Genomic DNA, 72,089 nt, shown 5'->3' on the forward strand with positions numbered 1-72,089 from the left:
CCTGAAGATCCAACCACATGGGACGTTTTGTCACGCGCCTCGCCCGCGTCGGCGTCACTTCGCGTCGGTATGCGTCGCTCCGTGCCGATATCTGTCCCAGCGAGATGTCCACGGCCTCCAGCGCGTTACATTGTGGTGAGTGACATAGAGCGATGCGCCCCGACGCTGACGCGTGCGAAACGCGCGAAAAAACGCGCCATGTTGCTTTGCCTTAAGGGTGAACTGACGACAGCATAAAAAGCATAAATTTAGACATAGTCATATATGACTCTGTCTAAATTCGATGTAATTATTTCACCACTATAGGGGTAAAGTAATGACATCCCAATATCATCCTCTAGCTTTCTAATACTATTTCGATATCGAAGAGACGGCAAGTAAGCTTCAAAGTATGCCCTTATTATATGAGTTTCTATTCCATGTATAACGAACTTTATCGCTCACAGTATTTGCACCTTCAGTTAAGCTCTGGCTTCTGGATTCCTTGCTGCACGCACTTTAAACTTTCCAAATTTGGGGTCCCTGAGCTTTTTAAGAGTGGTGTGTACTTCCCACTTCCCATTAGTGCCTTTATGGTGAGTACCTGTGAGCTAATATCGGCGTTCGGTGCTTTTAGAGGTAAGCTGATTATGACCTGCGCTCACTATTAGGATAATCTCTGTCAGCAACTCAGGCTGACAGAGATTTTAGTATAAAATTTCGACGCTTTCTTATTTTTATAAAGTGTTTTCTTGCGGTATATTGTGTTTATTGTAATCTTTGCGGTAGATAAATACTAAAATACGAATAAATATCCGGAACGTAAAGGTGGAGGGCATCAACACAAGTGTTTCCTCTTTGCATCAGCTGAGGATATTCTCTTTGATATACTGGCAATTGGCTTTGCATTTTCCAGCCTGCGGTAATCCAGTCTCCATCTTACAAACAAGACCATTCTACCCAAAAACCGTATAATGTTATCTTGCAGAACTTTGAATTTGTACCAAAACATGCATGATACTGAAGCAGTTTATTATTGGCTACCTTCAAGCTTTTTTTTTTTTTTTTAAGGTTCAGAAATTTCTTGAACAGCTAACATTTTAACAATGCCAATTTAAAAATGCGTGATGCGATTATATTTTTCTTTGTATACTTCCGTGTCAAGTATAAACAATGAATATAAAGCCGTCTAATAAAACAAAGTTCGGTTGCCGAGCGTGTTAGCGCACCACCGCTCGATGCAGATGGAGCGAAAGCACGTGCAGTACACAATATTGATGACTCCTGGGTTCGATCCCCGCCCCTGCCCGTTACGATCTTGATGAGCATTCTGGCGGCCTCCAGTCGTGCGACCTCTACTACGCGATGCGCGTTAAAAGACCCAGGCGTACTGCATTAGCTAAATTATACGCTGCGCGACACCGTGAATTCGAACAAGCGGTCGCCGGTCTTTTTCCATTTTTCTTTCAATATCAAAGGGCTGTCTTTAAAACTACTCGTGTGGTTGAATGTAGATATTTGAAGTACTAACATTCTAACATAACCAATAAATTTCTTGTGTTCTGACGGCCAGCTTATATAGTTATTTTGCCACGAGCATTGCTTACCATGAATAGTGCCGGTCTTAGCTGCCTATTATTGCGAGCTCGTTCCGAGTAGGCGCTTAAAACGTCGCCCTCAAATACGGTGCCTAGTGAACACCCCCACGTGGTTGGGTTATGTCGCTTGGAGACAGAGGATCGACGAAATAGTTGCCTTGACCCTTTCCGTTCATTTCCTTGACTCTGGTTGAAAGTGAGTGAGCGTGAGTGTTTCTTTTTTTTTTCTGTTTTGAAGAGCGAGGGAGTTTTATAGTCCCTTTCTGTGGTTTGTGTAAAGGGTACGGTAGCAAAAGATGCATTAAAATATTTCCTTTGTGTCACAGCTTTTAGAAGTAGGGCATTCCAGTTAGCCAGTAAGGTTAAAATAATAAACCCTTGTGGCGATGACTCGTATGCGATGGACAGCGCTCCGGTACGTCCCCCTCCGACCACTTTAACCAATCGGTGAACAAAACAAAAAAGTGAAAGCCGTTTACAACTCCCTGTAACGCCGAATTAGAGCGCAGCTCTTGAGGAGGAGGAGGGAAGGGTATTGAGGACCACGTGTTCTCGGGGGAGGGGGGGGGGTCAGGTGACCTCGGGGGGAGTCCACGTGGGGGTCACGTGACCCCCTCCCCCCGGGGGTACCGTGACCCCCCCACGTGGCCTCGAGAAGCGGGGTCCTGACCTTGGGGGTGTCACGTGACCTCGGGGGTCACGTCACCTCAGGGGGGGGGGGGAGGTGACCTCGGGGGCCACGTGACCCCCAGAGAAATTTTTCCCCTAGATTTAGCGGGGAAATTTTTCCGCTAGATTTAGCGGAGACATTTTCCCGCTAAATCTAGTGGGGAAACTTTTCTGCTAGATTTAGCGGGAAAACTTTTCCGCTAGATTTAGCGGCGAAACTTGTCCGCTAAATTTAGCGGGGAAATTTTTCCGCTATATTTAGCGGGGCAATTTTTCCCCTAGATTTAGCGAGAAAATTTTTCCGCTAAATTTAGCGGGGCAATTTGCCCATAATGCACCGTGCGGTTACGCCGATGGCGATAGCGACGGCGACGCCGCTCAAGCCGGAAACGGGCGCCTAAGAGCTGCGCTCTAAAAAAGGGGTGAATACTATGGAGGTTTCTGAATGAACCGTTCAGCGTATCTATCCAGAAGAAATTTGATAGCGCTTTAACAACATGGTTGGCTTAGCCGTGTCGTCTAAACGTTGAAAGAAAATTGGAACCTCGAAATTAAGATAATGTGCTCCTTTGGCTTTTAGGTCAGTGTTTCTATAATAGGTGTCCTGACCTAGCTGCCAAACACTTATTATCCTAAGTAATAATGTTCCACTAACTTGGAGGCTACAAGCTTGTAAGAAATCAGTTTCACAATTTACGCAATAAATTGTGGCAAATTAGATGCAACAATTTACCTTCTCTAAAAGTAATTGACTGTTCTGGCGCGTTTACGATTGCGGATTCGCGGAGGGGATCCGCACAGGCGGTAAATGGATTGTGGAGCCGGATGGCGAAATCGACTCGTCCCTGGCGGAAACTCTGCATATGGGTCCCGGACTCATCCAGATTATCCGCAAGCTACTAGTCAAATTCGCCACCCGGCTTCAAAATCCACTTTCCGCCTCTGCGAATCCGCCCGCGAACCCGCAAGTGTAAAACCGCAATTACGCCTAAAAGTAATCTGTTACTTTAGCAGCGCTCCTTTTAATTACATTGACATAGGGATAACAACTGTAAGATAAGAGTCCAAGTTTTTTTTAGATGTCCGGGTTTTTGTTATTAGTGTTTGAGACGCCCGTGAGAATATTGCAATCTTTTCCTTTCACTCAAGGTTTGCCGCGCTGTCACCTGGGGAGCGCTTACGAACATCCTAAGCTTGCGAATTAGTACTGAGCAATATAAACGTCGCGTTGTAGATAAACATCCGTCGTTGGGTTTTGTGTCAAAACTCTGCATTCCAGCGAATTGCGCCATGACCTTACCTAGAGCACACTGTTTCTCCCATGGTAGTGCGCGAACAACTTGACGAATGGAGTTTCTGCAACATACAGCGCAAAGACGCATTTTAGGGGAAAACAACTCGAGGGTAAGGGGATGCTAAGGAAGGCCTTGTCCATCCCTAGAATGCCACCTGACAATGCCTTTTCTCTCAAGCTTATTATAACTGTTTTCTAAGATTAAAAAACAACAACAGTATTATGTTTATGAAGCAATTATATCTATGACCAAATTCCCACTTGTTCCCTCTGCAAAGCAAAATGTGCCAAAATAAAATAGATCCGTAATTTAAACAAGTAATGTTGCTATTTCAGAATTACCGCTGAAAATACGTAATTAATTTGTTACGAGAGTTAGCATTTTTATTTAATTGTAAGAAACAGATGTACAATTCTGGTTCGAAATTTATTGTAAAATCGAGTATTTCGATTTTTGAGTCTCTTGGTAATTTTTTCGCATCTGAAAAACAAGCTCTTCATTGATGTTTATACTTTCAATTACTTATTCTGAATATCTCTGTTTAAATCGGTATTTTTTGACAATTAATCTGGAAATTTTATTGGAAACAAATTTATCTTTGAATTGATCGGACTGCTGCTGAGCGCTCTGTCGAGCCTTTCCTTGATATTGTTTGTTCTTTTCCATTATTAAAAAAAAAACATATAACATATAAAATGCTGTTCAGAGAGCCACATAAAAGAATGTCCCGATGTGACGTAATATAAAAATGTACCGCCAAGTTAAATATGGAAAGATGAATCTAGCATAGAATCAGTTCAGTACCAAGAACGTTCTGTAATAATTGAGAGGTGTAGAGCGCACCTCCAAAGTTTATTTAGCGCTAAAGGTGTGCGAGCTCCCGTATTTCTGGCTTTATAGGCTCTGAATATTTTAATGAAAGCATGAACGCGATAACCTAGCTAAGCGAAGGCTTTTTCTGAAAGTACTGTCAGAAAGAAGAGTAGGCCTAAGGCTGCTTGTATATGGTTGTTCCTCATACACCGCTGTACTGATGACCGCCACGATGTGTGCATTGACACTGTGTGGCTTGCATATCGACGCTCGAATGTTCCGTAGTGTTGTGGAAACAATTGCTTTAACTGGGTATTGAAGATTTCAGTGCTTACTATGACGGCAAGAAAACTGCTACCTTGGTTCCAAACGTTACAGTCCGCTCAACCAAATCGAGCTTGCCAAGGTACGCGATAAATGGTTAAAACAACCGTCCATCTCATGTTTTCATGAAGAGTACTATCTGCGCAGTTCCAAATCGAATGTATTTGATCTAATAAATTAGCACAATATTGAATTGGGTTGCTTTGTACATTCTTTTATGTGGGTAAGAAGACGCGACATCACATGATGTTCAACAATATTAATCAGAAATGGAATACCTGAGCCCTCGATATAACGTGTTCCGCATAGATGGTAACTGTCAATATTTTTTATTCAGAGTTGGTCTCCTCAAAGAACCAAATACTAAGGTATCAGTAGCCTAAACACCATAGTTGAAAACTCTAGCACGTGTGCTTCATTTGCAAAAAAGAAAAAATGTTAAACTGTTTTTTTTTTTGTTTTTGTTTTTTTAAGTTGAAACCTTACTTAACGTTAAATTGTATTTTATATTTTGCCATCCGGAGAGGTTTTCCATGTAGCACTGTTTTATGGGCGCCGAATTTAGTTTTAGTGTCATAATTTAGGGCCTTAAAAAGACCGGAGGAGCCACACTAGAACCAAACGTGTCTTTCTTTGGCCACAGTTTGGGTATCTTGGACATAATTCGCCAACCAATCGTCAAAGTTAGGCTTTACTGCTGGTAGTTTGGCTGTCATCGGGCATCGTTGAGCCTAATAAATCACCAAACAAGTGTCAGAGTCAGGTTTGATTTTCTGATTGTTGGGTATTCACTTGCAACTTTGGGTCGAAATTCACAACAAATGCCAGATTTAGGCGTCACCGCTGATCTTTCGCTTAACATTTGCCAAGTTGGAATCTAATAGTATGGCACTTCGAGAATTACATGGCATGCCGGAAAAAGCCATAGGAACAAAAAAAAAAAACGCACTTTAGGGCTACTTAAAGCCTTGGAACAAGGCCATATTATCTTCAAGTCAAGGTTTAGGATCGCCAAGCTCGTCCAAGTTAGGCGTTTCTCTGGCGTGCTACCTGAGTTGGGCACATTCGCAGAACTCCAGGTTCTGTTTCAGTATTTGAACAACGTCAAAGTTTGTATGCCAAGGTTATGCGGAAAGTCCAATGTCTGGCGACCTTTGTGAAATTGGTCTTTGTACACAGAAATAAGAATTTTAGCATTTTATTTAGGATACAAACCTTCAAACAGATTACAGTTTTCTAATACACCAGAAAGAAGTGGGGACCTTTTCTTTGTTTTTTGTATAAGAACTGGTGTGAGGCCAAACAAATCTGCTTGGTTCAGGCTCCGTTCTCCTCGCGTTTCTATAACCGGCGGCACGCCCCTGATTGCTGACTAGGATTTCAACGGCAGTTGAACAAACGGTTATAAACCGTTGCTATATTTTGCCGACGTCTGTCTTTGAAGATATTAACACTTGCGTTTTTTATTTATAGGGATATAATGTTTGTTGAGAAAAATATTTCCGGTTGCGCTAAAAAGCTAATGTCACTAAGCCATCCGATTGGAGTGCGATTAAGTGCGTGGTAGATGGCACATACACAAACTTAGTCTGAGCATAACGCGACTGCCGAAGTTGCGATTGAGGCCCTGCGACCGGAACTTAGTGATGGTGGTTGACCTTGGTACTATTGAAGTTGCACACGGTTACAATATTAGATTGTGATATAAAATTCATATGAACGACGTGTTTCCTTTTTTTATTGGGGGAGGGGGGGGGGGGGAATGCAATAAAGAGCGATTTGAAGGTGTGTGTTGCTTTGTGTACGCTTTGTTAGTTTCTTTGTTTAATTAATTTTCACGCTTAGTTTAAATAGTCTGTCAGTCAAGGCGTATGTAAATGCCAATTGTTGTCAGACGCGGGAGAATTGCTCCTGTATCGCTTTAATTTAAGGAAACTTATATACTAACGCGATAGCATTAAGGAGCTCGTGTCGCAGAAAAGCCGCCCTCGGTGGCGTGGCATAAAAGCCGACCTCGGTGGCGTAACACGCAAATCCTGATTCGTCGATAGGGTGTGGGAACCATGGGGCTCCCTATACACCTATTTAGGCCTAGCTTCAAGCAGGCCGTGGGAGTTTTCACCACCAATGGTGGTGGCTACGCGTATACGAGAAACCGAGGCCGTATTCCCCGAACTCCCTCGCCCATTTGTGGTGAATGATGCGCCGGCACACCCTTGGGAGTGATCGTGGAGGCGTCCCGTTTTCGGGTGACCTATTACCGGCCACACCGGGCGCGTACATTTCCCGCAGGCTACATGATCTGGCCACATCCAGTAGCCGGGACTATTGGCTGGGGGGAGCTACGCTCGACTGAACATTCATCGTTATTTTACAGTTCCCCCTTCCCGTGATCTTGCCAGTTGCGGCAGCGCGGCTTCCCCCCCCCCCCCCTCCCCCCCCCCCCCCTCTAGGCGATACTGTTGATCAAGTCAGCGCCTACCCTTTTTCTCTCTTTTGTACGGCCTACGGGCAAAGCCTGTGGCGCAAGCCAATAAACACGTTGTACGGTATCCCTGTGTTTGGTGTGGTCTCCCGTGCACCGGGGCCTAACGGCAGTCAACGAACGGTCCCGACCGCAGTCGCCAAAGCAGCGGACTACGGAGGTTGTGTTGCCTCACAGCAATCAGCAAGGTAAGTCGAAACCCAAGTTTTGCTCCGGCGGGTTACGGAGTGGGTACTTGACTCACTCATAATTTTGGGGCAAGCTAGAAGCCCACGAGGGTCATGACGTCGCAGCCACATGACCTCGCGCGGAAATGTTAATCAATCCACAACGCTCGCATGAAACATGACGTCACGCGTGGATTGAAAGTGATAAAAACCTGACATGGTAATGCGAATTAAATGTCGCAGTATGTCTCAAATGATTTCCCTTTAAAAAGCGATTAATTTGCCTTAAAGAAAACATTCAATAATTTTAGGCGGCATTCGAATCAACGGCCTACGCAAGCGGTGTGAATCTGGACGTCAAGAGAGCCTTCTACAACGTGAGCCACTTGTTGATTCTTTATAGCCTGGCCTCGACCAACTGTGAACAGCGAACCTACCAACACTTTCGAAACCTCCTCTCATACCGCACAGCCCCCATAGGAGTCAAATCCATCCGCACGGATGTCCTTGAGGGCCCGGGAAACTGTACCCCACAAAGCTCCGTGCTGTCAGCGACCCTCTTTAATATATCGATGTTCAAGCTCCCGTGACAGCTAGAATGCATTCGACACATGAAACAGTCCCTGTATAAGGATGATTTGACCATATGGACGACCTCGGGCTCTTACGGTGTGGTCGGGTTGCCTTGCTGCATGCCCATCCGCGAGGAACAACACGAAGCCGGGGTTTCCAAAACGAGAAACTACATTTATTAAAGTGACATCGAAGGGTTGTTAGTAATAAAGTATAATAATGTCGGGCATGCGACCTACGGGTCTCTGTGCCGCCGGTCCGTCTCCCCCCTTCTGTGGGCGTGTCCCCCACTTTTATACACTTGCGCGCTTGTCCTTCGTGCGCTGTTTGTGCGCCCCGGACGTTCTTTACTCTGGGTGGTCAGCAGCGGCCTCTGGTGGTGGTGGCCGACTCTCGCTCCCACAACGGAGAGAAGCAGTCCTCGCTGTAGGAAGCCATCGATTAAGTACAGCAATACCCCAAGGCAGGCCACCCCAAGAGTGCCCCCAAAAAATCTCAACTCCTACTCGTACGCTCACGCAAGCGGAAACGAAACTCCGCCCTCAAACGACGACAGCAGACATACAACTTTACTTCGAGAACGGAAAACCCGTCCCGTGGTGGAGTGCACCCGCATACTTGGTCTTCACCTCCAGCACGACGGAGGGGCGACACACACTGCGCACCTCCTCCAAGAATCCGCGACCCAAATCGTGCATATGTCGGGAAGAATCACAAATCGTAAGCATGGCCTAAAGGGAGCAGACCTCATCTCTACGACCCAAGCTCTTATCATGAGCCGAATCACGTATGCAGGGCCGTACCGGAGCCTGATGAAAAGGGACGAGGAGAGACTGGACGTCATCATTTAGGAGGCATTCAAGATCGCCCTCGGACTCCCCCTTTACGCATCCACCGAAAGTTTACTCAACACGGGACTGTACAACACAAACCGCGAATAAGCCGAAGCCCAACTTGGAAACCAAGCAGTGTGACTAGCGACCACATCAACAGGTCTGCACGTACAACACTTTCTCGAATACACAGTATCGGAATCCATTAGAGACACACAACAGCTGCCCGTAGAAATCCACGAGATAATGCAGAAAACCCCGATTTCACGTAACATGAACCTAACGCTCCACGCGCAATGGCGCGCAGCCAGGACGAAAGCACTTGAACGCTGGTGAGAAGGGCGAAGCCTGCGACAGAGAGCACTGGAGTCCTGGACTGAGGGCCCCGCCTAGACCACAAATCTATTATGCAATTAATAAAGGTTTACTCCTCCTCATGGTCCTTCGGTTGCGAGCCAGACACGCCACTGACTAGGCCATGTCCGCTTTTATTTTCCTTATTGCCTTTTTTTTACAGGTTAATTTTTTTCATAAAAGATTAAAACATAAGCCAACTTAGCTAAATAGGAAACTGATACAGAGTCAATATGGTAAGAAATCTGTGAGGGTCGCAAGCTCTTCAACTAATGGCAGCCAGTCAGGCAGCCGTTGCTGCAGCTTCTAACTTTCTTTCAGGTAGCAGATGATTTGAACGAAATACATATGCATACGACGCACATTAACATCTGCGGGCTGTACCACCGCACGACACTGCCACAGACTATGCAGAGCAACGAGCATAAACATAACGTAGGGAACCGTGTTTTCACAGCCCGCAAACAAGCCCCACATTCCGTTGGGTGTTAGCGAGAGATCTTTTTTTTAAAGCTTTTCAAAAAATGTCCCCCCCCCCCCTTAAAAAAAAAACAAAAAAAAAAAAAACGCATCCCAGTTATTTAGGTATACATGCTTTATGGTCTCGGGTTTTTTACACAGCCCACAGTTCTCAGACCATGCTACTGGTGCGCCCTTGGACACTAACGAGACAGTGAGAGCCATTGTTTCACTGTGCAGTTTAAAGAGAAAGTGTTTGCACACGCGGGAAAATAATTTTCTCGACTCGTTTTCAAACGCCTTGTCCTGGTGCGGCACTATACAAAGATAGGTACAAAGGAGCGGGAAACAGCGTATCGGTCAGATCTCTTGACAGCCGTTTACGGGCACCCCTGGAAAATATTCTCGCGAAAACCGCGCTCTTAGGAACCTATGTGCGTCAATTACTTCCTTTAAACACCCTCGATTCAGGCCGCTGAAGCCACTCGACACCACAATAAACTCAGGCAGCGCGTCACGGCACCTGACTTGAATCACCGTACGTAAAAATGGGTCCCTTTGGTCTCGAAGAAATATAAACCTGTTCACGAGCTGCCTGATGAATATATGAAAAAGTTTGTTTGACTGATTTTGCTCCCAAACCTAATTTGATATAAAATCCGGAAACCCTCGCTGCATACGTTGAATGTTACATTGTGAGCGGTGCATCACATACAGCACTTAAAACAGCTGCGCAGCGAAAAGAAAACATTGCATACTGTGGCAACTGCAAATATAGTCAAACAGTTTCCCCCCACTTTCGTACTTAGAGCGCAAGGCTTCTGTTTCCTCGCGCAAATACTCCTCAATGTCTCGGTAGTTCTCCAAATGCACGCCAAGTTAACGCACGAGCGAGGCGGACCGGACAATACTTTCAAACATCGGCGCTGACGGCCAGTCGCCGCGCCAAAAACCGCTACACTTCTGCCAGTTCACTAAACTACACGTGTGTTCACGAAAAATCCTAGTTACTTCGATGGCTCTTTTCATATTTTCCTTATCGGTATTAAAAGTAGCTACATTATCCGCGTACGCCAGCAGACGAACTTCACTTGCTGGTAAACTAAATCCCTTCACATAACTATCGCGTGTAACACTTAAACAAAAAAAGCGCCAAGAAGATACAAGAAAGCAGCGGCGAAAGTGGACAACCGTATTGCACTGATGAAAAAAGGAGAATTTATTGGCTAACACGTTTGTTGATAGCTAAACTGGTGGCGCAGCTGCTGTTTGCCATGCGCACGCCAACACACAAAACTAATCCAAAATTAACATGCTTCAAAATAGAAAAATATAATATCGTGTGACACCCGATAAAGATCTTTTTCAACGTCTTTCTGTAACACTGCAACCTTTCGGTCCATAGCGTCACAGCCTTCTAAGATGGAACGAGCAACATGCACATTCGGGACAATACTTCTCCCGTTGATACGACATGTTTGAGGCGGACCGACTATAATACTTATAACAGTCTGTAACCGTTCTGTTAACACTTTCATTCAAGTTTTGTAATCAACATTGGTAAGTTTCATACGACCATGTGATCCTACTTGGCATAGCTTCGCGTGATCTTCACACCTGGGAATTAAAAACGTATGGGTACATAAAAAGGACGGAGGCAAAGCTTTAAGACCATGTACGCTTCACTAAACACACTAAGCAATTAAGGAGCAATTTGTTCTTTGAAGAAATTATAAAATTACGTTTTCAGACCATCGGTTCAGTCGATTTTTCAGGGTTTCAAATAGCCTATCGCTTATTTAACTTCTCACAACAGTATTGGATGCTCTAGTTTTTCTCTAACAACATCCTCTAGCCTCGTTATTAATGTTAGATAAAACTCTTCAAACTCCGTAAACTTCGGCGCGCGATAACTGAAAAGCTGATAAACGCGCTCAATGGTTTTTGTCACTAGAGGGCACAGATTTCGCTTATTTCATTTCCATGTACGTTCCTCTTTTGCATTCCCAATGCTCGTTTCGTTAATATCTCGCTAAGCGATAACCGCCCCAAACGCGATCGCACCATGACTCCCTTACCCCCCATTCACACTGGAAGCGGATCCGCGTTCGCGAAGCGGTTGAGAAAGCGGTTGTATAAAGATCCAGTGCAATTGCACGCGCATTTGATGTCATCGTGTGCGCGTGAAATTGTACTGAATCCTTATACAACCGCGTTCGCAACCGTTTTGCGAACGCGGATCCGCTTCCAGTGTGAATGAGCCCTTATATGCGTTCGGTATCGAGAGCAATGAGTTGTTTTATTAACCTGATTATGTCGCCTGAAAACAGGCCCGGTGAACGGCATGCTTGGAGCATCAACTCATGTAGCAGCCGCCTTAGCTATCTTATATGTTTCATTTCCTTGTGTTAAAAAAAAAAATAACTTGATCTTTTGATGGTACTCATTTTTATCTCTTGTATAAAACGCTGCCATTTTGCACCAATACCACCCTCTGCACGAGTCAAAGAGCCGAGGCTTTCTCGAACACTATCAACGAAGGTTTTGTCATCTAATGGCTTGGTATTAAATTTACACAATTTCCAACTGAACTCTTAGTTAGCTTCCCGAGAACAGTACAGCATAAAAGCAACGAGGCAGTGATCGCTAACAGGCACGTGTACCACTGCGTAATTTTTTCTCATCGCAATAAGTTCGAGGGAACGTAGTCCCTGTCTAAACGCTCATGGCCAGCTCTCTGGAAGTACATAAACTGTAAGCACCGTGCCCTTGTTGCGTAGTGAGCAACGTCCTCCAGTCCACACGGCTGTGTCATATCGCACAAGGATTAAGAACTGGCATCTCTCTACCGTGCTTCGTTCGATCTATCATCTGGTGCACAGACGCAGTTAAAATCACCCAGCAGAATGACTAGGCAACTGGTTAGAACATAAAAACATAAGACGCGAATGGCAGAACTACAGAAAGAAAAATCGCAAATTACTATCTTACCCGAGTCACAACTAATCACGTGTTCAACCGTTCCAATAGACTTTTTAAGGAACACCAAACACCCTCCGGAGGTCCCAACTGCGTGACTAACGCACACATTGTTTATTGTGACCGGAAAGGCTGCACCATGTTCCCGTCCGGTCTTCACTTTTATCTTTGATTGCTGCACTGCAACAATCATTTCGAGGTCTTTATCTCAAAAAGTAAATCGGCTGATATTGCCTGCGCCTGGACCATAGATCCCGCACAGTTATAGTACCCATACGTTGGGATCTTTCAAGCATAGGCTTTAACTGGTCGTCCGGTGGAGAACACAGAACTTACGAGGTCATGCAGTGACGTGCCAAGGACACTTACTGCGTCTCCTTTTTCTTACGCGTTAAAGGCGCAGACTGGGCCTTGAAGTGTCCTATCTTGCCACACCACTCACGTTCAAGGCGTCTCAGCGGAGCCTCCCTCGCGCTTGGAGATGGGTCCTCCAGCGTCCGTTTCGCGCTTCCTGTCACGACGTCCATGGCGTTGATCTAGCTCCCGTCCTTAGAGGCCACTGTGTCCTCCAGCTGGTTGGGTGACTGTGTGTCTCCACACAGTCACACAGTCTCCGTTCAACAAACGTTCTCCGTTCACACAGTCTCCGTTTCTTGAACGGGCACAACGCCGTGGCTCCCCTCGGTGGCCATCTTTCCATTCGGTGCTCTGTGCGAAGGCTCCGGTGCCACCGGTCCGGGTATGAAGCTGGCGCTGCCGCCTCATTCCGTGCTTGCTAGGCCAGTGAAGTCAACGGTGGCGCTGCCATCTCAGCCTCGTCCTCGTCCATCACCAGCTCGTATTCTGCCGTGTCCGCGTCGCTGCCGGTGACGCAGGCGTAGTATGTAAGTCTTGACGCGGTCCTTGATTTCATGCCCGAAGGCCCGCTACTCTGAGCACAGTGGCGCTCTGCAGACTCGACGGATAGAACCTTTGCGCCGGTAGCGCGGTCATATCGGTGCGCGTCCGGGGACGACGACCAGGACCGTTCTTCCGCCAATTCGAAGCTGGTGTGGGAGGCTCTCCAACGGTACACCTTCGTTCAACGTCATCCGCACAGCCAGCGCTGTAGACTCGATGTCTGCGAGCCTTGGACCTTCGAGGTCTCTCGATATATATATATAAACGCCGAGGACGTAGTTAGTCATTCCTAAAACAATTTTTCACGGCGCATTCTACAGGCGAGTATGTAGTAAGTATGTAGTATATATTTGATGCATCACATGCAACTAGTTTGAGATCATACTTGCTCTTGAAATTGCCGTTTTTTTTGTGTATTCAAAAGTTAAAACCTAAAAAAAGTGTTTTATTTTCTCAGGTCAGTGCTTTGAAAGGTTACTTGCTAAATGTAGCTGAGATAGTCTTGAGCAATAACAATATATATAATATGAGATGACGCGCCACGGTCACTGCCGCAATTTGGAACTAGCGCGGGCCCTAAGTCAGCAACGGCTGTCGTCTATCCAGTTAAGCGATATCGAAACTAATAGTACACAGAGAGCTGGCCCAAAATTGAGTCCGCCTAAACGAGTGGCGACGATGGTCTAATCGGTTAAGGCCAGTCTTGTACACGTTACTAAAAAAAAGTAATCGATTACAATTACTATTACTCTTGGCTAAAAAGTATTCGATTAGATTACTTGATTACTCGACGGCGAAAGTAATTGGACATTACGTAAATAAGTAATCGTTACTTTTCCGATTACTTTATTGTGCGAAGACTTACATCTTTAGCGCTCAGAGCAATGAACTACTTCCAACCTATATTTCACATTTGCACAAGTACTGAAGAAGAAAAACTGGCTCCCTCTTCGTGGTCGTTGAACCTTCACAATGCGGACACAAGCATAGAATCCGTTTGAAGACGTTTAATAATTTGGGCGTTCGCCAGTGTGTGTGTGTGTGGGGGGGGGGGGGGGGGGGGGGAAGCGGAGGGGGTTCTAGATCTTGTTAAGCTTGAGCAAGGGTTGTCGCTCAAAGTTTGCGTCGCTCATTTTATTATTCACATGTCGCTCAAAGTTTGCGTCGCTCATTTTATTATTCACACGAGCTCGCATGTTATACAAAAGAGCAGCAGCTCCAGGATTTGAAACGGATCATGTGTAGTATCCATTAGCGAAAGAGATCGCCCCGACCACTTTTCAACTCCAAACATTGCTCGTCAGAAAGACCACGTAGGGGAAATGGGGAAATATTTCAACTGCCTTTGTTATATTTTGCATCCGCTTTAGGCATTCTTCGGTTCTGGTTCTCCTACGGGCTGCGAGTAGATACCCTAAGCAAGATTTTTTTTTTTTTTTTCTGTGTGTGTGTGCGTGAGGGGGCTAATTTGAACGAAGGACTCACAAAGCTACATTCTGCTTCCACAAACTTTGCCCTGAATGGCCTTTGTCACGCACTGGGGCTTGCCTGGGGATTCCCACTCCCAGTCCCAGCTCGAAAAAAAAAAAGAAAAAAAACGGACATTCCGCAGAAACTGTACATACAAAGGGGTTGGCCTGATTTCCTACAGCTCCGGAAAAATATTTCGTGTTTTTTGTTCGAAAAAAGATGCAAATTTTATTTTTGTCATTTCATAAAAAAAGTCGTTTGCCGTGGGGAGGGGGGGGGGGGGGGTGTCCCGTGGACAAATGTAACGGTTACAAGTAATTTTATTACTTCAAAAAGTAATCACATTACTCTTGTGATTACTGCCTAATAAAAGTAATCAAATGATTACAAAATTACTTTAAAAAGTAATCGATTACAAGTAATTTGATTACTTATAATGCCTACGGTACAAGTCTGGTTAAGGCGTCGCCCCGCACAGGTGAAGGTTGCGTGTTCAATTCCCGCTCCTGGCCCAACTTTTCGCCAGCTCTCTTTCCCTTTCCCTAACATAAATTCAATAATCACCTTCTCCCCTCTTCGTTCACAATGTTACTACGGCCGCACTTGTCAATCTTCACTCATTCATTTTAGATTTTACATTATATTTTGCAAGTAACCTTTCAAAGCTGTGACCTGCAAACATAAAACACATTTTTTTATGTTTTAACTTTAAGATAAATAAAATAAAGACGGTAATTTCTAGAGCAAGTATAATCTCAAACTAGTTGCATCTGATGCATCAAATATATATACATACTCGTCTGTAGAGTGCAAAATTGTTTTAGCAATGACTAAGTACGTCCTCGGCGTTTCCTAGGATCATCATAATTGATTTTCTTGTTGAGCTGCAAGTTATACATTCATCTAACAAGTGCAGCCCATGTTTTTTTTTTAGGTTTTTAAGCGAACAATGGACAGGAGCACCATCATATCGAGATCTGAGAAGGAAGGAGAAACAGTACAGGACCGGGTTTTTCGATCGCTAAATTCCACTTCCCAACTTTTCCTAATTAACGTATTTCACTACGTAGTCCGATAAACCCTAATTAGTATTTCTATTTCTGATGGAAAAGAGAAAATATAGGAGCGGGATGTGGAATTGAGAATACGTCATTAGGAAGCGAATCCGTGATTGAGCTGTATCAATATCAACGGAAACTCACAGAACTGGCAGATTATCGTACCTCGTGTATTTATAACTAAAATTCAGTTTGAAACAATCAGGCGCGTTTTTGGATAGTTAGGATAATAATGTGCTGGTATATGCTGCAAGTTAATTGCGGCCGACCCTCTACTAGTACAAGAGTCATGTAACGTTGAAACGTTTCTGTGGGATCAGACTAGGGCTGACGCAGACAAAAACTGGTAATGTCGCTTCCATGTTTCTAAATATATCTGACATGGGAAATCTCGCAAAATAGTGCCCAGACAATTGCTATTTTCTTTCGTCTCTTCAACATACGTGTGTATAAAGTGACTTCGATTCCAGGTGCTTGACTTGTAAGAAATTATTTCTATATATTGCCGCGCGCCAAATAGGTAGCGCGGCCGAAGCCTAACGGTTATCGGCCTTGCCTCCCACGCGAAAAGCCAGGGTTCGATTCCCGGGAGTCACGCGTCCTTTTGTTTATTCCTGCAGTTTAGTTTTCTGGTTTTCATATTTTCATATTTTTAGTATTTCATATTCTAGTTTTCATATTTTGGAATAAACAGGTACAGAATTATCAAATTTAAATATATACTCAAATTCGCCATGTTCCTTATTAGTGCAGGTATATCTACTACATATTTATTCCCTAATACACAGAACATACACCGAATAAATCAAACAAACTTCAACCTCGTTACAACACAGTCAAACAAAGTGCAAGAGGGCTTTGCTTGGAGCATGCAGTTTATTAAATTTAAATTTCATGCGAGCCATGCATCTAGTTTGCAGCATCTTACACAATCCGTATTTGCTATCTGTCGAGCGACATCGAGGGTGCACGTTGCCCCCAGAAGTGAGAGTTGAAGATCGATGCATCGAGCCATAGTTATAAAGCCAGATTCTGTCAATGCTTTGTTTATTACACACGCGCGAGTCGTTCTCCCATTTCCCTCAGAGTATATATTTTACGCAGATTTTAGGCTTAGGCGTACAGAAGAGTCTGCACCCCATGCTTGCTTCTCTAACCAATCAAACCTCAGATTTTGATCACGTGGTCACCCGTTCTCCGGGTGGGCACTGACAAAGGAAGCAGAGTCGCGTGATGGAAGACCGACGGCCAATTGGATGAGCACGCAAGAGGATTTCACACAGTTGCCAACTGTTGAACGAACGAAATATGAACGCAATCAAGTTCGGATTGGCTTAAAAAAAAAAAGATGCTTGCGTTTGCAAAGGTTGACGACGCAGCAGCGAGGATTGGGAAACGCTCTTGCTCAAACTGAAAAACAAAATGTGAGGAGATGGCGAGCGTTCGAAGCCTTCCAAATCCTACTGCACCCCGTTGCTTTATTAGGTGTTTGAAAAGTAATGGTATTCTGTGTATAATGTTGAAACGCTTATGCATACAATATGGTACACGGTTGGTTGACCTGCGTTGTTGTAAAGGACGCTGAATGATCCTGGGGGAAATAGACTGGGAAAGGCTAGACATATATTTTTGCCAATCCGATTGTAAAGAGAAAAGCTCCTTACTCTAAAAAAAATGACATAATCTCATAAATTTTTTGAAGCGCGATTGGAAGGATTTGGTCGTTCAGTTCATAACACACTGTCTTTTTAAGCGAAATACTTTTTTGTGAAATCCACGTGCAGGCTGTTTTTATTATGTCTACAATTGTTTAAAGAAGTGTATGTACGCCTACGCAAACTCGAGATGAGGAATGCAAATCCCTTATCATAACCGTCTTACTCTTCGTCTCCAGACATCAAGTAATACAAATATTCGCTCTGCATTTAAAATAAAACTAAATAGCTACGAAAAGAATCGTTCGCCAAACGTGTCAATTCTTTGACAGCATCTGCAATGAAAAATAAGAGATATCTGCCATCTGAGACATACAAACAAAGACTATATGGTATCTTCGACGTATCTTTCTTCGAGCAAGTTTTGTTAGAAATATATGTAAATAGCAACATTTGAAGCCTCCGCGACATGTATGCCTCCGGAATGAAGCAAGAAAAGAAAATGAAAGATGTTTGCAAATCTCTGTATTGCGAAACTGGAGCGTAACTTTCGAGGAGAAGGAGAGGAGGGTACAAAGGGGAGGGTATGCCCCTCCGCCTCTGTAGCCTCCCCTCCTCCTCTCCCATTCTTCCCCTCCTCCTCATCTTCCCCCTCTTCCTCCTCCCTTTCTCGTTTTCTCTCCCTGCCGCTGAATATTTTCATGGGTGAGGAGACCCGAAATCGTGAGGTCATTTTCCCCACTAAATTTAATGGGGAAACTGAATTGGTGTTGAGGTCACGTGACTTCGATTTCGCCGCTAAATTTATCGGGGAAATTTTACCATAATGCAGCTCGCGGTTATGCCGACGCTGATACGGACGCCGACGGCGACGAAGACGGCGACGCCGCTCATCCTGGGAACGGGCGCTTAAGAGCCACGCCCTCAAAGAAATAGACATTGGACAGAAAGGTGCAATCTCCTAGAGAAGTGCAAACAGTGTGGCAATTGAATCCTTTTCACACTTGCGGAAAACTCTTTTTGCCGCGGAGCGAAATCACTCTGCTGTAAAGATCGCGCCGTTCACATATTTTTGCGTCCTGCCGCGCTTTAATCGCTGGCACGAAAAAACACACCGGCCCCTGCGGTGCACAAAAAACTGCTCTCGCGGCTTCCTCTTGCCCTCAACGATTCCCTTCTACGCGTTATAAACTAGCTAATGGCCCACAATGCCGAGAAAATGCCAAACGTCCTCTCGCTGGGGGGTCGACAACGTAGTCATGAAACAAAGAGCCAACCGAAGACCGCGAGTGTTTGTACTAATTGCTCACGCCTATGCTTCTTAGTAAAATTATTCCAATGTACATTATTGTGGGCACAATTGTATTTGTTCATATTCATCTTGTCGACGAAAAAAACTCCAATAACCAGGTAATGCTTTAGCGTCGGTGAGTTTTTTTTTTGCCGACACAGCCAGACCAGCGAGCCGGCGCCATTTGCGCAATTTGGGAACTCCGACTTCGGTGGCAACTCTGGCAACTCGGGAGACTCAGCCAGGATGTGACGCCGGAAAACAAGTCCCATAGGCTTATGTGCGAAAACGTTTTCCGCGAAGAAGTCGGTGCCAGACCGACACTGCTGTCGCGGCCGAATATTCCATCGGCGGCGAGAGAATTTTGCCGCCCAGCGTCAAATTTTGCCGCCCAGCGTCGCGTGCTGCAGCCGGCAAATCTGCACGTTTTTTTTTTTTTTTTTTTTTTGCTTGACAATTGCAACGTTTTGCATATTGGTCCTACCCTGAGGTCTGGGGAGCATACGTACATTATAAACTTATAACCAATTACATTAATTTTTTAACGCTGTAAAACAGTCGAAAATACATGGTGTTTCTTAACAAATTCGTATAAATATATAAATGAAGTGATTGCAGTGAAACATTTCACGAAGGTGTCTTTAGGCGGTGGACATATCATGCTCAAATTTACTGATTGTACGTGTCGGGGAAAAGCCTGAAGCTACTCATGGATGGCACAAAATAAAGCGCAAACGCTTGAAAGCTTCATTGAAATGAACACCCGAAAGCACATATAGCAAATCCGAGCGTGTGTGGTAGCATCTTAAAATAATAGCATCATCCAGGCGGATTTTTACCGTTTCCATCTAAAGGGGGAAAAACAACAGAATCTTTTTTAAGCCTAAATTGTTTTCTTGAAACAGAAATTCATGACATTTCAGGATGATAAATGCATCGCCTAGAGACACCTTCGTGAAATGTTTGAATAAACTCCCTCATTTTGTCTATTTATACGATTTTTTTTTGTGGCAGAGGAGGAAACGAAAATTTCCTGTTAAATATATTGCACGTCTTTAGTAATCTGGAAAATCCCTCTTTAATCAAATCAAATCAAATCGTTTATTTTTCGTTTCAACAAAAAATGAGGGGAGGCCGGAGAAAAAAGCTGATAAATCAGCTTGACATAATCCTCGGCCACCTTACAGCGGCAGTGACAGCGACAATGAAACAATATACACTAAAAGTTAGGAATTGAAAGAGTTAGTGAAAATACAAAAGGGAGCGTCAGGAGCAATCGGTAGAAGTATTAAACATCATTGAGAAACTGACTTGAACTTTCTCTTTCGTTACACAAAGTTTGACATTCTTTGAAAAGCCTAAATTTCTAGAAAACCAATATCAACCCAAATTAAAAGTAGACACACTAAAAAAAAACAGAAAAAAGTTGCTTACAGAGAAGATCCTGACTGCCTATACAAATTGCAGAAATATGTAAAAAATAATAAACACAGTGCGAGTGATCTACAATAAAATATACACCAACAGCCAACATCCGAGAGCCGCGGTGGGAATATTGTATGTAATACAAAGTATACAATAATTCGAGGCAAATTAAAGTACATAATACAAATTAAGTGCGGCCAGCGCCGCGGAAACTTTCGCTTTCTTTGTCATGGTTGTAAGAAGCTTTATAATTGTTTAAATGATGCGTTATGTATATGTAGCTTATTACTTGACCGATGATTTAACAATTTTGGCAAGGTGCGCCTCAACATTTGATTTCCGTATGTAGTCCCTTTAGTGGTCCCCTGCCAGCATTCCCGCCTTCGTGTTTTGTACCCTGGGATATTTTTCGTCGAGTGTGATAATTTAGAAATTGCGTCATTGCGTTTATATGTTTGATTTTTGAACGTAGAAATGCGCCTATAGCTATATACAAATGAGCCTATGTTCTGTGCCGTCAGCGTATCTAACCTTCTAAGCAATTCTTCCGTGTGGAAGTGGTAAGGGGTGTTGTGGATTATACACAACATTCATTTATGAAGTTGATACATTTTGTTTAGGTGGGTCATTGTGGTCGTGCCCCAAACGAGATGGGAGAAGCTAATGCTTCTCCCATCTCGCTAATGCTTCTCCCATCTCGAGAAGTGTGCTTTCCTTATAAATCTGTTAGGTTGACCAAAAGAAATCGTAAACCATGGGTAACACCAGAGCTTCTTATTAAAATTAATAGAAAAAATGTTTTGTATAAAAAGTTTGTGGAAACAAGGGAGCCTGAACACCTTAAAGTTTTCAAATCATATCGAAATAGACTTACAAAGGAACTAAAAACAGCTAGAGCAAGGTACTTTAGTAACTACTTTATATCATCATCAATGAGGACAGACGTCACATGGAAAAAGCTTACCAATGTTCTAAATCGTTCACATAACATAAAACATATCCAAAAAATACTGAATGATAGGGACCTAACGGATCAAGCACTAGCAGACGCTTTCAATGATTATTTTGTAAACCTATCAAGAGATGATCCCGATACAAATGCTTGCGCGTATATCGAACACAGAAGTAGTAGCTCTATCTTTCTTCAGCCAGTAACTGATAATGAGGTGACACAAACATTTTTATCACTAAAGAATAGTAGCAGCTGCGACGCTGACGAGTTACAAATAGGTCCGATAAAATACGTTTTAGATCTCATATCGCCCTGTTTGACGTATATCTTTAATTTGTGCTTGTACAATGGGGTATTTCCCCAAAAAAATGCAGATTGCGAAAGTTAGCGTTCTCTATAAAAAAGGTGACAAGAATGATATAGGTAACTATAGGCCAATCTCAATTTTACCAGTGTTTTCAAAAGGCCTCGAAAAAATTCTACTTTCGCGTATGGTACATTTCGCAGATAAACACGGTTTAATCTCTCCATCACAGTTTGGGTTTCGCAAACACCGTTCCACAGAATTGGCACTCCTGGAGCAAAAAGAATACATCTTGAAAAGCTTCGAAGAAAAAAAAATGACTCTTGGTATTTTTATTGATTTCAGCAAAGCATTCGATCACTTAAATCACAGTCTGCTACTAAAAAAATTACAAATGTATGGATTTCGTGGACATGCATCAACTCTCATAACATCTTATCTTGCACATCGTAAACAGTACGTTCATATAAATGGTTATTCATCTGACATTAAACCCATTCTATCTGGCGTTCCACAAGGAAGCATATTAGGTCCCTTCCTTTTTAATTTATATGTTAACGATATTGTCAATATTAATAAAAGTGTTAAATACGTAATTTACGCTGATGATACAAGTTTATTTTTTACCGGTAACTGCTGTCAGGAACTAGCAATAAAGGCAAATCAAACGTTGAAAGACCTCGCTACTTGGAGTCAATGTAATGCTTTAAAAATAAATGATAACAAAACAAAAGCAATTTTATTTCGCCCAAAAAGTAAGAATGATTATATAACTACTGATATTGTTTTAAATGGAACCAAAATAGAGATTGTATCTAGTTTTAAGACACTTGGCGTTATATTCACGGATCGAATGAGTTGGGATGAACACGTAAATTATATTTCGGTAAAATTGTCACGAGTCGCAGGCTTAATGTATCGTCATCGCCATATTCTGCCCACAAATGTAAAATTAATTATTTATAATGCATTGTTTCTCTCCCACATTCATTATTCCTTCTTAGTCTGGGGTACTACTACAAATACAAATTTAAACAAAATACTTGTGATACAAAAGAAAATATTGCGAAGTATTTGTAACGTGTCATACGATCACCCTAGCGAACCTCTCTTTAAACGTTTAAATTTGATGCCTGTAAATAGATTATATAAATATCGTTTATGCATGACCTATAAATCCGAAGTACAAACAAATCTTCATGCCCTTAGTGAATTGGCGTCTCTCTCGCTAAGAGTAGCAACATATCCTACTCGAAACACGGAAATTTGGACGCTCCCTATTTGCAAAACTAACTACGGTGAACAAATGTTAAAGTATGCACTTCCTCGACTGCTTAATTTTCTTGTTACTCACAACATTGACCTTCCGACAACATCTGTAAAAAATCTCCGAGCATTTTTTTCTTTTCCAAATGTGATTGCTTAGTTGTCATGTTTCATAAACTAAATTTTTGCTGAATTGTATAATGCTTTGCTTGCATGTGCTTTGATTTTGTTTGCCTTTTATATATAGTCGCACCTTTTTTGTAATATTGTCCTGTTCTTATCTCTGAAATTGTTATCTTTTCTCTTGGTTTTCTTTTTGGATTACTTGTGCCACTGCTGCCATGTGTAAGGAGGGGGGGCCGAGGGCCCGTCAAGCTGCATGATGCAGCTTTTTTCCTCGGTCTCCCTCCGTCATTTGTGTTTTGACGGAAAATAAACATTATTATTATTATAATGTACGAGCAAAATAACGATCTATATATAAACTTCTTAACGAAGTGGCTTCTATATATTAACGAAGTGGCTTCTATATATTAATACAATGACGCCAGTTCATTTCGAAGCTTTATTTCCGACATGTGAGTCTCAGGACATGTGCCCATTGGAGATTACACCTAAGGTTTTAAGATCTTTAACCATTTCAATTGGTGAGTTATTTATCAAGAGATCGGCAGGCAGGCTAACCTTTCTAACAGCGATTACGAAAGGTGGTATTTACGAGCGCCGACTTGCTCTGTGCGAGCGGACGATTATCTAGTCAGGAGTTACACGGCGGAAGTGACGTCAGCGGCCTTATCACGCATACGCTGGGGCGCTACCGGGAAAAAAAAACGGATGTCAACAGCGCGACGCGCACAGTTGACATCCGGTAGTTGAGTTTAGCCGACAGAATCCAGTTCAATCCAATCCGACATTAGTCGTCGCGGCAATTTGGTCAGGTGTTTTTAACTTTGGTCATGCTTTATTTCTTGCGTTATGAGTTTCTCCAAGGCTCCACGCGAAAAAAACCTCGAGGTGAAAAATGGGACCAGACGGGAAAGTTAAGACTCTTGGATTCGATTCTACCTTACGTTGCTGTCATCCAGGACAAGTCGAAGGACCACGAAGTCAACATACAAGAAAAAAATGCCTGGAAAGTAATTGATTGAAACTTCAAAACGGAGTCGACGACGAAAGTTTCCGACATCGATCGTATCAGAGAACAATGGAGACGCATGAAGCTGACAGCAAAAAGTAATTGGAGGGATTACTCAAAAGAACTCTTGTGGACGGGAAGTGGTGCACCACCGAAGGAGCCATCCGACGTGAACACCACGATAAGAGGTGCTTTCCCTCAAGAATTTGTTAGAGACAGGAGTGCTTACGACGACGACGTGGAGATGGACGAAGAAACGTGAGTTCATCGAGTTATTCTACTTCGTTATTATAATAAATGTGAAACCCTAATTTTTGAGTTTTTTAGAACGACCGCACCAGAGCAACGTTTCGGCTGCGTCCAACAAGATTGTTCACTGGTGGACGAGGCCACACTGGAGCATGTATACCTACACCCGAGGAGTTGCTGCTCAGCACGTATGTCCTACTTTTAGGTGTAGTTAGAACGTTCAGAGCTTTGCTTCGGTCGAGCAGGCTTTATCAAACTTCATTGCACAAGATTCAAAATTGCCGAGCCATTTTTATTTCTTGATATTTTCTACAAAAAATGATGACGACGCAGATGGAAGAGTAAAAGAATTTCGCCAGTGCACACAAAAAGACGAATACATCCTTCCCCCCCCCCCCCTCCCTCCCGCCCCCCGCCTCAATTTATGAAGGTGTGAAGCGTTAATGTAGATGGTAGCTGCGAACATTAACTAACTAAGTATGGGTGCTAGCCAAGCAAGAAGAAGCGTGCATCTTGTGATAGAGGTTACTGTACTACCTGCAGCCAAGTGCCTGCGCCAGGGCCTGGAACATGTCTCTCCCCATCTTGAGGCCGTTGCAAGCACAGGCAGCAGCAGGTAAGCAGAGATTACGCTTAATTTTTGCACTCCCATGCTGTGGGACGTTTTTTCAATATTAGTTTATTTGCATGCCTCTAAATATGAGTGTCACATCTATCAGAAAGCCTGGTGCACTGTTACTGATTTGTACTTCCAAAATCTGCTCCTTCAGCTCATTCAGAACTAGAATTCTGCCTACAGCGCATTACCAAGACGCGCAACTGGGGACATAGGAAATTCAGCTGGAACACCTCGATGAACCGGGAGAGTTGCTCCTGAACACGTAAGTATGCTGACGAAGATGCTGTTACCTGACAGGGAACATATCTGATTCAGGCTGAATGACAAATTGTTTACCTATTTTCTGTAACGAAACAAGACAGAACCTCTACTGGAGTAAGAGCTCACCGCCGTATTCTTAAACGCTACTCGACTCGAAACTCGACTCGAAACTCGACTTGAGGGTGGTTTTGCGATTCATAAACAAATCTCCACTCGAAACTCCACTCGACTCCAAAATCTCCACTCGAAGCTCCAAAATTTACTCGAGATCTCGAGTCTGCGCCGGAGCTACCTTGAACGGCCACTCGAGTCACTCGAGTGCGTTCAGTGTCATGGCGGCCGACGCATCGTTCGCCGACTTCGTCGACTTCGTGTTGAGAACGGACGAAGTTCTTCATGACGACCAAGACCCCGACCAGGACGTCGATGTGCCGAGACGACGTTGCCGGGACCGGCTCAATCCGCTGGAGCATTTCAACGATTGGGAGTTCCTGGTGCGCTATCGTTTTACAAAATCGACAGTCGTAAGCCTCCTGCAGTGCCTGCCGCTGGAAGCAAACGAGAGCAGTCGCGGCCTGCCACTGTCCCCGATGCTCCAGCTCCTCGTAGCGCTGAGATTTTATGGCGCCGGGACTTTTCAAGTAGTCACGGGCGACCTCGTGAACGTGTCGCAGCCGACGGTGTGCCGCGTAATCGAGCGCGTCTCCCGGGTCCTCGCCGAGACTCTCTTCCCCCGCCTCGTGGATTTCCCGGAGGGCGACTGCGACGAGGTCATGCGGGATTTCTACAACATCGGGAAGTTCCCCAGTGTGACTGGGTGCATCGACTGCACCCACGTCAAAATAAAGGGACCTGGCGGTCCCAATGGGGAAGTCTTCAGGAACAGGAAGGGGTTCTTCTCCCTCAACGTGCAGGTAAGTTCACTTCTGTCTGTGCTGTTAGCGGCAGCGAAGTAAGTTGAAAACAACGGCACGCCAAGACCCGGTGTGGCACGTGAAAGCTCGGCGATATTGCGACTGATATAGACTAGAACTTGTAGAGAGATCTGCACTCTGTGACAGTGCAGAGTGGTGGTGGGCCAGCTAGAGAGGGTTCAAAACCAAGAATTATGTATTGTGTTTGGAAACATACATTTAATCGGGTGCCGAGGTGGCTTTTGTTATTTTATAGCAAACGGTCATGTTTTATAGCATTTTCCCCTTGAATTATACTTTTCGAACAAAATATTAAGGAGATTTTATCCCGTGCTCAAATTCTCTTCTATTATACTGCGTGAAAAACCTAGGAATTAAGCCACATTGAAGCTTACGTCACATAAAACTGCGAGAACTCAAATGCTAGTTAATTTCCAAAGCTTGCAGATGCACTTTGTCAAAAATATACTAATCATAGTAGAAATATCAGCTTGAGCACTTGTGTTCATATCATGGCAACCTGCTCATCCCTGTACTGCTCCTTCCTATCCACAGGCCATCACAGGACCCCAGCTGCAGTTTTTTGACCTTGTTGCTAGATGGCCAGGCTCCGTGCATGACAGCAGGATATTCGATAACAGTCGTGCAAGGGTCCTGTACGAGAATCGGCGCATCCCTGGCCTGCTGCTCGGAGATGCAGGCTATGCCTGCATGTCATTTCTTCTGACGCACCTGACCAGCCCAGGTGTAGCCAACAGCCCAAAGGGCAGGTATGTACTAATTTGTTGGAAGAAATAATGGCATGAAATTCAGAACAGCTAACAAGAAGTGATGTTGTAGCCACAGTGTTCCTATTGGTTACTATGTTCTGCAAATCTTTGTCACAGCTAGATTCATGACCTTTAAGCCTTTGTATGGCAAAAAAAGCTGGCATTATTCACTTCCTGTGGACAAATTTTTGTTTCAAAAGTATGTAGCATACAACATTTTAGTTCTATTTTTATTTTCCTCGAGAACATTTGTTGTTCTTCCTCGTCACAGTTAGTCGGTGTCAATTGTTGCTTTTTGTCACTAGAATTGGACTAGGGCCAAGAACTTGAATTAAGACGGTAATGTAGAAAACACCAGCCAAAACCACTGTATGCAGAGCAGTAGCCTCTGGTAAGCAATAGAAAATGCCGAAAATGCAGCTAGCATGGATGGGCCGCACTGTACAGGTTACTGAACCATACTGATGGTTGCAGCAGTGGCGATTTTTACACCTGAAGACCTTTATCTTGCAACGTTGCTTCCATTACCAATGCTGCACCATATAGGTACCAAGCAGCTCACCTAAAAACAAGGAACTCGGTCGAACGGGCATTTGGAGTGTTCAAGCGACGCTTCCCATGCCTGGACATGCGGCTACAGTACAAGGCGGAACGGTCAGCCCTCATCATCACCGCCTGTGCTGCACTGCACAACCTGGCCCTGCTGCGAAAAGAGCCATGCCCACCTGCTCTACCCTCTCCACCAGTACCCCGACGCCGGAGGCGGTTGCGTCCTCATGTACTGCCATCACCTCCAGACCCTGTCGACACAATCAACGGCTCGCTGAAACGCACACAGATCATCGCACTGTGTTTCCAATAGGGATATTCAACCAGTAGCACATGTTTATAGTCAATGACAGGTCAAGGATAGTGTACAAGCTGGAGAGGAGGAAGCAGACAGAAGCTTGAGGTGGAGAGGAGAAACCTCCTCTCCACTTAAAGCTTCCATCCTACTTCTCATCTCCAGCTTGTACTCTGTTCTTGACCCGTCGCTGACTCGTGCAAATACTCGGACACAAATTCAGTAGTAAGTGCTGGAATAAATTGATTTTCAAATCCAATTCCGCGTATTTGGTCAATCTAACATATTCTGGGAAAGACTTGTGGCCAGCACAGAGCTAACGAAAGACCTACCCTTCCCTTCAATTGTAGTGTGCTGTTTCATTCAACTTCTGAATATGCAAAACACATTAGGTTCTATCGTTTCACTACAATGTAGCGCACATAAAATAAATAAGTAAATCCTCGGAATGCTTTTAAACTGAAAGAATCCAAATTTAATTGTGATTTCCACACCCTTGTAGCTTGCAGCGCAGGGCTGCCAGCTGCTCCACCTTTATCTCTCTCTCCAGCTGGAGCAGCTGGAACTCTGCCTGTCCGCGTCGTCGCTGCTCAAAAAGCTTGTTGCGGAGTATGCGCATTTGCATTAAATGTTGCGCCTCCTTCCGCCGATCTTCCCTCTCGAGGATGTCTACACGGGCTTCCTTTTCGGGAGCCATGATCCGCTCCAGTGCTGCGATGCGGTTTCCAGTTCTTCTGGATGCCCCGCTTGGCAGCTCAGCACGGGGGCAGGTGATGCTCCTTGCCGGCGGAGTCACACAAGCAGCTCCAACGCTGCTGTCTTGGAGAGGTGAGGCGGACGGATCAGGAGCATCTGGGCGTGCAAAACACATTGGCACTGTGAGTGCTAGGGGAAGAGGCCCAACAGCCACATGGGCCTTTCGTAGAAATGTTCAAAGCTAGGCGTTGGCAAATTAGTCAAACCTCATTATATCGAACAGTGCAAGGACCGTGAAATAGTTCGATATAATCAAAATTCGATATACAAAGTCACACACAAAAAGAGCGTCAAAGTACAGCGCGATTTAATCAGTGAAAGGCTAACGGCAAAAAATTACTATACTTCGTTTCAGCTTCCGTTCGAGCGCAGCCAAAGGCTGACGGACGCTTCGCAACTTCGAGAAGAGCATTTTTACGCGTCGCAAAGTAGTCCGCAAAAGTAATTTCTTTTAAACAACTGTTTTGTGCGTAAACGTTGCACAATATTCCAGATGTGTACTGCTGAGAATGATTTGCAACTAAAGGAATTAAATATCTGAAGTTTAAGTTCTTATTAATATATGTAGATACATGTGGTTTGGTGAAAAAACGTACGTCCGCTGGCAACACGGCTGCAGCGCTCAGTTTTGATTTTGTTCCTGTAATTGCCGAATCATGTGCTTCGCTGCTTGTTCGTTGCTTTCCTCACCGAGTCCCTTCAAAATGTCCTTTCGCAAAGGCATGTCTGGGCGTCAGGCGCGAGAGGTCGTGATGAATGTCTACTTTTCAATTCTGCAGGAGACTCCGGCCGCGTCCTACCGCAAATGCTTTGTAAACAAGAAAAGCGTCCAGGCCACTACAATTCCCTGATACACAGCGAAATCAGGGCACCCCTTTACCTGCCGATCACATTGTACGCCAAGAAGCTGGTAGAAAGGACTGTGGCTCGAGCCCTGGTATATCCAGACAATACAAGGAAACATCAACGGCCGGGTCGTCGGGCATCTTGCAATGTCTACTTACATCTCGAAACTATGCCGAAATGCCGAACAGGTGGAAAGCTCGGACACAGACGCCAGCGGCCAGCATACGTACTGACATCCCCTGCGACTAAATTTCAGGACGTGAAAGGTCACTTTTTAAACCTGTAGCAGACGATTTCGTTGATACACCCGTAGCAGACGAAATACTCGGTGAGCGCGGGCGGCGCGGACGGCCAGCGGCGCAGCGGAGCGATACCAAGTGCAGGCGAGATCGCGTGACCAATTGCCGGCGTATTGATTGGCTCCGGCCACACGTAGCTTTGGCTGCGTTCGGACGGAAGTTGAAACGAAGTATAGTATTCACGTGAAGCGTTAACGTGAACTATTTATTCTGACGAAAAAAACTGCCGCAGCGTAGATTGCTGCATGGAGCTGACCGCATGCCTTATTACGGCCGGCTCCACTGTCTCCAAGCAGTTCATCAGCGCCAGATCACTACCGTCGATTGCACTGCAGTAGCGGCGTAAAAGTGAGACCGTCTTCCCGACAATGTTGTAACAGGCTTTGAAGCGTTGCAGCCACCCGCTACTTGCGGCGACGTTTTGTGCTTGGTGGATGAACGCGAAGTCCTTTGCTTTCTGTTGAAGCATCGGCCTGACGCCGGAATGTTCCGAGCCCTTGCGTCCATAAACCACTTGTGAAGTGATCTTTCCACCTTTTCGAAGGCCGGTGTCCGAACACGGCGTGCGCTGGAGTGCTTGCTTTGTTCAGCCTTCGGTTTGATGTCACTTTTCGTCTTCAGCAGCGTGCTCAAAGTGCTTCGCAGTATGTTGTACGCTTCGGCAATGCTGGACTTCTTTTTCTCCTTTTTCAACGCGGCGGATGATTTCAAGCTTTGTCGCGAACGTCAGCGACGTACGTTTCTTTACGATTGTTGCCATCCCCACATGCGGTTGACGCAACGTCGGAGGAACAAACCCGGAGCCACGAAACTGCACATGCCCGAATGTCGCCGAATCTGGATGGCGTTCCCGGCACCACAGGCATAAAGCTTTATGCGGGCATGCGCTTGAATAAAAGTCGCAAACGCCTGCTGCGCCACCGCTATCCTACGATGTGTTGCGGGAAAGCCCGTGTTCCAAAACTTACTCGATCTAACTCTAGGGTAAATGTGGTTGTCGAAAACCTACCCGCGTCCAGCGTTTCTCTATTTTTGATGTCGCGTGACATAATCCGCCAGGGTAACTCGTATCCATTCGAGTAGGTTTGGAACGCAGCCTCGGTGTGTCGCGCTCCTGTACGCTATGCGCCGTTTAGTTGCTGCACTCGGAGTAGGAGGAGTAAAAGAGCGCCACAGATACGGTACGCCGCCAACGACGGTTTGGCGGGATGGCGGATGGCTGCGACTGCTGCTGGCGGCAGCTGCCACGACTCACTCGCTGTCGCGGAAGAGCAACGAGAAGGCACGTGATCTGTACCGAGTCTTCCCAAAATTCTGTGCCGTCGTGGCGCTGTACGCTTTGCAACAGGTCTATTAACCACTAGTTTTGGTTTCAATTCACAGTACTATCCGTACTATGTCACGACCCACTGCTTGCATTTTCAATTTTGGAACTTCGAAGATATGTACAATAGTGTAGACGTTGCCGAGCAATAAAAGAAAAAGGCTTCGGTGCCTTTTTTTCTGTTCCAGATTTGCTGTTAAAATGATACAAGTCGCAAATACAAGTAGACATGTTACGGCTCACGGTACCCATCCCCGACATGTTGGTGCAAATTTGTCGCAATCCAAAAGCCCACAGTTACCTGGCACGTCGTTCCAGCAGGCGTGATTGTCATTGCCTTCAGTGCCTCGCACCATTGCTTCAAACATTGCAGCCGGAGGCAGCGACAGCACTGGCCGGTCTCTTGCCCTGTCGCTGTCGCAGAGATTTGTGACCACTGTCCCCATGTGGTCTGCCGCCGCTCCCACAAGAATGAGTGAGGGGCTCATCGGCCGGCTTGTTCGTGGCCCACCTCCTGTGACAGAAACCAAAGAATTTGAAGCTCAGATTGGAGAGAGTGAACAATGTATGGGACGAACAATTCAAAAAGCACACTGAATTTTCGAAACGCCTCCGTGCGAGATAAAAACAATTGTTAAGGGGACTAAAGCGAACCTAACGAAGAGAAAATCTAGCACAACCCAGTGGAGGCCCACCTGGAACCTTCTTATGGGCAATTGAATGCTGGGCACTTTGTTAGATTAGGCTTCCGGCAAGATGCGGGGACCTCATTTGTTTTCAGTGACGATTGTAAAAAAAAAAAAATGTCAATAACGCCAAATGTTCTACAAAAAAATATGTCAAGAAAAAAGCAAAGAAGTAGGCCCACTTTGGATCGAACCTGAATCGGTGCATGCGTATGAAGCGAACTTTGCAACGCTACAGCTTTGAACAACTCGTTTTGAAAATTCGCTTTATACGAGACCCGGAAAGGAGCACGACGTCGTGCACATAGCATTGTTCTGGTCGAAAGGACTTCTCTCCGATGTTTACTTTTTACACATCGGGAACGGTTTACCAAATATGCAAATTGTCGACTTACCCGTGGCGTGGATGTCTCTCGTCTCGTCGGACTAGGTTTTTTTGTATCTGGATTTTTCGTTCTCCCCAACGCTTCTTGAGTTGCTTAGCGCTTCGTGGGCGGACGTTTGGCTGGCTGTTATACTCGGTGCTGAGTTTCTCCCAAGCTTTAAGTTTAGCCTCCTTCGAGTAGTTATTTGTCTTCTTGTTTTCAAGAACTCGCGCATGTTGCGTTACGAGCGCTTGGAGGAGCGCCTTCTCCTCCGCAGTATAAATAAAACGAGCCCCTGCCCGCTCTTCGGTATCGGCCATTTCCGAGTCGTTGCCGTTGGGGTCCTCCATGATTTGTCGTGCGAGGCGGCGAGGCGGCGAGGCGACGAAGCAGGGCTGCACGGTAGACAAAGGGCGGCGAAAGCAAGAAAAAACGAGACGAAATCGACAAACCGTGAGATAGACGACTGTCGACGAGAGAACGACGAGACGCAGCCGACGCAGCTCGCGAATGCGCTTGTTGCCAGACAAGGTAACGACTTTGTCCGTTTTGCCGCTCAAACACGTCTAAACTTTACGCTGCCTTAATAAAACTTCGTAGTTCACTAATTCGATGTTTGTATGGTACATGTTTTTAGATAACACGAACGAATATATTTACTTTTCACGTAAAAACGGTGTTTTAAATAAAACCTTTGGCTATAATCTCGCTCCCAGACGTCCTCAAGCTTGTTGGAGTGGAGAACGGAATCTCGAGTTCGAGTGAGTGCCGATTCGCGTCTGTGAATACCAATGGCACTTCGAGTGGAGTCGCGCGTCCATACTCCACTCAAGTCGAGTCGAGTTTGGAGTCGAGTAGGGGAATGTTTATGAATACGGCGGTAGGACGTTTTTTCAATATTAGTTTATTTGCATGCCTCTAAATATGAGTGTCACATCTATCAGAAAGCCTGGTGCATTGTTACTGATTTCTACTTCCAAAATCTGCTCCTTCAGCTCATTCAGAACTAGAATTCTGCCTACAGCGCATTACCAAGACGCGCAACTGGGGACATAGGAAATTCAGCTGGAACACCTCGATGAACCGGGAGAGTTGCTCCTGAACACGTAAGTATGCTGACGAAGATGCTGTTACCTGACAGGGAACATATCTGATTCAGGCTGAATGACAAATTGTTTACCTATTTTCTGTAACGAAACAAGACAGAACCTGTACTGGAGTAAGAGCTCAGTATCTTGGCCTTCTTCTGGAGGTTGTGTGATGTCCGAAGTAAAATCACTAGTTTTCCTATGCAAAAGTATATTTTTAAAAATTTGCATCTTCATCTTTGCAGCAATTTGCTAAATGTCTAACCAAAGCATGAAAGCAGAAGCTGGTAGGGAAACTTGATTTTTGTCTTGAGAGTACGGGTTTAATTAATTAATCATGGTACCCAGTCTTTATGCGTATCTGTGTGCAGTTTCTACCATAATGTGTTGTGTATGTAAGAAACTTAACAGTGCATCACCATGTGAGTGAACGTCCAATAAGGTGCTTGTAAAACCACTGCACTATTGTGCGTTCAGTGACTTACTGTCTTGTGCTGTGCGTGGTCAGGCGCGTCCTTGCTTGTGCAAGCTTCAATGTGTGCATTGAGTGCTCCCGCTAGACCTGAAATTCTGTTCCCCGTTTTCTCTCTTTCTCTTGCCCGAGCAAGCCTACTACAGAAGCTGCCGGTCTAACCTTTTTGTTTTATTTCCGTCATAATAAAAATAGCTAAAAGAATCTCCCTAGTGAAAAAAGTAATTTGTATGAGAAATTTCTTGTGTCCAATAAACAGTAATGAATGATACAAGATATATAATAACATATAAGAGCCATGTAAGAACTATATAAAAACTCCATAAGAACTACATAAGATATATAAGAACCATATATGAACTTATAACAAACTTCTCACAAGTCTCTTATATGGCGCTTGTATGTTCTCATATATCTCATGTAGTTTTTATATAGTTCTCATATGGTTTTTATATGTTCTTATATATCTTGTATGATTCATATGTGTTTATTGGACAGAGATATTTCTTATACAAATGAGAATATTCAATAGGGCTTTTGAGCTCCAGTATGGCTGAATACGTTTTGCTAGTCATTTAGTTAAAGGTAATTTATCATTCCTAGATCCTAAATCTATTCCTATTCAGTCTGATAAGCTCCAACATGTACAGGATAGGGTGACCGAGTCATGACGTAATAATCTAAAATGTCTTTAACTATGCAGTACGCGGCCGACCACCCAACCTTCATTTACCTCGTAATGTTTTGTAATGTTTTATTTGCTCAGGAGAGCCGCGGCACCGCAGAAAGGCAAGAGCCCGTACCAAGGAGGCCCGCGGTGCCGTGTCTAGTGATGGTGATTATGTGATGATGTAATGTACAGATGAAAGTTATGATGTGTTAGGCCTAGCAGCAATCTTCGCGGTGATGGTCTTCGCGGTGCTGCCGTGGGCTGCTTACTTCTGGTAGGCCGGTCTCAAGCGCCTGGAGAGGGCTCTTCGCTTGCCATGCTTGCATACGAGCCGGCCGAATTACCGGCGGCGCAGGGAGTCCATGCACCTCGTGGTGGATCCACCTCGTGGTGGATCCTTGACTGTCAGAAGGAACAACGGTACTGCAACTGCAATGCAGCGACGTGCTGGCACCAGGCATCACAAAAGGTGTGCATTTTTGTACTCGTTGCGAAACTCCGCAATAGGGAGTGAGTATTGAGTGTGTTAAAAATAACGTTGTATTTGAAAGATATGGTGACACTATTCTTTGCATGCACAAAACGCTTGCGTATGCTATACTAAATCTCCCTGGTAACATCGCAGACAATACCTCCGCGGTGGCGAAAGTCGAGTTACTCTAGGGCAAAAGATTTTTCTTGAAGCATTGTTTGCCTAAATTTTGGGCATAAAAAGAAGGCCTTGGAACTCTTACTTTGTGGGAGCCGAGGGTGAAAGACGAGGCAGAGGGCACGTGACAGGCGGTCGGCGGAGAAGTCACGAGCTGGGGCGAGACAGAGCGGGCGGAGCGAGGCTGGCAGCTGGACAAGGAACGTCGAAGCCAAGCTGCCTGGCGCGGCCCATGACAAACCCCGGAGCGGTCCACCAGCGAGGTCTGGAGCAAGACCGGTGGAAACGGCGAGCCCTGGCCATATGACCTGGGCTAAGACGATACCGGGCTAGTTCCGCAGCGCGACTCGGGCATTGATAGCCGGGGACAGCCAGCCTACGTAGCGCTGGCGTGGGAAAGGCGATCCCCATGCCTGGACAAGGACTCCGAATGTGAGCTCTGATCGGCGGGCGACAACGAGATTCGGCGTGCCTGGACTTACGGCTCTCGACGACGGGCAACCGGGAGGTACAGTAAACCCATTCTCTGTCTTCTCGTTGCTGTATGTCACTCCCTGGGTGACGAGCGGAGCGCATACCGATGGGGCGGTGATTATGAGTAGAGGGATCTCCGTAAAGAACCCCGCAACTTTCAACCTTTCTTGGGTGACATGGTTCTCCCCAAAACCTTTGCCAGGTTTCAGTGCAACAAAGCGTACCGAACTCGTAGCAGACTGCTATAATAAAAAATTTCTGCAGCAGATGCAGTTCGACCATAATTTAATGATCTTTATATTTTAAAAATTGAGAACGCCATTGAGTCGTGCCTCCTCATGCTTATTCTTATATACTTGCGTTACTGTAAAGTTTGGTATTTTTTTGTTTTTTTGGGAGAGCCAATCGCTACAATATGCGGAGGGGGCTAGGCCAATGGCGTAAATGAAAATATAATTCTACATTAAAAATAAAAACACTTCGCCGTGGTATCGAACATCGCCATGCTCCATGCCAGGGCGCAGGCTGTTTCTTTTAGTTCTTTTTTTTTTAGATCTAGCCATAATTTTAGCCTCGTCATTTGCCTAGCTACTTCGGTAGATGGCAGCAGCTGGTTCTCCCAAGTGCTTTACGGAGAAGTATACCCTCCAGATTTCCCACAGTGTATAGATACAAACCTTTCCGCAAATGTTAAGCATCGTTTTGCTAATCTTGTTGCTTTTTCTTTTTTTGCTGCAAAATTGCGTTATATTTTGGAACAAAATCGATCGGACAGTGTTGCTCTGTTATTGGTAGTGCAAATATAAAAAAAAACATGTATATCAAACGACTAAACAGCGTGCTCGGTTCCTATAGCGTAAAACAAAATGCATCCGGAAATAAAGTATATTCACCGAACATGTACGCCCGAAAGATTCAGGGTCCCGACGTTTCAAAACTGATTTGGTTTCTTCTTCGGCGGTTGACTATTCACAAACAAAGAGCGGCTACTAGACTCGTCGTTTTTTTGGGTGGTTGCCTTTTTCATTTCTTTGTCAGGTGACCTAGTTCAGTGATGTGTGCAGAAGGAAAAGTTCCGATGGATCGATTGAAGTTTCCTCGTGTTGGCAGAATGTGCCACAATTCTATTTAAAGCCTGTGGGTTTATATCCGCCTTGCAAGTGGGCCGCATTCGGTCTTCTGCGCATGGGAAAGTAGGTGTGAAGGTGGGAGAGGAGGTTATACTAAATTCCTCCTGCTCGGGGTGGGGGGGTCGCGGATGTAGACATCTCGGCGTCGGGAATGGCGGGTGTGCTCTAGCAGCTGTGGCTGTAGCCGTTAATCCTTCGCGTAATAACTAAATAAAAAAAAAAAAAAAAAAAAACGTTCCGCTTTTTTCTTTTTTTGTTGTGATTTAGAGGTCGGCTGCGATCAGGCACTGTCCAAGGCGCAGTGTTACCAGGGGATATGAAAACGTGCTGCGTCTTTGGAAATGGTGGAGCATTCACGACGGTGTGCCGCATTTTAAATTTCCGGGAGGATTGACAGATTGAGAGCTCTTTCTTAATTCGGTGGATGGTGGTAAATGTCCGTTCTTAGTTGGTGGAGCGATATGTATGGTTAATTACGGTAACGAACAAGATTTTAGCCTATTAAATAGGTGCGTGGCTCTCCGCATCTTACACCCTTCTTGCATGGGACAAGCTGCACCTAGCCGCACGAAACAGAGCAATAACAGGTCTGTGATGCCCTTAGATGTCCGGGGCCTCACGCGTGCTACACTGAAGGAAGCAGCGTGGTTTTATCCGTTTTAAGACAGTAAGCTTAGAAAAAAGTGACTTGAGTAAATACAGAGGGCTAACTGAAGTCAGTCGGATTACCCCCATGCCCATGGCCCTCACGAGCAATGTCTGCAAACTGGCGGAAAAAATGGTTCTCGCAAGAATCCTCTGGCAGCTCGAAACCGAGGACCGATTCCACCATTGCCAGACAGGCTTCAGACAAGGCCTGAGCACGCAAGATAATCTGCTTATGTTATGTCGCGATGTTCTGGAACGACCATCGAAATCTCAGCCTCGAACGGTCGTCGCGGTCGACATCTAAAAAGGCGTTTGATTCCGTCCCGCACGCGGCGGTGATCGAGAGCGCGGGCCTTGCGGGCGTAGGCGAGCGAGCGCTCAACTTCATCCGCGGCTTTCTTCGTGATAGACGGTTTAAAGTCAAGATCGGAGACAAGACAGGTCCCGAAACTGCCAACCACGTCGGCGTCCCGCAGGGGGCGATCTTGTCGCCGACTATGTTTAATATGGTCATGGCACGACTGCCCCCGCGCCTGTCCAAGATCCCACAGCTTCGTTTCGCCTTATATGCGGACGACATTGCCCTCTGGTCAGTGGCCGGCTCCGTGATGGAGCAAGAATATACGCTTCAGCGAGGACTCGACGAGATCCAAAGATTTTTGGGGGAGGTAGGCATGACCGCCTCCCCAGAGAAAACGGAATTTGTCGTCGTTCTCTCCGGCCCGCAGCGAGAAGCTGAGAAGACCAGAAACCTCTACACTTTGAACCTGGCCGGGAAGCCCATCAAGCGGAGCTCGACGGTCCGTGTATTGGGTCTCTTTATTGACCAAGACGGCAAAGCCGGCACGTGGATGTCCCGCGTGAAAAAGGAAAGTCGGCAGATCCTGCACCTCATTCGCCGAGTGACCAGCAGAAGATGGGGCACCGGCGAGAAAGAAACTCGGCAGCTCGTCCAGTCTCTCTTCTCATCAAGAATCTTCTACGGTTACAACTACCATCACGTCACTACAAAACAACGGGAGGAGCTGGAAAAGTTAAACCGCGAAGCGATACGAATCGTAACGGGCCTTCCAAAGTACACCTGGACTGCGGACCTCTATGCCCACGGCGGGCTGAACAGGCTGGCCGACGTGGCCGAGCAACTCTTGTCTGCACAGAGAACTCGGCTACTGAGCACACGTGCTGGGCAGAGGATTCTCGCAGAGCTGGGAGACCTCCCGCAACCGGCACCGCCGATCTCCCCGGTGCAAGAGCCGCCATGGGAACGACAAATCAATCTCACAGACGATGCACCGCTCCCAAGTCACATGGGCCCCGATCATCCCGAGAGGAGATCCCGTTTCGCGGCAGCGCACGAGAAGCTTGTCGAAAACAGAGATGGAAAGAAACACGTCTGCATCTACACCGACGCGGCCGCAGAACAGCCGTCACCGGAAGAAACCGGAAGCCCTCTCCGAACATCAATAGCCTGGGTTGACACCACCACCCTCGAAGTGGATGCGTGCGCGCTGCCCCCGGGTGTGGGCGTGAAGGGGGCCGAACTTGAAGCCATCCTACGAGCAGCGATACACGCAGAGGAACGTCACTCTGTCGGAACAAAGGTGACGGACATCACTATCTACACAGACTCCAGGGAGGCATATTTGGAGTGCCGTAACGCAATCAAGAGTCAGAGCGAACGGGTGCGAAATATTCACGACGTCGCGAAACGCCTACTGCATGACAGGAACGTCACACTACGAGTCGACTGGGTCCCGGCACACGCGGGTATCCGGGCGAACGAATGGGCTCACAGCGAGGCACGAGCACAGACGCAACCAACAACACAAAAGAGCCCAGACAAGCCCCAGCGCCGAGTGAAACTGGCCCGCCGGACGACTTACCAGACTCCGCGGAATGAGCGGCAATTGCCAAGAAGGAACGTAAAGCCATCCTCCTCCGACTGAGACAAGACGCCGCCGCCGCCGCGAACCGTCACAACCGAGAGATCCCACCGATGCCTCCAGACCTGAACCGCAGGGCACAGGTCACCACAAGGCGGATTATCACCAACACCGCCCTCACGCCGGCCCTCAGGCACAAGATGTTCGGCGATGATCCCAACAAAGGCAAGTGCCGAGCCTGCGCAATGCCGGCGACCGCCTCGCACCTGGTCTGGGAGTGACCAACCTATGGCACAGCCCGGGAACTCATTCTGTCGGAGTTACCGGCAGAACACCGACCCACCAGCTACATGGACTGGATTCTACCTCAGGGCACGTCGCTCGGGACTGTTCAACTCCTGTGGAAGCACCTCTGCCTCTTCGTCCACGCAAACGGAGGGCCTGGAGCCCTGCTTCTACACGGCCCGCCCAGGAAAGAAATCCCCCGTGTCTCTCCCCCGCCGCTGCTGATGCCGTAGGACAAGAGCAGCCTCGAAAAGGCCCAATAAAGACGTTTACAAACAAACAAAAACCCCCGAGAAAGTGTTTGTCTGTTTGAGTAACAGGGCATAGAAAAATAAGTTTCCATACAATTTCGCCAAAACAAACAAAAAAAACAAACAATAATTACTCTTTGGTGTCAACCAGTCTACAACATAAAGGCACGACCACATTGGCGTCGCGGAGGCCTGCGGCGCGACGGTCGGCGCGGCCGGCTGCCGACCAAAACCAGTTTTCGGTTTCAGCGGCGTGACGTACAGCGCCGCAGAGCCAACCGCTTCTTGCACGGTTCAGAGCGCGCCGCTTCTAGCCGCAGAGGAAAGCAGCCGATGGGAGGTGGCGTTGTTAGTGACGTTGCGATGCCATGGCAACGCGGAAGCCGGTTCAGCCGCTTCTCCGCGCGTCTTTCACGTTCCGAAGGACGTAGCATTGTTTTGTGTCGTCTGCTATCCCTATTTCCCCCCGATGCCTTCCCCAACGGAGCGGTTCCTTCAAACTGTGCGACTGTTTCCCTTTTTCTATGACAAGACGCAGCCAGACTACCTAGATAATGACGCTAAGAACAACCGCCGGGAAATTATAGGAGAGGAATTCGGAATTACAAGTGAGTATCTCCGTGGCACTTGTTGCACGTCGTCTGTGTTGTGACGGATGTCGTGTTGATCTGGCGACACTTTCGAAAGTAGCCTTCATCTCTTGCGCGCCGCCGGAACAGCAAAGCATGACTTGTCCTTCAGTATTTCGGTAGAACCAACTCGGCCGGACCCGAAACCTGTGCCTCCTTCCCTTCAGGGCGCGGCGACGTCGCAAGATCAACGAGCAGACTAGGATAATCACATTTATGCTGATCACCAGATCATCACGGACACCTACCATGTAGGCAGCGAGTGCGGCTTCGATGCTGATATATGCGAAAGTTGAGAACCGAAACGGAACAATCTAACAAAGAGCAGACGACGAAAGAGGAAAAAGTCCGACGGGAGGCGCGCGCGCGATCGCGAGAGCCATTGTTGCCACGTGACGCCCGCAAAACAGAGGCCAATATGGATTCCTCGAGGTGGGATGTCAGACGGCGGTGCCGCCCGGCGGCGCCGACCGGCATCGCCGTTCACGCTAGTGTGGTCATGCGTTTAACTGCCGCGATACGCTCGACGCCGCACACGAAAGGAGGGAACTTCCAGACGCTAACCACACTCGTTCTCGGTTGTTAGCAAACAAACCTCGGCGCGTCGGCCAGCTCGCCCGGGGTCCTTTATTGGCTTTGCTCCTTGATACGTGTCTGCTGGTTGTTAGACAAAAACACATCGTACCCCTCGAGTTTTTCCGTCTGTCCTCTCTGAAAGGCGAAGTCTGGCTCGCTCGCAAAGGTAAGACAGTTGTTGTATTGCAGACGACGTTGCAAAGGAGCAGACGACGCTCAGATAGTGGGTCTCGGTGACCCACTATCTTTCCACTCTAACCAATCAGAGCTCGGCGTTCTGACGTCACCGCAACCCCTGGACAAGAAGCAGATGAACTTGCTTTCTGCACAAGATCCTGCCCATATTTGTAAACACTCAGCCCCCGAAGAAGAAACTAAATTGGTTTTGAAACGTCGGCACCCTGAATGTTCAGGGCACGCATGGTTGGGGAATATATATATTTCCATAGCTTCAAGCAACCGGACGGGCTTACGTCAAATGTGTTTACGTTCAGAATATATGTGGATGCGGCACCATTACGCTACATCAGTTCCCTGTCGAGCCGGACCTATACAACTCCCTCGGCTGTTCAATTTAAACCAAAACTACTTTTCGCCTTCGCCGAGCAACCGCGTCTGTACCCACCCCTTTTCGTGTGGTCTGCGGACTGTCGAGAATCGCCTGCCGACGCTCCTGCTTGGCTATTGCAATAAAATGTAAATGGAGCACAGCTTAGTTCTTGAACAATATAGTCGCGTGGCAGTTGGACGATTAGTTTAGTAGTTTAGTGCCTGCTCTTGGTGCTGGCGACTCCTATAGTACGGAAGGAAAAGGGGCCACCAAACTTGAAGCGTATAAGAACAAAATGGTTACTTGGGCTACTTGGTTCATTACGTACATTTAAGCGCCAGAAACGAATAAAAGTTCCTTATCAATCAGGACCAATGCGGCTTGCCTACCCACTTATCAGAACCTCTTGTTTTTATTGCCTGTGCCACGTGCATTTCTCTTGTTTTTTCGCTGTGCCGCGAAAGAATCGCGGTGCCAAAAAAACCTGAAGTGCACGCACATCGGTTGCTGTGTACTGCTAAATGCCTGACTGTGATTGCTTCAAAGAGGAGCGCCCGCAGGAATGTGGAATGTTATATACAATCCCGTTTTTTCATTTCATAACCTTGATTTTGTGATAGGTCTTACAATCATCCCCACTCCCTCTAAAACATTGACTTTTTTTTCCCATAACGCAGGGAGTTTGTAAGGGGCTCAAAAAAAAAAACAAAAAACCACAACGTGTTAACGTTCCGGAGCTTTCTTCAAGTTGTGAGAGATCCCGTGAATGTAAGGAATTACGTCAGGCCTTATTTTATGGCGTTCACCAGCATTTCTCTCAGTGGCATGAACGATTGGACCATTTTAAAGCTTTTTAAAGCCTTAATTGCTTCTTAACGGGACCACCTAGTACCGAAATTTTGTCCATCCGTCCGTCCGCAACTTAATGCCACGTCACCTATGCAAAACGTTTCATCCCCGCTAAACTTGGAGGGAAATTATACGTCACGTCGCACACCAATTCACTCTCCTGCCAGCCCCTCCTTCCCCTCCTCCTGGGGTGTACTCCGCATTCCTCCCTTCCCCTCGCTCCCCCTTCCTTTTTTCCTCTCCCTATTTTCCCCTTCCCTTCCTTCTCTGCCCCCTCCTTGGTTATATGACGCAGAAATTCAGTTTCCCTATTTATTTCTTCCCTCTCCCAATCCCTTTTTTCACCGTCCTACAGTGCCTTTTCCTGCTCCTCCGTCCCTGGCAACGTGACGCGACAATTCAATTGCCCCAAAATTTGTAAAAGAAATCAATATAGCGTCTTCGCTTTTGTAACAACTGTTCCATGTCTTCCAAACAATTGAAACAATCGCTCCTATATCGCGCTGCATTGTAGAAGTTTCAAGATGAAGGTCGCTGCTAATTTTATTCATATTTACTGTTAACACTTAAATGGTTGGACGCCTACATGATTTACAAAACTACCCGCATCATCGAAAGGCAATGCAATTATACGAGCGATCTTGCTGCTAGCAGAAAGCGGAACCCTGACGCCTGGGAAGAGACAGCGCAGACGCAAACACAAGGTTCCCAAGCATAGATAAATTCCTTCCACAAACCACTTTCCTTCCGAAGCGCTACCTGAATATCTAACATACAAATGAACCATTGAAAGCCTAGTGTTTCGTCTAAGGTCAATAAAACAGAGCTCTGCGAAAACTTCGAGACATTGGAGTCACAAAAAGACAGAAGAAGATTCGTCCAGAAAAGTGAAGTAGGTAAAGAAGAACAAGGGCGAAACCCAAACCCCAAAGTGCATATAGTTATAACCAGACCTAACAAGGGCACGGCAAAACCCGGATGACAACAAAGACGTTAAAGAAAGTTTAAAAAAAAAATTCGCGTTCTCAAAAAAAAGAAGAGAAAAGGTGCACCCGCCGTTGAAGTTTGCTTTCTCCATAAGTAAACTAAATAAAATTGAGCTTTGAGAATAAGCAAACTCGAAACGGAGTCGATTTTGGAAGGTACCGGTGCTACGCATTCTAAACTCAGCGCGGGGAACGCGTTATCCGCGCTGGTAGTCAACCGGAGGGCTTCGAATTCCCCGAAATGGCCGGATGAAGGCAGCCGGCGCTACAGCCGTTAAATGGCTCCCCCAAAAACTCGAGGTTTATTTTTCTTTTAGATTTTTTAGTTGACAGGCTTCACGCAAGAGCGTCGTTCGAACGATCCTTCTCAGTTGCCCGCACACGAGCAGGTACGGGAAGATAGCGATCCTAGAGCCAACTGCGGCACCGCTTCTACAGTCGATGTAGAAGGAGATCTCTCGTATGACGCTCTTTTCACGCAAACGTTTACACAATCGTCATGTTCATAGAAAATCACAATGAAATCACTTTCTATTACAGGCATTATGTGCGTCCAACGTTCTACCAGTTCCGCCGCTTCCGCCTGTCCATGGGTTGCACGTGACGTCGTTCAAAAAGCACTCCGATGACCACCAGAGACGAGGGCAAGAAGGACCTCCCCTCTTATCAGGGCCCTCTTTTGTGCCTCCCGGATTTGCACAAGCGTCGCTATTCTCCTCGCAGAAGATTATAAAAGATTAACCCGTCACTCAAAAAAAGCAGCTTCCCTTTCCTCCCCTTACATGGTGGTCAAAAGTATGCGATGTGACGTCAGTGCAGCCCATGCATACGGGCTGATGGTGCTGCGAGCGCCACCAAGAGGACGCATAAAAAGGCGCAAGGCCTTCTGAAAAGCATGTCAACTGATCCTGAACTAATGGCGTTGACAAAAGAGGTGTACAGGGTCGTTCAAATAAATCCCGATTTTTCTTTCTTCATATTTTTTTTTTTGACATCACAGTGAAGTTAACCGGCCGTATTGCACTTCTGCGGCCAAGTGATTCGACAGCGGACCATCGTATGATAAACAATTCTCGACCTGCACTAATATGAGCAGGAAATACGACCGGAGGGCGACAATACTTGAAGCGCTCTACGCAAAGTCGCCTTAGCAAACCATTGCGTGGTATGGCTACAAGGAGACAAGTTTACAGCATCGTCAAGACCTTCAGATAATCTATCAGCCAGGAAGACGTTACGGCAGACCAAGCAAAGCACAAAAAACGGTCGATATTTACTTTATCTTCTCTGTGTTTTCCTGAATATGGTGAATTTTCCGTATTTATCTTGAAGACCCTGTATAATATTCACCGACAAGAGAAGAACGGCAGGAAAACCCTCGGGTTGTCCTGCATCCAGCACGAGCTTGCTACCTTCGACAGCACTTCGACGTCACGTGAGCCTCGAGCGTGCATGCCCAGCGAAAGCAGGACGGAAGGCAACTTGAGAGCTCATGGCCAATTAGCGATTTCAGCGAGATTATCGATCTACTCTGAGCCAAACTCGAGTGAGCCCATGACCTTCCAATGATTCCTGCGTCTTCTGTTCGAGTAGACAGAAAGGTATAATCATAAACGAGAATGTACACAAGCCAATCTTCTTAGCTTTAAAAGAAACTATAGTAATCTAAAAAACACGTTTTCTAAAGTAAAAAAAAAAGTACGGTTTCCAATTTACTTAAAGTTCAAGGCGGGAAATAGAATTCATCAGGCTTGAACCTAAGAAAACATGGCAACTTCCCGTAAAAAGAAATAAAATTAAAAATAATGTATATATAAATATATTATTTTAGTTTTGCCCGTGCCTCGTGGTTTCCTTCTCTCCATTTTCAGCCCCCAGTTTTTCTTCCCCCTTATCACCCTATCTTAGTTGGGATCTCATTCAGTGTGCAATGCTCCTGCCCAAAATAAACGTTTTTGCTAAATGAAAGAACATGGTTGTCTTGTGCTTGTTTTCCGCGTTTTATTCTTTCGCTTTTAAAATTCTTTCACTTGAAGAAGCTATGATGGCGAGGTTTTCGCAGTCTTCGGCTGATACATATCTACTTCACTTTTCCAGCCCTCCTCGCTGTTTATCCTTATGCAACACGATCCCCTGAGGACATACACTTTTAGAATTTGAATAATTACTTCGAAAGTAACTTAGTAATTTATATGGTGTTAAAATATTTTTAGCCTTTTAAATTCACGCGTCTATTAATATCTCAAAACTTTTGCAAGCCCCTTTGTGACTTAATTAAGATGCTAAAAAACGTTGACATATCATTGAAGCCAAGTAGAAATTATCTTCAGTCATTTTGAATCTTCTTCTGGATGTCGCTCCCAACCTGCACTAAGAGAGCTTAAATGTCCCAAATCTTTACACAGCTCCAAATAAATAAGATAGAGTTTTCATATGTTGCTAATTTCTTTTCTTTTATTTTATATTAGGCTCGTTATTGTGCTGTGGTATTAAAGAAAAAAACTACCATAATTTTGTCACATTGACCTCCACAATGCTTGTTTTAAGAAGAAGTAGCATTCAGCAACGACTTGATAATAATTAAGAAAAAAAAAGTCACTTCCCACCAAGAAAAGATTCCTTCGGAATAACGTCGTCAGCCGCGGCGGACGTCAAAGTGGGGAGGAAAAAGTGATAATTTGTAGCCTAGTTGCCTAAAATCCGCAAATTAAATTTTCAAACATTTGTCTGCTTTGGTATTTCAATGAGAGCTTTGTGGCCCGTCGTCTAAACATGCCATAGCAGTTTAAGGAAGTAAACAAGCGAAAGACGTCTCAGCGATATTCAACCGAGGTGTTAGGCTGCGTAAAACCAACCAAAACAAAACTAAGAAGGAAAAAATATTTAAAAAAGCAGCCAAAGCTGCGTGTGCGAAGAGACAGCAAAGTAAGACTCACCTTTTCTACAACTACGTGGCTCATTCAGCCCCTTCCCTTGGCAAATATCGAGCGCTCGCAGATTTGGACTCGGAGCATCCGGTATCGATGATGGAGCGTCGGAGTGATGGCTCTCAGGGGCACAAATTGCAGCAGACGGAGCTGCTCTGCTCGATGGCAAATTCAATATGTGTATGTTTTATACCCCTCTGCTTGTTGTATTGTGCGACAACGTAGGTTGCACAATACAAAAATCAAAGTGGACACATTTTAAAATTTCTTTACTTTGACGCTTAGATGAATATTTATTGACACGAACACATCCGAATGCTAATAAATTTATTAATTGCCCCGGTTTAAATCAGAACTCACTTTAAGAAACTAGCGATTTAGTGTTTTCAAGATTGGGTTTTGCAGTATCAGGCACTAATAATCTGGGTCACTGAAACAATGAATCCCAAACTATCTGCAGGTCTCGCCCGTCCCGCGCCCGTTACCCCGACAAACCTTTTCGGGTAATCCCACTTACATTCAGTGGCAATGCACGGTATGCTTTCACCCTCCAACACGATATACTTCGCAGATGTACTATGACACGAGAGCAGAACAAGCAGAGCTGCACGACTGAGCGCATGCACTCCAAACAGCTTCCGAAACCAGGCACGCTAGAGGAGCATTGCGGATGAAAACACAAACCGTGCACAAAACGGCACAAACAAGCCTGAAGCAGCGAATGGACACTTTAAGTTAACGAGCTTGAGCGCGCTCCAGCGCTCAGAGTTCACTCCAGCTAAACTAAGCGACATTGTCTTATTTCCGGTGCACGGTGGTGGAGCGAGCTCCGTCTTCGAGAAGGTGCGTGAGAGCTCGAGGAGGTCGGTTTCTGGTAAGATGACGGCATTTCCGCTTTCGCGGCCAGTTTCGCGGTGGTCTCACACGTCTCGCATTCTATTCTCGCGCCTGCTTGGATACGTAGATACTTCGACGGCGATCACTTGGCAGCTCGTGCGGCCGTTCGTCATTGTGGGAAATAAAAAAAAAAATGCTGGTGTAGACAGGTACAGAGCCGTGTATACAGAGAGTTTGGTCAGTGGGAAACGCGGGCAGAGCCAGGGCGTTCCCCAGACGCAAAACGTGGGCTTGGCATGCTCTCTTGCCCAACAGGAAGCCTAAAAGATTCCCCTAGCGGTGGTAGGGGAATTTTGTAAAAGAGCCATCCAAAATCATCAGTGTGTGCATCGAATTCCTATCATAAAACTGATACAACGTGTCTCACTGAAGAAAAAAAAAATATATAAATTTTGTGAGATGTTGTACATACCATTTACATTTCCAGCTCCCTTACAGCGGTGGTTTACTCTCATGTTTGAAGGTAACTTAAAAGGAAATGTTTGGGAGAGCATTTTTCCTCAAGTTTTTGCTCTCCTTGGTTTGCATGATTAGTGTTTTGAATTGGTCAATACTGGAGTGGTCCTGTAATAGATTAAAAAGATAGGACTTTAGTCGAGAGCACATCGTGTAATGCCACCTCAAACGCCCGTTTCTGCAGATCCTAGGTTAGCCTGCCAAAGACCTGCACGCGACGTTTGCGCGCTGTCAAAGCTGCTGGCGCGAGTGTGGCGTTGATCTCAAATGTTTTATTTGTTTGAGTTTTTCGTTTCAATAAGACTACGAGCGAAGGAGACCCTATTGACGCTACGAGAGCGAACGCACTTTGAACGGGCTAAGCACACACGCTCGTCCAGTAAGAGCGTCGTCAAAGAAAACATACTCCTGCTTTTCGCACTGGGTGCGCTCGCACTTATATTGAAACGGAGTATAGATACAGCCCAGTGCTCGGATCTGCAGCTGCGGCAGCGTTGCAAGCTATTTGTGCGAAACAAAGTATGGTACGCGAGCACGTACGCAACACTTGACGGGAGCGCGTACTCCGCACGCACCCGTAATTGGGAGCGACGCCGATGCCACAAGCACGAGCAGGAGCAGGCCGCTTGAACGGCTTAATTAAGGCCCCGACGCACAGTTGTGTTGGAGAGCGTTTCACCGCGTTGTGACTGCGGGAACGCAGGACATCCGTACTTATTTGATCGCGTGCCAAGCAATTCCTTGAATTGGATTCCATGCTTCATACGAAACACAGATGTACCTGTGACTCCTTTCGTTTCTCGACGCAACGCAGTCAAACGCTCTCAAACGCAACTGTGCGTAGGGGACTTTACTTCCACGGCACGAGCGTCCGCGCATGCCCCGTTGGCAATGTTGTGCTCGCTATTACATCGCTCGCGTTTAAGCTGGAATGTAATGCATAATTCACTCTAAACAGCTGTCTTTTGCATGCTAATGAGTATACGGAGCACCTACCTCGCATAAATTTTCGGCTCCCGTCGGGTTGAAATCTCTTCGACTCATTCGGTGAAGCAAGATCTTCCTCCGAGGTTCATTTTCCGTTTCAGAGGGAACACTGAAAAGCTTTCCGGTTGACTTTTCTACGGGCTCTGCAGTCTGTCAGCTGCGGCGTAGCAACATCTTGGGAAATTCATGACGACCGGAAGTCCAAAACCGAAAGCCAGAAGTCACGTGACGAATGGACAATAGTGTGCGCGGCAGCTAGTTCAAAGAATGGTGCCACTTTTCCCAGGATAGAGGGGCTTTAAGTTTGACCGCTCGGATGGCAGATTCCTGCCCTCGGCGCTTGGTCTAAAGATTATGTCGATCGCTCCGCTAGCCGCACTCTTCCACTGTGATATTGGAAGACCGTGATTGAAACATCACGTGCACTAGATTTTCAGTCACCGAGAGTTGCTCCGATGCACTTATCAAGTTTGTTTCTCGCAACCACCACCAGTGTTTTATTTCCGGCTTCTGGTTGGCAAAATACGAATTTTTGCAGACGCCCTGGAACACGCCCAGCCCGCTTTCGCCCAATGGCGACTCCTCATTTATCTTCAATACTTCTTAACGAATGGCCATACTCTCCGCTCTGGACAGGTATACATCCTTCAAATGCTTGTCAAAGTTCTTCATATGTCTTACCAAAATTCCAGGACCAGACGAGCCGATGAATTCGGCCATTCAGACGCCATTCTTTGAGGCTTTTTCGGAATTCAGAAGACGTTCGGCGTACCTTTAATCACCGCCTGCAGCACAAATGCAAGCTCTTGCTGTTGCCACCGTCTCCTCGCACTTATTTAACCGAAGTCATCGTCGAACAATTACTTAACGATTTGCGACGTGACGGGAGCCATGTTTAAGCGCGCGCCGAAAAGACAGAACCGGAAACTTAAAAAAAAGGCGTCAGATGGCGACACGATACGAAAAAAAGTACGGTCGTTAAGCTACGCTCCAAACCCGCGCGCTGGAGCGCAGATGTCCGAAGTCTGGAGCTCACTAACCTAACCTTTCCAATGTTTCCTTGTGCAGAGGCTCCGGCTGGAGTCACTGGCGTCACCGTGTTACAGGATTACGTGCCATGCACGTTTTGTGTTTTTATTCCCGTGGCTCCTCTAAAAGTGTGATCGCGCTCTCCGCTCAACTCGCGGCCTCCCGCTGCTGCTGCTGCTGCTTCTGCGTGCCTAGTAAACGGTTTACGTAGGTGTGCGGGTGGGCGGGTGGTCGTCGTACCGGATGCCGGTGAAAAGGCGTCTGCAAAAGTTTTACAGCGAAGCGTTTACGACTCGCAGGTGGGATTTTTTCTTGTACGTCAACAGAAAACCCACGCACGCTCCTTACCACCGTTCGCGCACGAATTATCTCTTATCACGTTGTTTTGACACTTGTTTCAATAAATAAAAAAGTGTCAAAACTACGTGATAGATAAGCACGTAAGCGCTCCCCGCATGCGTTTCTCGGTAAAGACTGCGGTTGCATAAGGTGCCGTGGCAACGGGAAAGTACGAAGTGTGGAGTGATGTCACTAGTCCCACTAACAATGCGGAGCACGTAGCGCTCCCCGCATGCGTTTCGCGGTGAAGATTGTGGAACACTTTCACATATAAAAAAGTTTTGGTACGGGGCATTAAATTTGATTTCGCCAATCATTTAATATAGACACTTTTGTTGTCTACAAACCTGAACTGCCGCTTGAGTCTCAATCGACTTTCAGCCGCACCGTCTTTGGAAGTCAGTTGAGCTTGCTTATGCCACCAGTGCTAGAAAGCATAAATGTTACACAGACAACAAAGTTGGAGATTTAATGAGGGCCTTCGCCTGCACAATGTTGCATTTTGGAGGAGCGACGTTGGTTTACAAGAATACTAGAAACATTTTAACAGACCTCGCACTCCTTCGTTCTTTTGGCGTTCACCCGGAGAATAGGTGGTTCAACGTTTCATCTAGGAACTGTATTGACCCCTATTAGCAATCTTCCGATCTTCCGGGATCAAGAGGCTCATTTAACCGTCGTCATCCCGCCCCACTTTCCCCTTTCCCTCACCCTCATTGAAGAATCGTCAACCCACCTCACTCTCCCTGTTCCCCACCCTACACACCAAGTAAGGCCACCAAGCCAGGCGTGTGAATCAAAATAAAATATGTTTGAAAAAAAAAAGAAAAACATTTCAAGCAGCAGGTGGTCTCTGTTCACTATTTTTATAAACTGGAAGTTCTCCGGGACGTCACAAACTGGAGAACTAGCTGATGTCGTTTGACATAAAAAGGGTCTATAGTGCAATGGGAAATCGTTGCAGGTAATACCACAGCTTCGCTGTCGAACCACCTTCACGCCGTGGATTGGAGCCTAAACATTTTTTTTCTGACTCTTGGGCGTGCTTCATATGGAACCTCAACTCTCAAGTCAACTCGCAAGCCAAGTAGAACTTATAAAGGGTAGAGAGTAGTCAGCACTACTGTCTTTGCGTTCTATAGTACTATGATGCCTAGAGCGCGTCTTAGTATAGACCAGGGGTGGCCAAACTGCAGCTCGCGAGCCGCATGCGGCTCTTCGCGGGTTCAAGTGCGGCTTGCGGCTCCCTGGTTAGCGTGCCCCCTTTCACTCCTAAATCCACCCCCCCCCCCCCATAAGAAAAGCAGTTTGCCAGTTTTGCATTGAACTACGCACAAACAGCTAGACTGCTTTTTGAAAGATGTGTCTAGTGACACTGTTTACTTTATTGTCCTAGAAACCATTTGGAACCGTATACGCATAACGGCCGTTTGCATCACGAACAGTGGCTGGCTAGCGAACCACAAATTCAATTTTGCTTAGCTGTTGAAGAGATATTTTTTTTTGGTGTTACTTGTAGTGGACAATTATACTTGTCCCCTTTGAAAAGGACTGTTTCCTCCATGTCGTTCCTTGTAATAAGTACCCCCCCCCACACACACAAACACACACACGCAAACACTTTCTGTTTTTTTTTCTTCTTTGTTTTGTTCCCCGCAGGGGGAACCTGTGGAAGCAGGTGGTTGAAGAGTGGCGTCTCCACGTACCTTGAGCCCCGCAGGGGGCGCCTGCACCTTAGGTGCTAGGTGCTTCGTGAGTAGCGTCACCACGGACCCCAGCCACGTGGGCCACCATACCCGCACGCAGGGGGCACCTACTTTAGCAGGTGCTTGGTGAGTGGCGTCACTACGAACCCCGAGCCATGTGGGTTCGCCCACCCACGTCTGGCTGTGCGTGGCGTACCCGTGTCCGGAGAAAAGGGGACCCTGGTGGTTGAGCTGAGCCCGGGATATGTTTGGACCCTTCGGGGCCCCCCAGCGAGGCAATACACCGCTTCGGCCTCTGCTTCTCGTAGACGGGTGTCCTGGCTTGGCCCGACCAGGATGATTCAGTCAGTCCCTCTTCTACCCTCTTCTTCCTACTTTCACTTTTCCTCCCACATCTTTCTCTTCTTCTACATTCTTTTGCTTCCTTTTTCACCTTCTTAGGCGGCAAGGGCCAACCTTGAGTGGAAACAGGACCTGTCCCTGCAACCACACTAGGGTATAGTGCCCGGGCAGCACTGGTAGTGTAATTGTGTCAGCCAAGCCTTTCTTGCTATGGCACATTACCTACCCCCTTGTTGGGCTCCGCGGTGGGCGGTGCTCCCGGGCACTGAACTTTCTTTCCCATCTTTATGAATCTGCAAAACAAAACCTTCCTCGATCGGGCTCCGAAAAGAGTCCGCACCGAAGCACGTACACTTGAAATTCCATTAGTAGTTACACCGCAGTATCCAAAGTTTTTGGTGATGCACTCAGAGACTGTGAAACCACTAAGTAAACTGTCCCCTTTTCTTGTCGCGAAAACTCTAGAGGGCGTTGTGGGAAAGACTTTTCAGGCTAAGAAGATGATATCAGTTGACCTCCTCGTAGAGGTTCACACTAAGATCCACAGTGATGCTCTACTAGCATTGAACTCAGTCTCCGATTACAAAGTCACCGTAACCCCCCACCGCACACTGAATCCAGTACAAGGCGTAATTTCTGAAGAAGACCTGTTAGAAACTCCAGAAACGGAAATTGTTGAGGGCCTCTCTAGCCAGGGTGTGATCGCCGCACGGCGCATGACACTTCCACGTGATGGCGTGGAACACAAGACAAAACACATCGTACTGACCTTTGCAATGACCACCCTTCCACAAGCTGTCAAGGCAGGTTACCTGCATTGCCGCGTTCGGTCATACGTACCGAACCCGCGGCGCTGCTTCAAGTGCCAGCGCTTCGGCCACGGCTCGCGGAGCTGCCGCGGATCTGACACGTGTGCGAGGTGCTTTAGCAAAGAGCATCTCGCAGATCACTGTGAGAACGATCCGAAGTGCACTAATTGCGAAGGGAAGCACGCTGCATACTCTCGGTCTTGTTCTCTCTGGAAGCAAGAAAAGGAAATACTTACGTTGACGGTCCAAGAGAACATTCCATACCACGAGGCAAAGAAGCGTGTCTTGTTTGCCTCACGTGGCTCATATGCAGAGGTTGTGCACAGGGGACCTGCACGGCCGATGGTGTCCACGGGGACGCAGACATCTTCGGGCGACCTGCGTGTCCCGTCGGGGTCCCCCTCCACCTCGGGAGTGGTGCGGCAAACACCGCCCCCGAGCTCTAGGAAAGATGTGGGCGTGCCCACACCCAGTAAGGAGCAGGGCTTGGCGACCCTTGCTCCTCCCACTGCCCTGCCTCCCAAAGGACGGGGTATGACACTCCGCCCTTCTGGTACCCAGAGGAACCCTGGCCTGCCAACCAAGCCAGCGGCACCCAAGGGTCAGCCATTGGCGACAACCACTGACGAGCCATTGGATCAAAGTGGGCTCAAGTCCGACGAGGACAGGTCCATGTCGGGGTCGGAGTGTTCCCTTCCTGGCACTGGTGGATCCACCAGTGAGCAGAAGGGTGGCAGTAAGAAGAAAAACACTCCTCGTATGAAGATTGATTTTAAGACCTGAAAATCTATCCCTTGTCTGTATGTACTTAAGCTTTCCATCATTTTTACGTTTTTAGCTTTTTAGATTTCGCTCTTTTAAAATATGGCTTGCATTATGCAGTGGAACTGCAGAGGTTTTTTCTGTGATTTAGATGATGTGAAGCTCTTGCTGCAGAGGCATGAACCCTCTGCATTTTTCCTGCAAGAAACTTACCTCAAACCTTCCAACAGCAACTTTCTTAGATCATATCAAGTCTACAGGAAGGACCGCGTGACTACCTCTGGCGCTTCCGGTGGGGTTGCTATTCTTGTAGACAGTGGCACTCCTGCCTGTGTGGTCCCCCTAGACACGCCTCTGGAGGCCGTTGCGGTGAGGTTGCTACAGCAACGCCTTATTACAATTTGCTCTATTTACATCCCCTCCTCATTTGCCCTGGAACTCGTCCAACTTGAAGCTTCAGTTGATCAGATACCTGAACCTTTTCTTTTAATGGGCGATTTTAATGCACACAACCCCCTCTGGGGCAGTTTCCGAACTGACACTCGAGGTTCTGTTGTGGCGCGGTTTTTATCTCTCAGAGAGGTATGTGTACTAAATACAGGAGAGCCAACATATTCTAGTTCTGCTAATCCCTCCTTTTTTTGCATTGACCTCACTATTTGTTACGCTGCACTTTTTACAGATTTTATTTGCAATGTATTGAATAACCCTTATGGAAGCGATCATTTTTCGGTGTATCTTACTCCCTCGGAAGTCCTGCCCAGGCTGCCTTGTCGTTTCCCCCGTTGGAAGATCTGTTCAGCAGATTGGGACCTTTTTCAGTCAAATATCCCTTCCTCCCTGAATCTTTCGCAAGCGGCCTCCGTGGACGAAAAAAATGCTCTCATAATTCAACAGCAATTGTTGAGGCAGCCCGTCTGTCCATCCCACAGACATCCGGCAAGCTGCCGAGACGTCCAAAACCATGGTGGGATAACGAGTGCAAAGAATCCCGAAACCGCCAAAACTGTTCTTAGGCAAGATTTAGGAGGTATCCTACTTCCAGAAACCTCTTGGCATTTAAGCAATTACGTGCAAAAGCCCGCTATATTAGGAAACGGGCAAAAAAGAGATCAGTTTGCTCGTATGCATCTTCTATTAATAGTTTCACGCCAGCGAAGATTGTCTGGGACAGAGTAGGTAGAATGGATGGTGACTACCATACTTTCTCAATCCCCTTGCTGTTAGACGAGAAGGGAGAAGCATTTTCATCATTATATGAACAAGCCAACGCACTGGGTAGACACTTTGCACAAGTCTCTAGTTCTGAAAACTACACTGCAGTGTTTCTAGAGTTTAAGTCCAAGCGCGAGAGAATTCCAATTCGCAGGTCAGAAGATTGCACTGAAAAATATAATTGTCCTTTCTCCCTCGTCGAGCTTCGTCGAGCCCTTGCTGCTGCAAAGCCTACATCCCCTGGGCTTGATGCAATTCACCCTAGCATGCTCTCTCATCTACCTGAAACATTTCTAGTCATTCTCCATCAGTTTTTTTTTAATATCATCTGGGCAAAAAGAAAGTTTCCTAGCACCTGGAAACAGGCTATTGTCAACCCCTTCTTAAAACAAGGAAAGGACAGAAGTAAAGACACGAGCTACAGGCCAATTGCCCTTACTAGCTGTTTGGGGAAAACATTTGAGCGGCTAGTCAACAACAGGCTAGTCTAGGTACTAGAAAACAAGAAACTACTGAGCAATTTCCAGTGTGGTTTCCGCACTTCCAGGTCGACTGCTGACCACCTGGTACGTCTTGAGACGACGGTCCGCGAAGCTTTCATAAATAAGCAATTTTGTCTGTCTGTATTTTTCGACCTCGAAAAAGCTTACGACACCGCCTGGCGGTACGGCATACTCCAGGACCTTATCTCTGTGGACATAAAAGGGAGAATGTTCAACTGCCCTGCTGACTTTCTTCAGGATCGTAGTTTTCAGGTACGCCTGAGAGCTACAATCTCCGACCCTTTCCCCCAGGAGAATGGCGTGCCGCAGGGCTGTGTCTTAAGCGTCACTTTGTTTATTATAAAGATAAATTCTCTATCTCAAGTAATTCCGCCCACAATCTCTCATTCTCTTTACTTCGACGATGTCCAGGTTTGTTTTTCTTCATGTAACTTAGCCATCTGTGAGCGACAAGTTCAACTTACGGTAAACAGGATGAGTAGGTGGGCTGACCAGAATGGCTTCCGGTTTTCTGCCGAAAAGACTGTGGCTGTTTGTTTTTCTCGAAAACGAGGAATGTCTCCTGAGCCATCATTGTATATTAAAGGTACACCCATTCCGGTTAAATCGGAGCATACTTTCTTAGGCCTAGTATTCGATAGTAAATTAACTTTTGGCCCACATATAAAGGAACTAAGATTAAAATGTCAGCGAAAGTCGAATCTTCTTAAGGTCCTTGCACACCGTTCTTGGGGTTCCGACCGTGTCTGCCTTTTGCGAATCTACAGGGCCTGCGTTCGCTCAGTTTTGGATAAGGGAAGTATTGTTTACGGTTCTGCCAAACCCTCTACACTTAAAATGTTAGACCCAATCCATCACCAGGGAATCAGACTGGCAACCGGAGCCTTTCGAACGTCTCTTGTGCCCAGCTTGTATGCCGAGTCAAATGAGTGGTCGCTTGATAAACGTAGGTTTTATCTTAGCACGCAGTACTATTTAAGACTCCGTTCTCTTCCACAGCATCCAAATTTTTCTTTGATTGAAAGCATAAATTATGAGCAGGCCTTTCAAAACAAGCCATCCGTAACACGTCCGTTTGCACTTCGTGTGAAGGACGCTGCAGCGACTTACAGTTTTGACATATCCTGTTCTGTCATGGAAACTGAACAAAGACTTGCTCCCAGGGATGACCTAACTATAACATGCGACCTCTCTTTGACAAAATACAACAAGAAAGTGTCCGCCGCTAGTGTTATAAAGCAAGAATTTTTTGAGATTGCTAGTCGTTACGAGACGGACAAATGTTTTTTTTACTGATGGGACGAATGGTGCTGGCTATGCTGGCTGCGCTGCGGTTGGGCAGTCCTACCAACGTGTTATTCGAATTAATGCCAATGCATCTGTGTTTACAGCTGAGCTTCATGGACTCTTAGTGATTGTAGATGAAATAATCAAACAAAAATAGAGATTATCTGTGATATTGACAGACTCGCTCAGTTCCCTCCTTGCCTTAACTCTGCAACATCCTGGAAGCATCCCCTGGTTTGTCTGCTTCGTGTTAAATTAATGAATGCTATAAAGCAGAACATCACTATTCACTTTTGCTGGGTTCCTAGCCATATAGGAATACACGGCAATGAGGAAGCCGACCGAGCCGCAGGTGCATGTGTAAACAGGTCCATTGAAATTCACACCCTCCCAGTGACAGACTATAGAACCACACTACGAAATAAAATCAAAGATTCTTGGCAAGTAGAGTGGGACTCTGACCCTCACAATAAGCTATATAAAGTTAAACCTGTTTTGAGCGAATGGCGCAGCGCCAGACATCGAGAAAGGTTCTATGAGGTCATCTTATGTCGACTGAGGATAGGCCACACACACCTGACTCACAGCTACCTTCTAAGAAACGACGACCCACCGATGTGTGACTACTGCTCAGAAACTGTAAGTGTACTTCACATCCTTTTAGTATGCCCACAATTTAATAACGAACGCCGCTCCAACTTTTCTATCTTTTTCACAAAACAAATACCTTTCCACTTGGCACTTTTGCTTGGAGACGAGCCCGTTACTCCGTACAGACAAGTTTTTAACTTTTTAGAAAAGTTTAATATTTTACATCGACTTTAAACTACAATCTTGTTTAACTGATATTTGATATTTTGACCCACTGCAATAGTAAACATTTAGTCTTGTGATATTTACTTACCCTGTGTTTGGCGCACTATGGCCTATGTTGCTGCTGCGCCAGAAAACTCAAAATTCATTCATTCATCCATCTTTGTTTTGTTTTTTTTCTTGCGGCTCTCTGAACTCATGTAGTTATGTCTGCAACTCTAATCCCATGTCACTCTGACCGCCCCTGGTTTTGAGTTTTCCATCTCAGTAGGTACCTGACCTGTAGACAGAGGGCGCTGACACACGCGTGTCCATGAGGTGTCTTCAATTAGGTTGGTTTGTTTTAGCGGGCTCGAGGCTGTGTTGGTGTGTTATGTCGTTTTCGCTTTGTTTTGTGATATAAATGTATCCGTTGTAGTACAGAACTAATGACACAGTGGTAACGGGCCACCTTAAAGACTACAACGTAATTACGAGTATAAAATGTGGACGTTTCTATGAACACCTTGTTCCGATCATGTTCTTCGTTTGGCCAGGTTCGGCGGCAAAACGACTGAAATGATGCTGGGGGGGGATTACGGATGTCTACGGCCGTACTGGACGTGCCCGCTGATACTTCCATAAAAAAAAACTATTAAAAATACTAATGCATGCAGGCACCGTGAAAAATCAGGTCGACGACCTGAATAACAATGTTCTGAATCGCAGAAAACAGATGAACTCGCAAGTTTAGTTGTCACTGTACGGTTTACGAGGACATTAATGTTTCGTGTTAATTTCCGACCAGAAACCTCCCTGTAATGACGCATCGAATACAAAAAAGAAACGATATGGTTTCTTTAAAGAAATTAAGTACTCGAAAGATCTTTTGATGGTTCATTCTAGGCCAAGCATGAATATTTTTTCAACTATCAGCCCTGCTAAATTATTCATTAACAGCATTTCACAATGTTCACCTTAGGAAGCTATTCGTTATACGGACATTTCCTTACAAAGTATTGAAATTATGAGATAAGAGACAAACCCATCACTTGAAGTCTGACGTCTGTTTTCCGTATAATTTGCGAAATAAAATGAAAAGGCACAAGAAAATAGACCTCCAGAACGATTAGGTCAAGTCAAAGGCCAACCACAACTTCATGGATTTGTGTAGACAATCTTTATTTATTTGAACAAATACGCTTTTACTTTCAGTGGCGTCGAAAGTAAATCCAGCATTGGACATCGCCGCACTCAAGCGAATTTCATGCAGACAGCTTCTTTTCGGCGTCACATGTTGCGTGCCTCAGGCGCTTTTGTCAGGCACTCACAAGATGTCTTCGACATGTTTTTCACCCAGGCTGCCAACCCTTTGTGTCTAAATGAATTAATTGAATTGGATATCTTTAGAGAATTTAATTGCTGCAGACATAAGACCGAGCACATTGTATATATATTTTTTTAATTCATAAATAAACAAATTCGACGCATGTTTACACCGCACAAATGATTCCCCCATATAATCAAAAGCAACTGTTTTGGCCACGTAATGACGGCAAGCAGTCAGCTAGTAAAAATAATTATCAGACGACACTTCGCAAAGCAAGGCAAAAACTCGCTGTAGAACGCGACAAAAAAAAAAAAAAAAGAACCACACGAATACGTCTTCGCCAAGGCGCAGAGGGGAGAGAGGAGCGACGATTTAAAGCCACCGTAGGGCGGGCGCGTCACGTGATTCCAAGATGGTCGCGCGCATGCTACGGAGGGCAGAAAGTTCTATACTTTCTGTTCACGCGTGTTCTCACGCTCCTGTGGTCGGGCTCATTTGACTTCGGTTCGGCCTACGCCGACTTTGTGGAGCCATAAGTGCTTGTTCGGTTTTATAGCGAAGGTGACACGAGGTTTACTCTCATGCGGTATGCATACCTCGGCAGTTGCATTAGCAGACGGCCGGCGAAGGCATACCGAATTCACGCTCTTATGTTGTTACTCCCTACTCAGGTAAGAATTTTTTAAATTATTATTATGACACACGTAATGTGGGCGGCGGAGAAAAGCTTACCGAAGAAAAGCTCACCGGAGGAAAGCTCACCGGAGGAAAGCTCACCGGAGGGAGGCTCGCCGCAAAACTCTCTGACGCGAAAAAAAACTCACCAGCGTTTTAACGGATGCGGAGAAAGGCTCACCTACGAATCAATGAATTTAGCGTCTCTCAAGAGAAACACCTTCAATTTACTTAACTAAAGTGTGCTGGAATTCCTTATGCGCGTGCGGTCATTCTGCGCTTGGCTAGCAGAATTTATTTTTAAAAAAATATAAAAAAAAAACAGCATTGCTGAACACTAATTAAAAAATAACGGGAAGAAAAGTGGGAAAAGAGGAGGGGGGGGGAGATAAAACTTGTGTAGAGGGCTGCAGCTTGAGTAGTTTCTGGATATTTACTTATCAGATCACATTTCATGCAGTATACCGATACCACATTGCCAAATCTCCGGATTGCACCGTTTGTTTCAAAAACTGATTTGAAGTCTTACCTCATTCGAACGAAAATTAAAAAAAAGTCGTATGATCGCTATTCCGGCTACGTCAAAATTAAATATGCTAATATTTAGGCGAAATGGGTTAAACTTAAAGCAGAACGAGGGCTAGAGCCAGGGTGGAGAATAAAAATCTAGACGACTTAAATCGTTATTTATATGAGACCGGTTTTACTAGGACAGTTTAACTCAAAGATTTCCCGCAATAAATAATCCGGCAAAAAGAATCAGTTTACATTTTGTGTAAATATATTAACTTTTTTCTTTCTCGTTATCATGATCAAAAGCTTTTTGAAGATTGTTCACAAATGCGAATGAATAAAAAGGGGAATAAGGCACCTGAGTCGCAGCGTACACCCAGAACTTCACTCTTGTCTTGTGTGTGTTGCCCTTTGACACAGACGCAGACTTCAAGCATTCGTAGGTCATCTGTACCCCTTAGGCATGCAAGTAAAGGCAGGACCTTTCTCTTGCCACTTGAAGGGGTGTAGGAGAGTGTCTTTCGTGGCCACGATTGGTTTTATTATTATTTAAATATTGATTTTAATTTATTATACACAGCTTGCATGTGAAGTCGCTCGCGGCCATAGCAGTATTTTATGCGCCGCGAGCGTTAGGGTCGGTGTGTTAGTTTCGCGCCGCACAAGTTGTAGTTCGAAGAAACCAGTAAGCAGAAATAACCGTCAATACCCAGCGATGCTGACGCCTGCAAGCTATGTATTATGGACTTCTTCATTCTGGATGATATTTCTGGTTAACGGTGTCGTTCATAATAACGACACATGACTATCAGAAGGTTCAAAGTAGAAGCTAACAAGCCAAATGGTTTTTAATTGCAATTATGTGCAATCGAGAAGTTTTTTGTTTCAATGCAGGCTCAAGCGTGAACGACACTCAAGGGATAGATAGACCTTTCGGTCGACGGGACAAGGGGACCGCAACAGCCAGCGACGGAAAGTTGATGGAATCATTTGGCGTCAACGATTCGTCGCCTACGCGGCTGTGCTCTGGCCAAACTGATTTTGCTGAGCTATATGATTGGATAATTACAAAGTTTCTTTCTTTACAAAAGAAACAAATGAACCCAACTTGATAGCATGCAGCGAAACAACACGACTGACATGTCGGCCTTCCTAAAAATAATCTAATGCAGGATTAATCTACAAAATCATGCTCATATGTTGCACATAATGTTACAGGTAGGAGAGATACCAAATAATTGACATTCTCACATTTTTGCACTAAAGGGCCGTCCAAACAGGACACCCCAGGATCTCATGCCGCGTCGAAGCACCTGCACATGGCGTACTCCAATCCTCTTTAGTCTCTGTATTTTTATTATTATTTTTTTTTTTTGCCGGGAGGAAAAGATTTTTTCCGCTTGCGTAGTTGGACAGGCTTGGGGCATGCTGATTGCGTGACCGCAGACAGCAACTCGTACGCCCCGCTGGCTGTTGTCAAGGCCTTTGCTGCTCGTATCAATGCCCAAACTCTTGAAAATAAGAACGTGGAAAGGACGACAGCAGAAGAAAGCTGTGCTGTTCGCGTAGTTGATGCCCAAACTCAAAAAGGGACGGGTGGACAGCAAATATAATTTCGGATGCCGGTGCAATGTCGCTTTACACAATCTGCCGTGTCCTGTTCGGACGGCCCTTTATACGCCTCGCAAGTGGGCTCATTTTCGTCTTCTGCGCATAAGAAAGGAAGTAGCGGTGACGTCAGAGCGCCGAACTCTGATTGGCTGATCGCGACCCCCTGTCTGAGCGTCGTCTGCTCCTTTGCAACGTCGTCTGCTCGCAACGTCGTCTGCGTCTCTCTTACCTTTCCTGCGACTTTCGGAGCGAACTCGACCTCGCCTTTAAGAGAGGGCAGACGAAATAACTCGAGCGGTACGTTGTTTTTGTCTAACAACTAGCAGACGCGCATCAAGGAGGGAAGTCAAAGGACTCCCTGGCGAGGTGTCCCGGGGCGCCGAGGTTTTTTTGCTTAGAACCGAGGCAAGTTCCCTCCCAAATACTTTTTCCCTCCATTCGTGTGCGGCGAGACCCCTCACTCTTTAACGGCGTCGGCGGGTTGGCGCAGTTAACGTCGTCTGCTTTACGTCTGCTAGTCAAAGCGGTCAAAGCGATGGCTGCTTTACCTTTGCTGCGTCTGTCGGAGATTCACCGCTTTTTCATCGGCGAGAGTCACCGTTGCCTCGGGAAACAAGGAGATAACAAGAGGAAGAAATTGACCCCTTAATCTAAAATTGAGGTCAGCAATCAAAATATTATACGGGAAGGGTTCACAAGGGTCGCGCGGGCATATTCCATTCAGCACGCCAGCCGGTCGTGGGCAGACGGTCGCCGAGTCGCGGAGAGCCTGCTAGGCCTAACTGCCCAGCTCGTTTGGTCGCGTTCGGTGGGATCGTGGCCGTGGGAGCTTTTCCCGGGTGTTTGTGGATCCAGCGTTCTTGTTCGTCGTGGTCTGTTTCAAGTACTTTTTACTTTTTTCTTGCTGCTTGAAGTCGGGACGCGTCAGAACCGCACGTAAAAAAATAAACGTCCGTGGGTCGTCGCGACCGCGGCGTTGTCGGCCATGTTGATTTGATCGTAAGAAGTGCGTAAGACAGCTTCGGAGCTGTCGTAGGATTTCGTCGTAACCTGCGCAAAACGTACGAAAATTTCGTTTCGTGAATACGAATTTGTTCTTAAGTTTTGTCTTACGCACATTTTCGGCGTAAGATCGTTTCGTGAATCTGGCCTCTGCACTTTCAAAAGTCACAGGAAAGGTAAGACAGACGTAGACGACGTTGCGAGCAGACGACGTTGCAAAGGAGCAGACGACGCTCAGATAGGGGGGCGCGATCAGCCAATCAGGGCTCGGCGTTCTGACGTCACCGCTACCCCCTGCGCGAGAAGCAGACGAACTTGCCCTCCGCATACCCTCGTTGTATGAGCTGTTTCAATCATCAGCGGCTCAATGACAATTTGCACTGCCATGTAATTCTGGTCTATCGTAAGTTACACAACTGCCGTTGCATCAGTGGCGATCGAAATCGCTTGTGCAGGGGGGGTATATTATGGTCAGAGAATGTTACAGTATTTTCCAAATTAGGGTATGCTTTATATAGTAATGTACTTATGTTTAAGAATTGATATTTATGTGGTAAGAACTGAATGACGATTTGCTTTTTTTTTAATCGCTCGTTATCAAAGCATTTTTCATCTATAAACTGCTGCAGGTAAAAAAAATATCAGGATAAGCTGCTCGCATAAAGCCTTTCACTCTTTCCAATTTAGCAGGGTAAACGCTAAAGATGAGGTAAGTGGAGGGGAGGAAACCAGCTGTCGCGGCGAGCAAAGAGCTTTGTGAGAAGGCCTTGTTCTACTTTTCTTCACCTGAAACAGGCGATAGTGCAGCTCTCAAGATCGCGCTGATTCAGGATGGGCATTAGTCAGCAGGAAAGAGGGGCTGTCAGTGTATTTCTTTTGGTTTCGATCCCTCGAGGGGAACGGAAAAGGTCGCTGTACCCGGACAAACAATGAACTGAGCCTGATCTTGACGGCACAACTACGTCTTGCTTACAGTTCTAAAATAATACCTATATAAGCAACTGAAGTCTTTCAGGAAAAAGGGCTGCAATGCCCCCGATTTCTATTTGATCGGAAATTAACGACTTACATTTTTTAACAGAAGTAAGACATGGAGGAACAGAAGACCTAGTGTGGAGTATGCATCAAGTGAGGACTATCTAAGGAAAGCACTTTTTTGAAGCAGACTCTGCCCTGTGGGCTACACACAGGGTGGAGATAGTAGTCCGTAACTTACAGTGGATGTTTGCATTTACCTCACAGTATAGAATATTTGAGGCTCGAGAAGAGTGCTAAGTCCTATGCATACATTTAAGTAGCGATAATGAATGTAGAGAAGAACAGGGGTGTTTCCGACCGACGAGGCAGCAAAGCATTCTAGAGAACTTCCATCGAAGCCTTTTATTCCAGTTTTTATTACCATCGTACCTTTCGACGTGTGCCTTCTACCGGAAGATACAGAAATCTCTTGCACATTTGAATTTACAGCCTGTCTTACCTAATGTAATGTATATTGCTAATTTTAAAAGATCACAACCTCGAGCATAGATACTGATTGCAATACGTTCTCACGCTTGCCATGAATGCCACAAGGCAGAGAAGGCTCCTCGTCGTTTCGTTAGAAAGTAAGCATTTCATGTTTAATTTCATTTCATTTCTTTCACCCTTAAATTCCCACAGGAATTTTTCATAAGAGGGGGGATTTAAACACTTAAAGTAACACAACAAACAAAAAAGACTAGAGTGTTTGTGAACACGTGCAAAGAGGACGCAAGATGGTGACTGGAGAGGAAATGGCAGTTCCGAAGTTACTGCCTTCTGGGAGGCTCACAATAGGTTCCGGGAGATTGTTCCAATCAGTGATAGTCAGTTGTAAGGGAGAAAATTAGAATAGGTTAGTCCTAGGATTAGTCAGTTGAACTTTGAAGGGATGGTCGGTGCGGGGGAAGATGTGGTTGGCCGGTGGGCAGTATTCATTTTTTTTAAAGGAAAATTATAATACATATTGTGCAGGTGGCGAAGACGTGATACTCTTTTCTTGTTTTAAAAGAAATAGGTTTAATTTAGCTTTGATTGCGGTAACACTTGTGGGCTGATAATTAATAATAATAATAATAATATTTATTCACATGAAATATATACAAAAACAGTGATCTGGCCCACAAAAGCAGGGGTGTGCTTGTGTGTGGGGCCAGGCAAACGACGGAACGCATCGACATGAGGAAATCGGAATCATATTGCACAACAGAAAAAAGGCACTTAGAAGTTATGCAGTTAGACATATTACAATTAATTCATTAAAGAATGACACCAGGTTTTAAGTTTGAATTTTATTTTTTTTAAGGATGTCATAGCTATTAAAAATTGAGGAAGTCTATTAAATAATGTTGGAATATAATGATTTCTTGTTCTTTTTCCGTAGTGGGTGTATCCTTTCGGGACAACATATCTTTCTGTATGTCTTAAGACTCTGGTTTTGGCCACTTTATTCTTAAAAGTCTTATTAAAAAAGTTTTTCGTGATTGTAGCAAAGATATGAAATTTTTCAAAAAATAAAATACCCAGCTTTGCCACCTTTTCCTCTAATTCTAATGTTTCGTACCCAGTTCCATGGGTGATATGGTTCACAATCTGTTTTAATACCCGATCTATCGCAGTCATTTTAGAACGAGAACAATGACCATATACAGTGATACCGTAACGCAACGTCGATTCTACTAGTGATCTGAAAACTAACAATCTTATTCTTAAAGAGCTGACAAATTTTAATTTATACATGTTGGCAGATATTACACGCAAACGTTTTATTATGTAATCTATTTGTTCATTCCACAACATGTGCTCGTCGAAATAGATGCCTAGGTATTTAACAGACCTGCTATACGGCAGAGGCAAACAGTTGCAATTATGACAATGAGCTGTATGAAGGAGAATACATGGAGACAACTGAACACGTTTATGCGGATTACGGAAACAGACAAGCTTAGTCGTAGGAACATTCACAGAAATCATGTTAACAGCAAACCAAAGCAATAATGTATCAACGTCTTTTTGAAGTAGAGAAACTGAGTTTTCATAGTTATCAGATGGTAGCAATAACACTGTATCGTCTGCATATTGGAAAATTTCCGAAGCAAAAGGCAAGCAACCGAGATCGTTGGTGTAAACATTATATAACATGGGTCCCAATGTACTACCCTGCGGTACTCCACAATCGACTGAAATTTTATTACTCACGTGGTTCATAATTTTTACCATTTGAAATCTATCCGTGAAATAACTCTCGAAAAACTTAGAAAACGGACCTCTAAACCCTAGTTTTTCTAGTTTTTGTAAAAGTAAAGAATGGTCAATGGTGTCGAAAGCCTTTGATAGGTCAATGAATAGGGCTAACGCGGTTTTGTTATTATCTATGGCATCATGAATGTAGTCAGAGAAGTCCTCAAGCAATGTTAGTGTACTCCTTTGCTGACGGAAACCGTATTGAGTTTTGCTTAGTAAAGAAAATTTTTCACAGAAACTGCTCATAGCCATATGAACCCATTTTTCAATTATGTGCATCAGCACAGGCAGGATAGATATAGGCCGATAACTTCCAAGGTCTTATTGCTTTCCCTTTTTATACAGAGGCCTTATAATAGATACCTTAAGCTTTTTGGGGATATCACCGGTGTGGAGAACGTCGTTTATTATTTTAAGCAAGATTTCTTTTAGTTTATTAAAATTATAGCGTATATCTCGAACTCTTAACTTATCAATGCCGGAAGATTTTGTCAAAGACATAGAATTTATAATCATTAGGAGGTCATGCTCTGTCATATCTGGAAGGTAAGCTGAATTAGCGCAAGTGACTAGGGTTGTAACACCTTTTGATGATACCACGGGTATGTTACTTTTCAGTTTTTTTACTGAGTCAATGAAAGTATTGTTGAAGGATTCCGATAGGCCCTCCCATGAACTTGATCCACGGAAGTGTTTCAGAATAGTGTCATCAATATTATTCCTCGTTTTTCGACCTGTTAGCTGGTTTACAAGTTCCCATGTTTTCTTCGAGTTCTTATTGGCCGCATTGAACTGGTTAATACAATATTTCTTTTTTGCTAAACGTATTTTTGCTGTAACCCTATTTCTAAATTCGCGAAATTCTCTTTTGAGGAGGCTGTCAGCTGGATTTTGTTTGCATCTGTTCCAGAGTCTCTCTTTCTGGTGGCACAACTCTAATATTTCATCGGTTATCCAAATATTTTCTGCTTTTCTTTTCAACTTCACCCTTTTCGTAGCTTTCACGTAAATATCCCGAAATTTGTCAACCACAGTGTCGTAGGCAATGATGTGATTGTAGTCTAAAAGTGATTTCCAATCAAATTGCTGAATAAGGCTGTCAATGAGCTCACTGTTTAAAATAGTCCTATAGGCTTCATCCGGCGTTGAATTTTCGCTTGTGTTTTCTCCTAGGACTAAAAGAACCGTAATGTAGTGGTCGGCTACTTTTTGTTTTATTACACCAGAGAGTAAGTGTAAATTAGAAATTCGAATGATTATGTGATCAATACATGACTTCGTAAGTTTCGTTCCATAATATTCTTACCGCGTATAATTATTAATTGTGTTTTCTAAACCAAAGGAGGCAAGAGTGTCCAGGTAGCGTGAGACTCCCGGACTTGCCTCATCTAAAACGTCAATATTAAAATCGCCCGCAATAACTAGGTGCTCGTTATTATCATATTTCTTAAGTGCTTCAGAAAATTCGTCGCAGAATAGTTGCACATTGGAACTTGGTGGCCTATATAGGGCAAATATCACGTAGGATATATTAATTTTATATATCCTGACAACTAGTGTTTCTGCATGCTGGAATGAAACATCTAAATTATCTGAACACCATGCATCGCTTACAAACATGATTAAGCCACCACCCCTTCTCCCCTTTCGGCACAAACAGTGGGAGTGGAAACCCGGTAAAGTAAACGATGTGCACGCTGACTCATCTGTATTTACCTCGCTCAAGATAAGTATGTCAAGGGTTTGCAATCGGTTAGTCATAAGCATCATCAACTGATCCCAGTGCTTATGAATGCTTCTTACGTTTAAATGCACTAAGCTTAGCCTGTGATCCTTGCAACCTTCTATTTGCATCAACTCAGTTACGTGAGTGTCCCAAAGTCTGAAAGATTCAAATGAGGACTCCATTACTACCTAATTTTCACTAAGTCCCGTTCACTTTGAATATGAATGACAGCGGATCCCTCCTTTTGCCGAACAAAAATTTTCCCGTTCCTGATCCACGTAAACGTGTAACCCTTGTCTTTGGCGTATCTCTTTGTTTCCCACAGTAAATTCTTTAGTGTTCGAGTCAAGTTTTCATTGATGTAGATTCTTTCATTACGAAGGGTAGATCGCTTTTTTGCCCAGCTATCCCTTGTATTCCTGTCTCTGAACCTTACCAGAATAGGTGCAGTTTTGCCTTCTTTTGTTTTCAGCCTATGGGCTGCCTCAACTTCTTGTAAAATTAGCTTAGGGAGTACCAGTTTGGAAGAAATGTGGTTAAGTATATCTAGGAGGTTTTCGTTGGGCTGCTGGTTTACTCCGTGAATTTCGATGTTTTGACGTCTAGAATACTGTTCAGCGTTATCAACCGCTACTTTGAGCTGACAGATTTCAACGTCTCTTTTAGCTATCGCTCCTTCCAGCTCACTAACTTTGTGCTTTAAGTCACTTATTGCTGCATTTTGGCTTTCTAGTTTAGCAATGAGCTCATCTTGCCATGCTGACTGTGCATCCATAGCTGCTTCAATCAGATCAATAGTCTTTCTCTGGTTTTCTAGTTTGTACATCAGCGCGTCACTTTTCCCAGTCTGCGACTCTAGCGATTTTTCCATAGCATCCATTCGATTTAGAACGGCAGTCAACTTTTAATTGATCGATTCGTTTTGCTTTAGTAGCCTCCCGAATCTAAGATCATGTGCCAGCCCACCCGATGACTGTCCAGAGCTTCCGGGAGGGGTAGACTGTCGCTGTGTGTGGATTTTACAAGTCTGACACTGCCATTCCGTCCGATCCTCTGGACTCATGGCCTTCAAGGCATTCTTTGTCACACCGGAACATTTACCCACATGATACACGTTGTAACATTCAAAACACTTTAAGGAGAGGGCGTCCGATGCGACTGGTTTCAGACAGGACAGGCAATCTCCTTGTTCACCCATTTCAAACTAAACACAGGCAAACTAAACACAGGCAGACCGGCGAAATGAACCGCGGAAGTCGCACAAAAAAAAAAATGAAGGATAGTAGGGCTTACCTACGAAACGGACATTTCAGTGCTCGTAGCCACGCATTTCGCCGGTCTGCAGCGTGTCGCACAGCGACAGGGTCTTAAGTAGGCAAAGGGCTCCGATGAGGCTGGTCACGTGGGCGGTAGATGGAATCGGCACGCGCCGTGGTCCGCTGATGACGGTGCAGATAGGTGACGATATCAATCGGAGGCTTGTTCCCGAGTTGTTAAGGACGCCTTGCCCACCGCAGCGCCGTGTCACCGTGAAGCCAGATGACCACCTACGAAACGGACATTTCAGTGCTCGTAGCCACGCATTTCGCCGGTCTGCAGCGTGTCGCACAGCGACAGGGTCTTAAGTAGGCAAAGGGCTCCGATGAGGCTGGTCACGTGGGCGGTAGATGGAATCGGCACGCGCCGTGGTCCGCTGATGACGGTGCAGATAGGTGACGATATCAATCGGAGGCTTGTTCCCGAGTTGTTAAGGACGCCTTGCCCATCGCAGCGCCGTGTCACCGTGAAGCCAGATGATCACCTACGAAACGGACATTTCAGTGCTCGTAGCCACGCATTTCGCCGGTCTGCCCGTGTGGAGAATGAAACGTTTAGCCTGGTTTAGTACAGCTTCCAATTTTTCTTCTAGATACAACTGAAGGGGGTTGCAGACAATGAATGCATACTCGAGTTGAAGACGGATAAGAGAATTATATGCGATGAGTTTTGTTTCTTGAGCGACCTAATAGAAATGGCATTTTAAAAATCCCAAACTTATGTTTGCTTTCGGAGATATTTACTTTATATGAGGCTCCCATGACAAGTTATGGTTAAAGTTGATGCCAAGATACTTGTAGGGTTTTACGGCTTCAGCTGCTTCGGTAGAAAGTGAGTAGTTCATCTGAGTAATGTTTTTTTTTTCTTTTTGTAGTGAAGTTTATAAATGTAGTTTTGTCGACATTTATCTCCATTTGCCTTTCTCGACAGAATGCTTGAATATGTAACAAGTCATTTGGCTGTTGTTGCAATCACTACTGCAAAGCAGTGGTGATTAATGCAGATTGCTGCGAGGGGAAGGAGGGGGCCATTTATGATTTATAATGTGGTACATGTTGCATGGAACTTTTACTTATGCCTTCTATGCAGTTCATCTTATGGCATATTTAATAAAAGGTGTTTTCTGCCCCAAGCCAAAAGACGACAGTCTCCTGCAGACCTGAGTTTCATTGACATTTGGTACGGCAGCTATATATGTTGGCATGTCGAGTCACATGTTGCTTGCCTTCGATGATTGTGTAATTTGCTGCATTTATTTAGAAAATGGTTTCCTGTAATGTAATGCAGGTTGCTAGTAATATAGATAGCGACGTTTAGGCGAATTTCTGCGAAATAGGTATTTGCTATTTTTCTCGCAGTTTCTGCGATGCCACAATACAGATTGGGCTTGTCGTCATGGTGAAAAGTAATCATTTGATGACCTGTGTGTTACTCTAACATATTTTTAGAATTGCATATGCAGAATTCTACTTCACATAAAGCCTACTGCTAAACAAAGTGAGGTTCTCACCGAGACCATGTGTAGTGCGGGAAAGCAATCCCCACGATGCTCGCGGTCATTGCTTTTCCGCAGTACGCGTTTACCCGGTGAGAAGCGCACTCGATGAGGCTAACGCACCATGATTATGCAAGAAAAACTGTCCTGACAATCTGCTTTCAATATTCGTGCTTGTTTTTTGTTTTTTTTTTCTCAGAGGGTTAAAATCGAGGTTGAAGAAAAATATTTGTGTACAGCGAAGCAGCTCTATAATTTTCCTCAATTAGGATAGCTCGGCGTCTCTTTAGGCTTAATTTTATGTCAAATCTGCCATTTACGTGACAACGTGTGTAGGCATTGGACTTTCTTATGCCACGGTTCAGAGATATAGTGATAATGATATTAAGTGATCTTAGAAGTGGACAAGTGGAAGGCTGGGAACAACCTTCCTGAGTTCATCTGAATTTTCGTGTCGGCATGGTACACGGTAGTAAAAAGACTAGGAGAAACTATTCGATATTCGATTAGAAAATATTCTGTCAAATCAACTATTCGCTTCGAACTTCACCGATGTTTTATGTGTGTTTCTGCTTATGAATAGGCCTGTGTAGAGGAGAGGGTGAAAAACCTGCTTGGTATGTGGGCCAATTTTCCTATTGCAAATTGCTATTTTGCTTTACATCACATGCAGATGAATTTCTGATGATTCAAACTTGTGATATTTCAAACTCAATCTGTGGCTTCGTGGAGTTTGAATTAAATAGAGTCGATTGTAGCTAAAACTTTCTTCCACGAGCCTGCAGGCTTTGAAGATGCTGTCATTGCGGCTCTCCTGGTATATGAACATTCGGAATTTGCCGGCCTTTCTTAAAAGATTTTACTTTATTTGGTATTCAGGCTGCTTGCCTGTTTTGCATTATCTTGCATTGTGAGAACCAGGAAATACAAAGGAACGTAGCCTGCTCGGCCTTCACGGAAAACGAATGACGAGAGCAAATGTCCAACAGCCCATGACGTGGGCCATTCGATATTCTTTGAGTGTTGCTCTTGCTGAGATAACGTCCGGAAAGCCTTTGCGGTCTTCACGGAAAAAAGCTAATCGGGCGTGGGGTATGAAATGGAAGAGATGCGTGTTTTTCCTTTCTTCTTTGCTGTGCAAAAAGCACGATCTAATGAAAACGTGCCTAAACCAAGCTCGGATTCCTTCCAATCATTGCGAAGTGACTTCTGTCGACACTGTAAATTGGATATGCTGCGTTATTTGAGGTTTTTCTGAAATAAACCCTGTTGGGATAACGCAGCACCGTGGCTACGCGATTGACAATACTTGTGAAATTTAATGTTGTGACCGAGGAATACTCGCGCCTTTTTGCTATATTGTGTGGTCAAATATTCTCCGTAGTTAAGACCATTGTAGGTTGACAGGGCTGAGTGTATAGCGGTGTGAAAAATCTGCGTAAAATGAAACAAACATTTTAGTTGCATTCGGTCTGTCATCACGGACTCACCGAAAGCAGCTTTTATTTGTGCATTTTTGTTTCAAAAGACGGTAGAATTCTTTCTAAAAGCTCCCCAAAGCTCTATTTGGAATCAAATATAAAATAGAACAGTAATTCAGGTGCCGCCAGTGTCCGGAATTGAGCCTACGCAGCAGAGTTGGGCAGTATCGCGATACAAATGTATCGCGATAGTATTTCAGAAATACATTTTGTATCTGTATTTCTGTATCGCGATACATTTTTTTCACCAGTATCTGTATTCCTGTATCGAAATACATTTTGAATGTTTCTTTGTATCGCGATACAATCAGGGTGAAATGTATTTCGTTACATTTCTTGAGAAATACTCCGCCCCCCCCACCCCCCCCCCCCCCCCCCCGAAAGAAAAATTATTCGGATTTGATTTGTTTTTTCCGCCCCGCCCCCCCCCAAAAAAAAAAAAAATCCGAATTTTTTTTATTTTTTTATTTCTGAGGTCACCAGGGTCCCCATGCTGACCAAGGATCCTTCCGATTCTACAAACTATTTTTTATGCGTCCCCTTCTCTCTTCTGAGAAGTGTTGCGTAGTC

The 72,089-nt window shown here is 45.4% G+C and overlaps 1 protein-coding gene, 1 long non-coding RNA gene and 2 pseudogenes across 2 annotated transcripts; 2 read left to right on the top strand and 2 right to left on the bottom strand.

Moving 5' to 3' along the window:
* Positions 1 to 12,893: 12,893 nt before the first annotated feature.
* Positions 12,894 to 13,637, bottom strand: LOC120847726 (annotated as a pseudogene).
* Positions 13,638 to 25,529: 11,892 nt separating this feature from the next.
* On the top strand, positions 25,530 to 27,822 carry LOC120847724 (putative nuclease HARBI1). The gene is made up of 3 exons (XM_040219591.1): positions 25,530 to 26,027; positions 26,583 to 26,797; positions 27,344 to 27,822. Exons 1-3 carry the CDS (start codon positions 25,704 to 25,706, stop codon positions 27,657 to 27,659), a joined length of 855 nt encoding a protein of 284 aa, XP_040075525.1. The 5' UTR covers positions 25,530 to 25,703; the 3' UTR covers positions 27,660 to 27,822.
* A 594-nt stretch (positions 27,823 to 28,416) lies between these two features.
* On the bottom strand, positions 28,417 to 31,980 carry LOC121837394. The gene is made up of 3 exons (XR_006078153.1): positions 31,948 to 31,980; positions 31,168 to 31,380; positions 28,417 to 28,493 (listed from the first exon to the last, which is right to left on the bottom strand). It is a non-coding gene; the product is annotated as an uncharacterized LOC121837394 (long non-coding RNA).
* Positions 31,981 to 37,722: 5,742 nt separating this feature from the next.
* Positions 37,723 to 39,449, top strand: LOC120847745 (annotated as a pseudogene).
* Positions 39,450 to 72,089: the final 32,640 nt, after the last annotated feature.

Source organism: Ixodes scapularis, unplaced genomic scaffold (assembly GCF_016920785.2).
Source record: "Ixodes scapularis isolate PalLabHiFi unplaced genomic scaffold, ASM1692078v2 PGA_scaffold3__209_contigs__length_174095766, whole genome shotgun sequence".
Lineage (NCBI taxonomy): Eukaryota > Metazoa > Arthropoda > Arachnida > Ixodida > Ixodidae > Ixodes > Ixodes scapularis.

Coding starts and splice junctions, on each gene's coding strand:
- LOC120847724 (XM_040219591.1), top strand. CDS start 25,704: ATGCTCCAGCTCCTCGTAGCGCTGAGATTTTATGGCGCCGGGACTTTT. Junction 26,028..26,582: donor TCTTCTCCCTCAACGTGCAG/GTAAGTTCACTT, acceptor TCCTATCCACAG/GCCATCACAGGACCCCAGCT. Junction 26,798..27,343: donor GCCAACAGCCCAAAGGGCAG/GTATGTACTAAT, acceptor TGCACCATATAG/GTACCAAGCAGCTCACCTAA.